Below are 70042 nucleotides of genomic sequence, written 5' to 3'. Positions count from 1 at the left end.
AGTGTTAGGATTCTGGCCCAGTCTGCCCAGCAACCTGTGATATGATTGCCTACCTGCTACTAGGCATGGTCCTACCCAAGATTATAAAAGGACAAACCCACCCACCCGACCCCCTTTCTTTCTGTCTCTATCTCCCTACCTCTCTGTTTCTCTCTGGCATACCCCTCTCGCTTCCCTGCTCTCTCATGCTTACTTAATAAGCCTCTCCATATCATATCTGCTGTGTGGCGCATACTTCATATCATCTTCTATTTCCAAAGACCCACTATTTGGTTTCTGATAGCATTTGCTATGCACACGTACACACACACGGGTAGGGTCGCACAAGACAATGAAGTATGTGTGATCCCCAAGAAACTTATAAAACGAGACACGAGTAAAATTAAAAATCCTGAGCGAGATTTTTCAAGGAACGCATGTTAGGAAAAACACCAATGGAGATTTCCATCTGTTTTGATATGAGTTATTATACATGGTTATTTATATAGACCCGATTTAGATCTTCTCCTGAACGATGTCTATTAAAAGTCTTGCATGGGCTGGGGAGGTGGCTCAGTGAGTGAGCCTGACGTCCTGAGTTCGGGTCCTCAGAAGCCATGTAAAAGCTGGACTCAGGAGGCGCATGTAGGAGACGGACACAGGAGAACCTCCAGGAGGGTGGAGCATGCTGGCTGGCTTAAACAGTAACGAATATGTCTCAGACACTGTGGAAAGGTAAGGATGGGCACTGAAGGCTGTCCTCCGGCCTCCACACACCGTTCACACATGCAGGAGCATTGCACACACACATTCTCTCTCTCTCTCTCTCTCTCTCTCTCTCTCTCTCTCTCTCTCTCTCTCTCTCTCACACACACACACAAGCCACACCCACTCAGACATACACACATGTGCACACACACTGATGCTCACCCATAGACTCAACGCCCTCCTCACCACAAACACACACTCATACCCACACACCACCGCCACCGCCGCCACCACCGCCGCCGCCACCGCCGCCGCCGCCGCCACCTCCGCCGCCACCACCTCCGCCGCCACCACCACCACACACCACCACCACCGCCGCCACCACCGCCGCCGCCACCGCCGCCGCCACAGTCACTATGACAAAGTCAACGTGTAGCTAAATCTTTGCTTGCATGCATGCTTCTCCCTACATCTATGTTGCTAACAGTGGGTAGCATTTCTCAAGCAGGATCACACGCATTCTAGGCTGGTTGTCAGACTCTGTGCAGCTGAGAATGCCGTTGAAATCCCTGATTCTCCTGCCTCCACCTCCCCAGTGCTGGGGTTACAGGTGTACGTGGCGCTGCAGGGGAATCAAACCCCAGGGCCTCCCACATGCTAGGCAAGCAGCCTTCTGACTGAGTTACACCCCCAGTTCTCCTCCACCTCGGCTTTGTAGAGCTGGAGTTGGGAAGGCGGGTTCATTTCTCAGCCACCTAGGCACCGAGAGCCCCGAGGGTTCACGGTTATTTCTATGTAGGAGGGAGGCAAAGTGAAATGAGACTGCTGGGCAGTGAGGCTCGGCTTGGCTGACAGAACCCAGGATTATTCCGAGAAGAGGTTGGGGGTGCCACATGAACAAGGGGAGGTCAGCTGAGCAGCAGCCAGCCTACCCTGCCCTACATCCAGTGCAAGAGTCACTCGAACCTCAGGCATTTCTGCCCCAAACCTCCCCCTGGCTCCTTTAAAAGAGCCTCACTGGGCATTCTCCACTGAACTGTTTTGTTGACATCCATTCCATACTCTGTCTCTCATATACTCCATCCTGGCTCTAAGACATCACACTGATACACACACTGGACAAAGCTTTTAAAAGCAACGCCACATTTACAACTCTAAGAAGTTATAAAATGTACATATTTGGGCATTGTTATTGCATTTGAAGCTGCCAAGTTGGTAAGAAAGAAGGGTTATGTTTGGGGCAAGTATTTTAAAAGTCTGAAGCTTGGTTCGCCAGAGTCTGTAGTGTGGACTCATGTGCTTTATGTCAACCATGCGGAAACCCTAACAAAAATGAGAAGCCAACAAGAAGGCGTGATCTTGATTTCACAGGAAGGAGGCATGACCTTGATTTCACAGGAAGGAGGAATGACCTTGATTTCACAGGAAGGAGGCGTGACCTTGATTTCACAGGAAGGAGGCATGACCTTGATTTCACAGGAAGGAGGAATGACCTTGATTTCACAGGAAGGAGGAATGACCTTGATTTCACAGGAAGGAGGCGTGACCTTGATTTCATAGGAAGGAGGAATGACCTTGATTTCACAGGAAGGAGGAATGACCTTGATTTCACAGGAAAGAGGCGTAACCTGGATTTCACAGGAAGGAGGCGTGACCTGGATTTCACAGGAAGCCACTGCTTCTGGACCATTGGAAGTCCGAGGCACTATTCTGGAAAGATCTGCGCTCTTGTGCAGACTGGGCTGGGACAGAGGGTGAAGCTGCTGCAACCCCTCAGATCCCGACTCTGGGGTAGCTTGGACTCACTGGAGCCCAGGACGCTCTGCAGAGACCTTCCTGCAGAACTGGCCATGGCTGAGCTAAGAAACAACACACTCATCACTGGACCTTTAGCAAATGGCCCTGGCATCTGGTGGTTTCCCTGAAGTAAGTTGCAGAGCGCTCGTGAAAAGGCAGAAAACTTTGCAGCATCTGAAGTCGTACAGGAAGCAGCTGAGCCTTGTGAGGGTTGTGTCACCAGTCACTTGCCCCTTTTTCGTCTTTGGGTTGCCATCTAGAGGGGAGAAGAAAATGGTCACCTGAGAGTCCAGGCATCATTTACAGAGCAGAAAAGCTTGGCTGGAAGCTTGGATCCCCAGAAGTAACAGCAGCGTGTGTTCCCATGGAGATTGCCTCCTGCTCCCCGAAGCCCCTCCACCCACAAGCTTGGCCATCTCATCTAGGGATAAAACCAGCCAACTAAGAAGAAATTCTCCTACCAATGTCCACTGCAAAATAATGTTTAAAATATAATACAATGTTCATATCACTAGCAGAATGGATACCATCATTGTGTGTTGGGGGGGTGGGGAGAAAATGCAAGAAGCGTATGAAAACATGATTCTGAGATTTCAGTTTTGTTTTTCTTCCTCCTTTCCCCCCTCAAAACAAATGTTTTCAAGTATGAGCCTCACACACGCCCGAATGTGTAGAAGGATCGAAAGGCATAGACTTTTAGGCAGGAGTCGCTAATATCCCTGAAGAATTAACCACACGTGTGGCAGCTGTAACCTGGCCTCTCACCGACTGTAAGACTACCAATAATGTATCCCGAGGCTATACATTCCAATTGGCCTCCCTGAGGAAGTCTGACGGCCACGCCACGATGTGAGTATGACATCAAGGTAGCAAGGTCTTCCTTCACTTCTCCCTTACCCAGAACTCTTGCCCTGCACCCCACCACCTAGAAGGTAATTTGCACGCCCATCCTGAAATGGAAACTTCTCCAGGGCATTTTTTGTTTGTCTGTTTGTTTGTTGGTCTACCACACTGTCAACTTCAAATCTGGTACCTAGAGCCATGTTTGACACACAGTAGGCACTCAGACCATGTCCTTAGGGAATAAGAGAATCTAAGCTTATTCCTTGCTTTCTTTTGAAAAAAAAAAAAAAAAACTATCAACACTATTTCAATCATATATGCACACAAGGGAGATTACATTCATGCCTATGAGTCCTCTGATTCCCCTCTATTCTCACTTAATGTCTCCTGCCCTCTCAGATAGGCCTGATTAGCAAAATAATGCTAACAAAGTACATTAAATTCTAGAAAGTTGAATCCTGATGCCTAATAGTTGACTGCATCTGCTACCTAGAAACTTTATGCTCCAGCTTGGGAATGCTGAGGACAAACTGACCTGCAGAACTTATTAAGAACAAAACTTGAAGGTGAAGCAAAAATGTTTAATTTTTCATTTTTTTATTTTCTACTATTAGAATTCCTAATTTCATTATAAGAAACTATTGTAGGTTAAATGGCTATTGTGCAGGCATTTCCTCTGAGCTGAAGCATTCCTCTCTGGGGGACAGTTTATGGAGACTCAGGAAATAAACGAAACTCACAAATCTCAGGAAATTCCTAAAACTTAGAAGATTCACAAGGCTCCCAGCAAAATTACAAAAGCTGTAACAACTGCTGGGGTGAAGGAGCTGCATTTCCTGAGAGCTCCAGAATGCAGCTGTTTTGGTTATTCATTCATTATGCAAGCTCCCTTTGAGTCATCCACGCTCCTAGAAGGAGTCCCCAATTCACAGTTCTGTAAGTTAACCCCCCAAACTGACTGGTTCACAAGGCTAGACAAGAGTAGAATCCTATTTTTAGTTTGTTGTTGGTGTCCTGTCTCGGTTGAACAGATGTTCATGTCTCCTCAGGAAGAGCTGTGGTTGTGTTGGCTAGCTTTGTTGGCTTATTTTTATCAATCAGCTTGACGGAAGCTAGGGTTATCTGAGAAGAAACCCCAATTGAGAAAATGCCTCCATCAGATTGGTGAGTGGGCAAGCCTGTGGTGAACTTTGTTGATTAATACTTGATATGGAAAGCCCAGCCCACTGAAGGCAGTGCTGCCTCTGGCAAGGTGGTCCTGGGGGTGTATAAGGAAGAAGGCTGAGCAATCCATGGAGTACAAGACAGTAAGCACTTGTGGACTCTGCTTCAGTTCCTGCCTTTACTTCCTGGCCTGACTTCCTGTTATGATGAGCAATAGAAAAAAAAAATCTAGTACAATGGTTATAAGCTATATAGAGAATGGGGTAAGAACTTTGAGGAAGCCAAAAGAAAGAGGACTGAGCATGCATTTAAAAAGAAAAGATGCTGTCTTGGCTCTGTTACAGATAGTCCACATGGCCTTACTTTGGATACCTGTAAAACACCTGTATCTATCTCTCTTTGGCTTCCTTTCGATGGTTGTAAAGATTAACTTAAATGGTATGTGACTGCTATGGAAACTATAAAGGCCTATTAAACATAGCTAGGAAAACTGGTCCAGTCTGACAGCCCCAAAGAGTACATAAACCAGAGGAGTGTGCAAATCTCCATACCACAGAGGGTATGAAAACTGAATCCTTCCAATTATCCAGACAAATCAGGCCTTCCATCTGCTCAACATCTTGCTCCTGCACGCACTACGCCTAGGCCTGTGAAAGATGAAGAACTGAGCAGTGTGCAGATAGATCCTGCTGCTGGGAGCTGGCCTCCACAGGGCAAGGGAAGTGAGTGTCAGTGACGCAAGACAGAAAGACAGAAAATGTAAAGCAACCCCAGAGAGGAAAGAGCTGATCACTCTCTGGATTCTGTTTCAGCCTCTTGCTGGCTGCAAGTCAGGAATTTTACCACAGCTAGCCAAAGCCTACCAAACGCCTTGTGAAGATTGCCGACATAGAGGCAAGGCTCCTTTTTCTGGGGTATTTTCCCAAACAAGAATGTTACAGCAGCCAACAAACCATGGCTACCCTTTGCACTCTGATGGCATCTGTAAAGTGTTAGGTTCTATAAAGCTTTGGAAAACACTGATGAATAAAATCATGAACCATTTTTACAGACGAAAGAGGTACCTGGACCTCTCTGTGACCTGTATATAATAAGAATTCCTTTGACTTTTGGGGGTTGTTTTTATTTTCACAGCACTCCTTTCTTCTTTGGAAACCTGTACAGTGTACTCCATAAACTTAGAGTTCATGAGTTTGATTCCCAGGACCCACAAAGAAACCTGGGTGTGGGGGTTTCTTCTGCCCGAAAGGAAAAAAAATCTGTAAATTAAAAATGAATGTAACAAAATGGTTTTACATAAATCTTTTGAAATATATAGATTACATCATTTGAACAATGAAACTCAAGACACCACACACACACACACACACACACACACACACATACACACACCCCTAAGCTTAAATCTAAGTATACACTGTATTTTCCTTAACAAACTTGAGTTTGTTTCATACTAACCTGTTCTGTGACTCTTTTCATCAACCTAAGTTAATATCCTGGCTGCATCTGAGTAGAGGCTTCTGGAAATAACTCCCTAGGCTTCAAGACTGAGTTATTCCCCCTGGTGCAGCTAACATCATCCACCTAGTTACTACGGCACCTTGTTCTGAAACTCTAGTTGTTATAGAGATTTTAAATAGGTTATTATAGGCCAAACACTCAGACCAGTGCTAAATGCAAAACTACTCCATGTCTGGCTATGACTGATGTCAGTAGTTCCATACATGACCCATGGGAGACAGAACAGTAGCATTGTCTCAGGGTAGCTCAAAAACAAGGAGCATTCTGCAAAATAACCAACTGCTATTCTCAGACATGCCAACGGCTTTGAAAGATAAAAGAAAATCTAAGGGAATCCTACAAACGAAAAAATGTCAATAGGGAATCTCAAGCAATAAATATCATGAAATGTATCTCTGACACAGAAAATATTAGGAAGGCTAAAAATTCCATAGGGCCACAGATTAACAGGATGATATTGTTACGGATATCCTGGTTTGGATCACTGCAGTATGGCTATACAAAGGATTACTGTTGTGGAACACAGGGCTGAGGGTACACATACACTTTCCGTACTCTTTCTCTTCTTTCCTACAAGTCTAAAACCATTTCAAAAAAAAAAAAAGGTTGGGATGCAGCTCAGTGACAGAGCACTTGCTTAGCGTGCTCACAGACCCAGATTCAATTTCTACTTTAATTCACTGTAAAAAAGAAATGTTTGCAAACTAAAAGGAAAGAGAAACCCAGAACCCAGCTCAGAAACAGCAAAGGCAATCAAGCTGGCAGACAAGGACATCTAAGGTATTACAACTATAACAGCAGCACAAACAGGGAGACCTGTTCCAACCAAAGGATGCTGACAGAGGACAACTGCAGTAGCCGAACAATAGCACTAATTGAGGTTAATAGAGGAAGAAATACTACAAAACAGAGTACAACTGAAAATGCAGAGGAGCTGTCAAAACAGAAAAGGAAAAAAGGAAACAGGAACTTAGTGCCAGTGTCAAGTGGCCAGGCATACTTGGAGTCCCAAAGTCTGAAGGTGTGGGGAGCAAACAGAAACAGCAGAGAACGACTTGAAAACCGATTGCGCGGAGATTTTTAAACCTGACAATTATAAACTCAAAGTTCAAGGTGCTTAGGCAAGCAAGTAAACACCTAGAAACCACCTGAAGAGACAGCTTGGTGCAGCAACTCCAGAACAAACCGGAACAGGAAAGAAAGCCACTGCAGGTGGCTTGTCCTCTCAGATTGCACGAGCCAGGTGACAATGGTCCTGAAGGGACAAAAGGAATTGATACCCTACCTCGGCTAATCAAGAAAGGAAAAATGATGCAAATGACCAATAGCAGACACGCAAAAGGGCACATCACAACAGAAGACCACACAAATGATGAGCAACTTGTGTCAAGACATCTGACTTAAAAAGGTATCACTAACCAACCCTAATTAAACTCATGGGCCACAAAGAGAAAGGGAGGAAGGAAGCTGAAGAATGACCTGGGGAAAGGAAAGACATCTAGGGACTGGAGGGGAGAGAGGGTGGTGGGTGGGCGTAATCAGAACACATTACGCACATGTATAGACACCTAGTAGTGTTTAGCATCTTCTAATAAAAACCTGAAAAGGGGCAAATTAGTAAAACTGGCAGAAGAAAAAGGAGCAAACTGGAGCAGTACAATGAAAATTGTAATTAAGGACTTCTTCAGAAATTCCTGGCCTAACAGTCACTGGGGAATTCTGACACATAAGGAAGAAACAAAATATCTTCCAAAATTCCTTCTGAAGACAAGTTATTAAAAGGTGTTGGTTCCCAGCATCCATACATTACAGCCATCTGTAACTCCAGTTCCAAGGAATCAAGATGCCTTCTTCTGACCTCTGCAGACACTACATGCAATTGGTGCACAGACATACATGCAGGCAAAACACTGATACACAAACCTATAAATATATATTTTAAAAATCATAAAGGAGTTTCCAACTCATCTTGAGGCCATGTGTTGTTTGGTTTTTTTCTTTTCCTTCTTGTTGTTCCAACTTGACACAAGCTACAATCATCTGAGAAAACTGGCCCCATCAGGCTGGCCTATAGGTAAGTCTATAGGGCGCTATCTTGATCAATACTTCATGTGGACGTGCTCACCCACTGTGGGCGGTGCCATCCCTATGTAGGTGGTCCGGGTGGTATCAGAAAGCAAACAGAGCATCCAGGAGGAACAAGCCAGTAAGCAGCACTCTTCCAGCCTCTGCAAACAAATGAGTATGGAATTCACAGTATAACTCACTGGATAGATAAGAAAACCCCAATATAAATTCATAGTAAGTAAATGGAGAGGTAAAGATCCTTAAAGAAAGAAAATACAAAAGATATGCATTAAAAAACAACAACTGTAGAGCCTAAAACTAGCATGTGCAATATTATGCATGGAATAGATGCTTACAAAGTCCAGGAACAGCCTACAACTTATTAATTAAAATGATAGCTTATAATAATTTACAGTGGAAGGCTTTTGGCCACCACCCAGTGACTGAAGGAAAAAAAACCAATTTTCTATATGATGGCAACTGGTTAGTAAAAGTGAAAATGTTAAACCTAATTATTAATCAGGAAAATGTTAGTTAGAACCACACCAAGGGGCAGGGAGTAGGCCAGTGGATAAAGCACTTGAGTTCAAATCCCCAGGACCCACATGATGCACAGTAGCCAACTCCTGTAATCCCGTGCTTTGCTAACAAGGCAGAAAGAACAGACAGGAAGAAGCTCACTAGCCAGCTAGCCTGGTACACACAGCAGAGAACAAGGATTCTGTCTCAACTAGGTCAAAGTGTGGACCAACATACACCCGAGGTTTCCTCTGACCGCCACATGTGCATTGTGGCACATCTGTGCTGAAAATCTCTCTCTCTCTCTCTCTCTCTCTCTCTCTCTCTCTCTCTCTCTCTCACATACACACACACACACACACACACACATATCCTATATACATACGCAGAAAAAAACATTTTTTAAACCATAGTAAGATACCTTTTAATCTAAGAAACCATATACACTACATGTTAACTTTTTTGTGAAATGTGTTTCCATATATATGCGTATGTGTATATATATATATATATATATATATGAAAAAATACATTTTTTTTTTTTTTTTTTTTTTTTGGTTTTTTGAGACAGCATTTCTCTGTGTAGCCTTCACTGTCACTTTGTAGACCAGGCTGGCTTCGAACTCACAGCGATCCGCCTACCTCTGCCTCCGGAGTGGTGGGATTAAAGGCGTGAGCTACCACTGCCCAGCTGAAAATCGTATTTTTTAACCACAGCAGAATCCTGTTCTTCTGGCTCTTACACTCTTTCTTCCCCTTTTTCCTGATGAGCCCCGAGCCTTGGGTCCAGGAGTTGTGTAGAAAAGTGATTACTAAATAATTAAATGCCCAAATGATTGAAAATTATACTGCAATTTAAAAAAGTATTCATGTATTTATTTTTGGCAGTGCCAGCGACTGAAGCCAGGGCCTCCAGCACGAAAGGGAAGAGCTTCCATCCCCACCACCTGATCTGCACCTGGGCCTTCACAAGCCTGTTTATGAGTACCCAGGAGGCTGGGGAAACACTCACAAAAAGGCAGTGTATAAAAAGCAACAAAATCATTGTAGAGTTGTTGAAAATATTTTTATTCTAAGAAAATTATCTAGTTGTGTCTGCATAATGGAAAAGTGAGAGACTGCAAATTTTATTTCTAAACCTCTCCCCCTTTTTTTCACAAAGAACATGAATTCATACAAACAAAATTATGGCTACTTATAAGATTTACCAGAATGAACAGTTTTGGTACCCAGTTTATCAGTTGAAGCCACACAGGGCAGAGCAGAGCCTAGCTGGCCACCACTCACGCCTTTCCAACGAGGCTGTGACTCTGAAGCTCCATTCACTCTCATCACAGCAACCATTCCAAAGCCCCGCAGTAACTCACAGTTACTTTCCCAGAGTTGGTTAATACAGCAGTCAAACTCCAGCAAGTACTGGCAACATGTGAAAAGCACCTGTCCGTTTTCAGCGTAGTGACTTAGGGTGGGGCTGGCAGGAGCAAGAGGAGGGAAGACAGGACAAGCAAGAGGCAAGCGTCTTTTTCAGCTTCATTGGATTTTTTATTTTCAACGCTTCAAATCTTTCCAGTTTTTTTATTTTTTGCACCAAAAAAAGCATCGATACTTTTCATTCCACTCTTGTCAACTTTAGCCAAAGCCTTCTGAGCTGCAGTCATTTTGCTATTTTTCTGTTAATAAAAATAAAAAGAGATTTGGAATATTTGTAAATCATCACACATGCAAATCACATGCCTGTGAGTCTGGGTTCAGTGGGGACGTGAGCAGTGGGGTGAAAACAAGCCTGCTACCTACTCAGAACTCGAACATACTAGCCAATTCCTGCTGAGGAAACGTGGCTCATTCTGATTCCCCCTGAGGAACATTTTGAGGGTGCACTTAATGAAATAATGCAGACAACGGGGGCAACACCAGCAGCACGTAGCCTGTGCTATTTACCCAGTGAAGAATTCACACCAACTCACTGTGATTTTTGTTGTTGCTCTACAGGAAAGCAAGAACAGCACTGTCATATTTAAAAGATGGCCTGCAAGGCAGAGTACTCCAGGCTGCAGCCTAGCTGTCCCAGTATAGTGCAAGAAGAAAACGCCTTCCAAAGCTCACTCTATACCACTCTGCCCTCTAAGTTCCCACCTCGTCCCAGTCTCTTCTCTGGCTTCTATTAAGTTTGTGCTAGAAGATGGTAGCAACAGAGATGACGTTACCTGCCTGTCACGGCTTGCTGGTAAGAAGTATCGGTGATGCAGGTAAGTACAGACTGTGCTAACACAGAGTCTGTCTCCTGGGAGCTCAGGACAAGTGCGTGCTCACGAATCCTCATGTGCTCTGCACCATCTCACATCTGGCCCCTTGTTCTGTCCCTTGTAATTTGGTGGGCTTCATATCTGGCTGGGTGGTAAGCTGCCCCATGCATGTAACTGTCAGCCTGGCCCAGTGTTCTGCGCTCACTGCTGCTATGGTGGGGTAGAACCACTGGGCAGTGAAGTGGCCTTTCTGTAGAAGATGGGGCAGAAAAATTTCCACCAGAGAAATCCACAATGTCCCCATGTATACAGAACACTGTATTAAAATTGGAATTTCTTCTGCTATTAAAGCCCAAGGAATAAAATTTAATAAAAAGATATAAGGACTATACATTGCTAAAATCTAAATGGGAGTTAATGCTCTTGGGCTGGGGAAGCATAAAGAAAAAATGGAAAAATCATAAATGTAAATTATATACCTAACCTCAGGAAAAAATTTACAATTGTTAAAAGAAAAAAATCAAGAAAAAAAGTTAAAAACACACTGGGATTTTCTTATGCCCTGCATGCATTATGAAAAGAATTACTAGCCTTAATTTAGACTAAATTCTCATAGATCAACAGCGCTGTCACAACACAGAAACCAGCAAGGCTCACAACTGACAGTCTGTACAAATGCAAAGGGCCAACGGGCACTGCAGAAAAGCAGACGTTTCTAGTTAAGGAAATGTCTTCAAGAATAAAAGTAACACTCAGCGCAGGCAGAGATGCAGGACACCGCTGGCGGCGTCCAGGAGTTAGAGCTGCCCTGCAGTTCTGGAAAGCATTTTAGCTGTCTGCTTCAATCGCCGGAACAGACTGCTGCTCTCTGCACTGGGAGTCTTCTAAACTGTGGGTAATGAAGTGGTCAGCGGAGGGCTAAATACGAGTGCCGTCCTTTCACCAAAGCAAGCAAACCTTGGGTGATAACCTGAATGTCCCAACACAGGAAGGAAGAGAATCCCATGACTGCGTGCACGAGCCCTGTGGTGAGGGAGGTGGGATGGCCCACACTCTCATAATGCTAACTGAAGGGCACATTATTCATGACTCATGTGTAAAACAAAACCCATCAAGAACTGTTACTCAGCAGCCATCTGTGGGGTGAGTGTGCATGCTAGACCTGAGCGGTTTGTTATTTACTATAGTTTCTGGGAACCTTCTAGGCGGTAGGATTGAAAACAAACTCCTGGAGAAGTCGCTCCCCTCTCATCCACTGCTCCATGGACACACAGTAAAATGCAGGCCCTTTCTGGACGAATGTGCCTTTTCTTGGATTTGCAAAATGTTATTAATCTAACTCGTTCACTACCGTGAACAATTCTGAATCAATTAGGGTGATAGAAACGCAAGTTTATCATTTTTCCTGGTCAATAGTGTAAGTGCAGCCAACAGTGCGGCCTTCCCTGGAAACATGCAAGGCCGTGGGGGCTGTGCAGCAGCCACTCCCTGTGTACCAGGACACACATACCTTGCCGGTCTTCAAGTCTTTAGTGTTAAACTTAGTGTAATCTTCTTTTGCTTCTACAGGCTCGTCTGATAACTTTAGTTTCTGCAATGTTAGAGCAGCGAAGCGTGTCAGACACAGCCCTCTCAACATCCATTCTAAACAAACACACCCTGGGGAGCCGCGCTTTACAGACTCCTTTACGTGTTGACAAGCACCTCAGGGGCTAATCCTAATCCACAAGTGTCTCCAAGCAGTGAGGACAGGTCTAGGCTCCATCAGTCCCTCAATGACATAAACTGGTAGGGTTTTTTGTTTTTGTTTTCTTGTATGTAGCAGGCACTATGGGTTTCTAGGTAGTTATAGACTGCAAGGACACCTGAGGGATCAACTAAAAGGCATAGAAGTTGGAGATAAAATCCCCCGCGAGGCCCTCTGCCAGGCCCAGGCCGCTCCCTTCAGCCCTGGCTGGTTCTAATGCCCACTAGTGGACACAGGCAGCGTTGTCCCAGCACCACCAACTCTGCACAGCTTCCTGTTCTGCTTTATCGACCCGTTCAGCTTCCCCATACATCCACAGACACCCCCAGCCCAGGGCACCGAAACAAACTCTCCAGGAGGTAAGCAGAGGATATGGAGCTAGATCTCAAACTAAACACAAAACAAACCAAAGCAAGAAACCAACCAAAACCAACCTAACCGAAATTCATCTATTTATTACTTGCATACATGTGTGGGTATGTGCATGCCACAGCGCGCACACTGTGAAAGAGAAAGGACCACTTGAGGAAACTGACTCTCTGCTTTTACTACACACACCCAAAGATCACTCTCAAGAACTCTCAACTGGCAGCAAGCGTCTTTATCCCCTGAGTCATCTTGCTGCCCCTTCTGCCTCATGTTTTCTCAAAATGACATTTGTGTGTGTGTGTGTGTGCGCGCGCGCGTGTGTGTGTGTGAATCTCAGTCTTCATACACACTCTGTCCATTAGGCCCAATGCAGCTAAGTCAAACCGTCATATGTTTTCACCATTCATGGACTCCCTTTGCCCGTACGCAGGTGAGAGCTTAAGGGCTGTGCTCTTAATATATCAAGCGATCATAATGAAGAACGGCAGCCACACCACAGTCTTCACAGAGAAAGCAGAGGCGAATGGATGGGCCTTGCTGCTGTGCAGAGGGCAGATGGCATGGTGATCACAACTGGGGCTTACACAGGCCTGTAAACTCTTCTGAAAAAACCAGATGCACACACGGCAGCAGCAGTGCCTGAGAAACACAGACGCACCCCCAATTCCTCCTTCACAGCCCACAGGACACAAGGTAAAGAGACGCTTGAATTTCTGAAATGCCAAAAGAAACAGGAGGGATTCTCTTGGCCATAGCGCAATCTCTAGCAAAGGGTGGATTACTACTCAGTGACAGCCCACCAGCACAAAGTAACTGGAAGGATGCCAGGTGTGGTGGCACACACCTGCGATCCTGGCACTTGAGAGGATGAGGCAAGTGGATTGTCATGAGTTCAGGGTCAACCTGGGCTACAGAGTGAGCTACAGTCCAGCTTGAACGACTGAATGAGACTCTGTCTCAAAAGATAAATCAAAAGAATGCACCTCCCTGGCCAGGTTGGTATGGAGGCGCACATGAACTAGACAGGCCTTCAGCCAGAAGAGCAGAGCTGGCAGCTGCCAATATGAAAGTTGAACCTGAAGTCACGGAGATGTTTGCATCCCTTCTCTATGGCAAGTGTTCCTCCACTGACTCAGGGTAGGGTGTGCAGGTGCTCAGAGAACTGGCAGAAGTGGCAGAAGTTAGGAACAGGACAGAATCACTCAAGATTAGTATTGTCCTTCGCCTTGACCAATGAAAGTTCTCTTTAAAGCAATCTGGCCAATGTAGCCTCATGGTGCTGAGTCAAGGTGTTGAAAACAAATGGCTATTGAGTGCTCAGCCTTAAATGGGATCCCACATCTCTATGAGGCTCAGAGAACATCACTGAAAGGGGGGAAACCATGAGAGAGCTAGCCCACTGAGAGGCAGGCCATGAGCCTGGCTTACATGCATTGCACGCCTGTGGCACTCACGAGCTCACAACAGCTGCACTAACCTGGAAGGAGAGTGAACAAGACACAGCCAGGGAACATTCACTCCTAGATGGAGACAGACCCGTGGCTCCCATTCCCACCCTAGTTAACTAATGGGAATTGGGGGCTTTGAGGAGAAAAGAAGTAACTATCTTCAGGTGATGTAGCAATTGGTTGCAGGGGTTGACTCCACATTGGGGGTGGGGGCTGGTTAAACCTAATGGGCTACAAAGTAAAACCAAAACCAAAATAAAAAGACAAGAGAGTAAGGGTGGGGATTGGTGGAAAGAGGGGGGATTTGTAGCAGTGAGGGAGGTTGAGAGGGTAGCGGGAGTGCCAGCAGAATATATTATGTACAAGCACGAAATTGTCAAGGAATAAATTAATTTAAAAACATATCACAGAGAGGTGGCATTATAAAGCACTTGGACATGCCTCATTTCACTGAAAAGTCAAACATAAAAATCTACTGTTCGTTGCTGGTACATAAGACAAGGACATCATCATACAAACACTTAACATGTTCTAAGAGAAAAGGTGCTTTAAAAGCTCAAATCTACACAAAACACTAATTCAAGTGCTTATCTTCTGCACGTGACTAGTTTGTACGCTAATTCTGGCATAATTTTGCTAGATACACTGGGAAATAAGGGGATGTAATATTTCTATTATTTGGTATTTAAAAGTCTGAATCATTATGGACTGGGAAGCTGGTACAAAAGAACTGAATAAAATAATAGAAACAGAACCCTTTATAACTACACGCACAGATTCCTGAAAACAAGCACTCATATCTTATGAAACAAGTCAACTCCTGGGCACAAATAGGAAGGTCAGAGGCCAGAGACATCCTGTGATGTTTTTGTTTTTGTTTGTTTGTTTGGTGGACCACACAGGATTCTCTGTGTAGTCCTGGCTGTCCTGAAAGTCTAGCCTCAAACTCAGAGTTCCATCTGCCTCTGTCTCCAGAGTGCTAGGACTAAAAGCGTGCACCACCATGCTTAGCTATGTTAAACTACACTATATTATCCAGTACAGTGTGCCCTCTGAACACCAGAATCCCCAGGACACACAGGGAGTAGGGAGCTACAAACAAGCTAGGACCAGGCTGAGGCTCAGGAGCATGAGATGCTGAGTTCTAAACATTTTGGCAGAGTAAGGCCCACAGGTCAAATGCAGCCAACCATGGGTTTTATGAAAAGAATTCTCTTGAAGCACAGCTTTGCTGTGTGTTGTGGCTGTGCCCTCACTAAGCACCTGAGCTGAGCAGTCTCACCACCGTCTGTTCAGGAAACCCAAAGTCACGTGTGCTTTAGTCTTACCACTGTCTTAAGTCAGTGGTTCTCAATCTGTGGGTCACAACCCTTTGGCGGGGGGTGGGGGGGGGCTCGACCAACCATATTTACATTACAATTCATAACAGTAGCAAAATTATAGTAGTGAAATATACAGTGAAAATAATCTTATGGTTGACGGCCACCACAACACAAGGAACTGTCAAGGGCTGTGGTGTTGGGAAGGTTGAGAAGCACTTCCAGCTGATGCACTTCCGGCTTCCCGGAAAAGCTTCTAAAGCTGCCGCCACCTGGGATGAGCAAACAGGACAGGAAGAGGTCCTGAGCACGCTGGCCAGCCTGAAGGGTCAAACAATGAACACTGGGGGCGTGTGAGCCACAGCATGCTATACTCAAGGCATCCGGACTCTGCTGTAGTGTTATACACCCAAGGGTGTGTGCCTGATCCCGTCTTGGAGGGGCACATAGGGACCTAGGATGTGGCCAGCACTGTGAGGCAGGCTACAGTTGTGACCAGGTGTAGCCAATACCTGGACACCTTCTCCATCTGGATCCGAGAAATTAACACAAGCTGTGGAGGAGTTGGGGTGGCAATTCTGAGGATTTCTGGAAGAGTGAAAGGGGTCCCAAGAAGGTCGGGGAGACAGATGTTTGACATGCTAATAAGAGAAGTGGAGTTAGGTCTCCAGCACCTCACAACAAAGGGGATGCAGTGATACATGCTTGCAACACTGGCACCGGGGAGACAGAAACACACAGATCCCTCGGGTTTGTTTGATAGCCAGTCTGACATACTTGGTGAGCTCCAGGCCAGTAAGAGACAATGACAATCAAATAGGAAAACAAGGGGGACGGTGTTTCCAGAAGGACTGTCCCTTGGCCTTCACATGCACATGTGTACATGTGCACATACACCTGCATGTACGCATGAACACAAACACATAAAGAATTCCTAGTAAACAGATGACAAACATACTCAATGCTCATTTCAAAGTGAAGAGCCCAGGTCAGTCTTTTTTCAAAGGATTCTTTATGTTAGAAAAATTATGCTCTGTGCCCCCTTTGTGCCAGTGACAATTAAATTTGACGAAATGACTTTCAGCTCTATGTAGAGTCAATGCAAGGAGATTTCAGCCAGCATGGCTGGCAGACACCTGTAATCCCAGACTTGGGAGGCTGAGTCAGCAGAACTAAGTTCAAGGTCAGCCTGAGCCATATAATGACACCCTATCTCAAGTAGAATAAATAAATAGATAAATAAAAATTAAAAATTCATTATATATCTGTAATGAATTTTTAAGGACTTATTTTATTTTTATTTATGTGTATGTGTGTATGCAACGATGTGCGCAGGTGCTCACCGAGGCCAAAGAGGACATCAAATCCCTGGAGCTGAAGCTATAGGCGGTTGTAAGCCACCTACTATGGGTGCTGGGAACTGACCACTGGTTCTCTGCAAAGGGAGCAGGAGCAAGCTCTTATAGTTATTGATCCAGACTGCCAGCCCCACCTATATATGTTTGACAAAGGTGTCTTGTTAAACCAACTTGTTTTTCACCATCCAGAAAAAATATACAAATGAAAACAGTCATACAATTCAGAGTTCAAGTAAACCCATGTCATGCAAGATAGATTCTATCCACTTTAAAATAGAATAGAAAAGGCTTATGTGATGGTTACAAACACAAGTATTTCTCTAAGTCTCAAAAGACACCTTGGTCACATTTTCTTACCTTGGATGGAGGGTGTGGCAATGAGGCTGGAGGTTCTGGAAGCCTAAGGAAGTTAAAAAGGAATCATGGTCAGGGCTTCCCATAGACAAAGGGAGGCTGGGCCAAGGCATAGGAGTCTCGTCTGGTGAAGAGCCCTGAGCTCCACATACATCCTGCTCCCTGAAGTGAAGGCAGTCTCACGGAATGAACGAAACCTTGCCCTCACGTCCCTACACTAGAGACATCTGAGCAGAAGCACACAGTTAGAGCCCATTGGTTTAAGTGAGTTGCTTTGCTTTCACCTCCATGACTGCATTTGGCAGAGGAACATTTTGTTTCTTCAGAAATAACAATGTTAGCATTTACTTAAAAGTGAAAAGTGTTGCTGAAGGACAGATAATCAGGACTGCAATTATGGAGGATCATTGCATCAACAGCTGGGTGGATCTTCATAAGAACATTTGGACTGTCAAGTTTGTGGGGTTGATAACTGTATCTATTGTTAAAGTTAAACTGTGTACAATTTTTAGCTTAAATAGAAAGGGGGACCTTGTAGAAGAATTTTAATTGAGAACATGGCTGCTCTGGCAAGGGACCAGATCCAAAGACCTTCTAGGTGTGTGTGATCTGGCTGGAATACAAACACACCTTTACTCTAGGAGGCAGAGGCAAGCAGATCTGAGTTCAAGGCCAACCTGATATAGATCAGGTATCAGGTAAAGAAAAGCTTAGGTTCAGGCCTGGTGGTACACACCTTTAATCCCAAACAAATGAAAGTAAAGTTAGTTGGTAGAAGGAAGCAACCATGTTTGTAAGTGATGTCTAATCGAGTGGCTGAAAAAGAAAGTGATGAATCAGAGAAGATTTGACAGAATAGGATACACCCAACTCTCAAGAGAAGAGAGAGGAAAGGAAAGCTATTTAAGGGGCAATGGGAAAGGAGGAAGGGAGGGAGGGAGGGAGCACAGTTAGTTTTACTGGGATGGTAATATGGAGACAGATTGCAGAGAGAACTTAGGTGAAGAATGAATGAGGCACAGAATGAGAAGAAGCCAGGAGATGAGAGCAGATTGTTGAGTTAGTTTGAGGCCAAATAGAGCAATTCAGGTGCCAGGAGAAAAGCCAGATCCAGAACAGCTGAATTGACCCAGCCAGCCCAGAGCTCAGAAAGAACAAGGAAGGGTGAGCTTATTAAGCAGTAAGTCTCAGAGGCTGAAACATTCTAGGCCTAGGTTATATTGTACAGAGGCTAGAAACTTCCAGGGCTAAGCCTAGGTTAGCAGACAGAGGCAGTAATCCTCTGAGACAACAATTGAAGCAGGCAAATAAAAGTTCATTTTACAGAAAAGTGCTGTAACTGTTGGGGAAAGCCACATGAACATATCTCTCTGTCAAATAGTGTAGTTTTCATTATCTTTCACCCAAAATATTTAACCCAAATTTCAGTGGAAAGAGAAGAATCAACAAAAATAATGTAAAGGAAACAAATTCCTCTATCAAGTCACACAGCTGGAAAGTCCAGATGACTGTCAAGCAGAGAGACAGTTAGTAAAAGCAAGCTTCCCACACCCCTAACTAGTAAGGACACCAGCTTCCGCTACAGTGTTTTGAAGTAGGGGAACTGGCTAGTTTTTTATTATGACAACATAGATCACCCAGGAAGAGGAACCTCAGCTGAAGAACTGCCTTGAACAGACTGTACCTGTAGGCATGTCTGTGAGGTGCTGTCTTGACTGATTAGAGAGGGCCCTGCCCACTGTGGGCAGCACCCCCCCCCAGGCAGGGTGGGCCCTGAATGTGTAAGAAAGTTCCATAAGCAAGCCAATAAGTGGTGTTTCTTACTAGCATGGCTTCTGCTCCAGGTCCCTGGCCAGGCTTCGCTTGGAAATGGACTGTAACAGGTAGGACAAAATAACCTTTTCCTTCCAAGGTTGGTTTTGGTTAGTAGTATATCACAGCAACAGAGAGCAAACTAGGACAGAGGGGCTGTAAGTAACAACTCTATTACTACCTATTACAGAGTAAAGAAGAAAAGGATTTAATCAGGACCAGGAAAAGCTATTAAACCATCACACACACAAAGCTTTAATACCAATTACTAATATCTTGAAAAGTAACAAGAAAAAGCCTTTTATTTATTTATTTTTATTTTTTTTAAGAAAAAGTCTTTTTAAAAATATATATTAAAGATCTTTATAAAGGAAGGCTACAAGTCATGTGATCCTGAAGACCAGCCACTCTTGCAGCCCTTCAAGACACTGCTCTGCAGTGAGCTGAGCACTCAGCATCATGAAGGTGCTTTTACATGCAATTTTTAAAACTATTACCATCTGCTTTTCACTGCCCATCTCTCTCTTAAAATGACCACAAAGAGCAAAATTAACTGCCATAAGGGATAAAATTTTAACATGTACATTTATTATGTACAGTTCTCTAAAACCATACAAAGCAGTAATTTTAACCCTAAGATTAATCTGCTGCAGTTTTCTTCCAAATCAAATCATTCTCCCTACTGTCTATTAAAAACAACTTCCAGTTCACACAGTAGAACACAGCTCAGGGATACAATCACACCACAACCTGCCATGCCATGCCACAGAGGAACCTACTGGCAGAAAGACGCACAAAGGAGCTTGTGAGTTAGGGCTGAAGATGAGTGACACTTACTTCAAGAACTTAGATAAATCATCACTTAATTCTTTAGGGATGTAATCAGAGATCAGCCCATGGGCATATCGAACATAATCTTCTGGAAGAAACAGAATAGGGAATGAAAGAAAAATAATTAGTAAGAATTATAGTGGTTTGAGTCAAATTGATTCAAGTTCAAATTCTTGCTCTCTGAAATTCATTTAAACTCTAGTTTCAGCTTCTGCCCTGGTGAACAGGGATATTAAGACCTTCCTATCAGTGGAGGAAAAATACAGTAGATGAGATACAATATGGGATGCTGTCACAGAGGCAATGCACAGTGCATGGCCCTAAATACCACTTTGCAAATCAAAGACACTCGGGCCAGTTTTCTTAATTGAAGTCCCAAACAACCAAAATCACAAGCCAGCTGTAACAGCATCAACTATTTGCATCTCTTTTTTTTATGGATCCATAAACTTGCTTCAATAAAATAGAAAGCTAATTATTGAACAAGGGCACATGAAGTACAAATCTGTGTCCAGGTTCGCTCCTGCCTTCAAATTAAGGGAGGCAAGTGTCTCAGGATTACTTTAAAAATGGCAGGCTGGTCTTCAACCACAGAATTCAGATGATGCAAAACTGAAATTTTTTATCAAACTCTCCTTAAAATGTGCTGGGATTCTGGGTAGTAGTTATTCAGTGCAGGTATGAAGAGCCAAACTATTGTGAAAAAGCCACGACATGTCATTTGCTGCTTCTAATATCGCACTGCTGGAATCTGAAGTACTCTCCACAGGCTCATGCTCTTAGCACTTGTTTCTAGAGTGGGCGGCATTGGTCTGAAGGCTGTGGAGCCCGCGGGAGGTAAGGCCTGGCTGGTAGAGGTCATCAGTAGGGGAGGGTTTTGAAAGGGATGCCTGCTCTTGTTTCTGGCTCCACTCTCCACTTGCGACCACGTAGCACAAGCTCCTGCCATCTTGGATTGATCCACCTCTAACACTATATCTTTGCTCATCACGATGACACCTTTCTGAAGCCAGGAGCCAAAAGAACCTTTCTCCCTCGCTCCCTTCAGGTGCTTCTGTCACAGCCACACAAATGTAACTGATGCATACACCAAGAGAAAAGGGTGGGAACAGGAGCAGCAAAGTGCATCAAATGGGTTCGTGGCGGGACAGTAAGACCAGGTCAGCCAGAGCCTCTGCTGGGGAGTCCTGCTGCCAGCACTGTTCTCAGAGCAAGCCACTTATCAGCCAAGATAAGTCTGACTTTTAAAATCAGACAAGTCCATTTTTTAAATGAGAAGATCCCTCTAAATAATCTCTAACATCCCTCTTCCTACCTAAAAAATATAACTTACTCACTGATTGGCTGATCTATCCGTCCAGCAACCAACTTGACTCAATCCTTCCACTTGGTGAACTCAGCCCAGCAAGCTTGCTGCCCGCCACTCCCAGCAATAGCTATGCCTACAAGCAAGGTGCTGGAAAACAGACTGAAAGCCTACCTAAATGAGGGCCTCTCACAGCTGGTCCTTGGCTGTCTTGTAACTGACTGTTACTTTCATGCAGTGCTGGGGACTGCTCCCAGGGCCTCATGAGCCTTAGGCAACACTTGACTCATGAGCTATAGCCTGGGCAGATGTACTTATTTTGTTTATGGCTGATCTAAGAAATTGAGAGTTAGTTGTAACTCAGGACAAGTAAATACTGATTTGGATTTAAAGGTCAGAAGAATTTCTGTCCCACCACCGAAGAATCTGAGTTGCATTAATTTATTGTTTTTATTTAATTACACATAGAAAGATAAAAGGTAACTATACTGGAAAAAAACCAAAATAATGTACCTTAATAACCTAAAAGAAAAGGTGCCCCTAGTAAGATCTAGTCTTAAAATGAAAATTAGAAAGAGGGCTGAGGATGCAGTGTTGTAGAGTCTGCTAGCATGCCTGCGACTCCAGAGCCAGTTCTCAGATGGAGAAAGGAAAGAAGTGAAGGGAGATGAAAATATGAGCCAAACATTTGCCAAGTGAGTTAATTTTCACTACTAGAACATAAAGGGCTCTTTCAGGAGAAGTGAGGTCCACAGGGACTGTAAAGAGCTACCCCCCACTGGGACCATGAGACAGGATGACCTTCATTCAGGCCAAAGGGCGAAGGTCACGTGGTCTGAGATCCCCCATGAGCATTGCTCCAGCTTCACTGTTTGCTAGCTGGGAATCTGGCACAGCCTTGCCTCTTATGCCACGCCTGCTATACATGTCATTACACACACTTTGTAAAGAGTAGCAAGAGTGTTCAGAGTCACTATCACCATTAGCATAAAACACTGTTCACCAAACAAATGATTCAAGTCACAGTTAGTGACAGGTGCCATCCACGGCTGGAATCGGTCAGTGTCTGAGACCAGAAGAACCCCTGCCCACATCTGTGTGCCCACACAGGAGAACAGGGAGCTTCTGCAGTTTGAAACCCTCCAGGAGCAGACAGGTTAACTCAGTGTCAACCCACTGCTTACCTTCCTTGTCCCTGGAAACCTGATCCCCAGAGAAATATGCAGACTGTACCCGGGCTCCAACGTTCACATTATTGGCTTTCAATGCTGCCACAGTTTGGTTAACCTAGGAGGTAAACACAGGGACAAACTTTCAACTTAACTTCAGAATGCCAAGACTTCTCAGATGGCTTCTGGTCCACCTGATACCCAGGAAACATTTAAGCACCTAGGATTATCTTTGCCAGCTATATCTTTGAATAAAATGACTACATAGGCTCAAAAGCTTAGTCACCAAAGAGCGGACTCTGTAGAAGGATTAGGAGGCGTGGCCTTATTGGAGGAAGTTTGTTTTCAAAAGTCCATTGCCAGGCCCAGTCTCTGCTTCTCTGTGCTTATGGACTGGGATGTGGCTCTCAGCTACTGCTTCAGCACCATGCACGCTGCTATGCTCCCCACCATGATGATAATGGACTAAACCTCTGAAGGTACAAGCCAACCCTTAATTAAATACATTCTTTTGTAAGAGTTGCCCCGGTCATGGGGTCTCTTCAGAGCAACAGAACAGTGACTAAGACACCAGCTGTCAGAAGATGAAATGGCTGCACCGTTCAAGAAGTGGAGGCTCAGAGCTGAATGATCTCAGCACAAAGGCTTTCTGAGACCCACAGAGCATAGTGGGGGTGCTGTGAGGATGGAGAGAAACGACTCCCCCAGGTTATGTGAGCAACACCTAACAACAAGAGCTCCTGGCATCCCGGGCCAGGACCACGCAATCAAAGAAAACTGGGTTCTGATCAGCCTTGGATCCCACGGGCATGTTTTCTGGGTGTTCAGGGCGGCTGTGGATCTGATCCTGCGGGCTAGTCAGGCCACACACCTTTTTTGCCAGCCACTGCAAGGTCTTCTCTGGGCTATACTTGCAGTACTTCTTGTTGTTTACTTCTGCATTGCAGTAAAAGAGAAAAATAAGAACTTCAGTAATAATAAATTAGACAAAAGCCATACTTATATCACAAAATACATACACAAATTGGTAACTTAAAGACATTTCATAGCACTTTGTATTATTCAAAAACTCAAGATTTAAACCTGAGAACATACTTGAGATAGAAAAACAAACAAACAAACAAACAAACCCAGCAGAGTTGAGTGCCCCAGAAATCAACCACCAACAAGCCAACAGGACTTTAAGGGTTCCTCAACTCATACAAGCAACTCAGAAGAAAACAATTTTAAAAATGGGGCCACTGACATGCTAAGCAACCTTATTTTTTTCTGAGCAATTCACTCTGATGTTTTCAATAAAACACATCCCTTCACAATAAAAATGAAAATCCCAAAGTTGGGGTGGGAATCAAAGTAAGGCAGGCTGCTGGGAAATTCACTGTATATATTTGGGGTGGGGGTGGGGGGGGGGGGGTGGGGGTGGATCTACTGAGTGCTTCCCCAGTGGGATTAGTGAAGCGTAAAAGACAGACACATGTGCCTCTTGATGTCTTACCAATACAGTCAGGAGGATTTCCATTCATGGTGACCTCAGTGTGGTCCCTGACAGGGATGAAAGTTCCACCTCTTATAAATGATACTTCTCTCTTCACAATGCACCTGGCTTTATACACTGAGTCATTAAACCAGGACCTCCTGCGTAACACTTTTTATTTCCAGGCTCTCTTCTTCCTCCCGCCAGGCCTTCTCTACAGCCACGCAGGAGTCATGTTTATGACCACTGGAAAGCCTGTGGCCAGTGCAGACTCCACAGGGAGCCACACAGAATGAGCTCCCTTCTGCTCCCTCTGGGCCTCATGAAATAAAAACTGCTTTTCTAGGGTAGTTTATTGATGGCTATTAAATGCGGCTGAGCCTCAGCCTCAGTGTGTCTCCTCCCCAGTGCAGCAAGACAGGGAGGGGTCGCCCCACGGTCACCTCTGAGAATGTTACTGGCAACATAAGAAGCAAGGACATTCTGTCACATGCCTAAGAAGTCTTGCTCCTCGAGAGCCAGGACTGTCTGGCCACATGGCCCACTGCAGAACAATGCTATTAGCCTGGACTGCACTCCTCAGGAGGCCATCTCCCACCTAGTACACAAGTCAGACACTGTGACAACACAGCCTCACAATGAAAGCACACCAGTGACTTGTTAGAAGCTCCACTCACACCCGAAGATACTTTCCAGAAACCCTCAGGGCTCACATCTCCCATGAAAGGCTCGCCTCTGCTGCTTGCTTCTTTTGTTCTGATTTCCAGCATCCTGGAAGAACCCCACTTCCTGACATAGGCTCTCCTACCCATCCTGGGTGGAGTCAGACTGAGCTACCTGCCTGACTATGCACACCCAGCTTGTGTCATCACCTCGGGATATGACATCACTCTCAGAACCTGCTTCCTCCAATATAAAGGAAGTGGGGCTTCCCTAAGTGACTGTTGTGAACAGAGCAGGAGACAACACACATAAATCACAGTACAGTGTCTATCATACATTAAAAAAAAAAAAAGACAATGGCATTTGTGAACAGTAGCAGCAGGAACTGGCATTTCCTCAAGCTCTTTTCATATGCAAATCTCAGGTGAAAATTATTTTATCACTTTTTTTAGCTTAATCGTTTTTGTTTTGTTTTAGGAGACAGAGTTTCTTTGTGTAGCCTTGGCTGTCCTGGAACTAGCTCTGTAGACTGGGCTGGCCTTGAACTCAGAGAAATCTGTCTGCCTCTGCCTCCTGAGTGCTGGAATTATACATTATCACCACTGCCCTGAAAGTAACCTTAAAGTGACTCTTAAAGAGACCCCATTGGGCTAGGTGGTGGTGGCCCACGCCTTTAATCCCAGCACTTGGGAAACAGAGGCAGGTAGATCTCTGTAAGTTTGAGGCCAGCCTGGTCTACAGGGCGAATTCCAGAATAGTCAGGGCTATATAGAGAAACCCTGTGCCAAGAAACCAAACAAACAAAAAAGACAGATGGAGGGAGGGAGGGACGGTGGGAGGGAGAGAAAGAGACAGAAACAGAGACAGAGAGACAGAGACCCCATTGGAGTGACTTCAAGTAAACTGCCCAAAGCACTAGACTAGTAAACAAGACCAGTAGCATTCCCGCCCCAGCCTGGACCTCAGAGCAAGGAGGTCTCCCGACTCCAGCATTTCTGCTCAATGACTCTCCATGGAAACAGCCCCTCCAACATGGCACCCATTAAACTGGCTCCTTTGGTTTTCCACCTCCCAAGACTTCTTGGATTCTTTTTCCAACTCAGTTTCCTTTCACCTGAGGAAACCATAACCTTTCTCAACAAAGCTTAAAAAAAAAAAAAAAACCCAAAGGGCAGGGTAACACCGTAAATGAACCTCAGTAAGGCCACAGCAAAACAATTTACCTTCCCCCACAGACCATGTGTCCCTAGTTACTGGGGCTCAAATTATGGGACAGCACTATTCCTGCCTTGCCTGGATACCGCCTCTCTAGATAGACTGGGAGGTGGGAAGTGTGGATCCAATCAGAAGCCTTACCTTCTAGTGTGTGGTCAGAAATGACTTTTTTCAAGAACTAGACACTACGTAAGTGTTCTGACTAGACACCATGTAGGTGAACTGACTGACTAGACACTATGTAGGTGGACTGACTAGACACTATGTAGGTGGACTGACTGACTAGACACTATGTAGGTAAACTGACTGACTAGACACTATGTAGGTGGACTGACTAGACACTATGTAGGTGGACTGACTGACTAGACACTATGTAGGTGGACTGACTGACTAGACACTATGTAGGTGTGCTGACTGACTAGACACCATGTAGGTGGACTGACTAGACACTATGTAGGTGGACTGACTGACTAGACACTATGTAGGTGTGCTGACTGACTAGACACTATGTAGGTGGACTGACTGACTAGACACTATGTAGGTGGACTGACTAGACACTATGTAGGTGGACTGACTAGACACTATGTAGGTGGACTGACTGACTAGACACTGTGTAGGTGAACTGACTGACTAGACACTATGTAGGTGTGCTGACTAGACACTATGTAGGTGTACTGACTAGACACTATGTAGGTGGACTGACTGACTAGACACTGTGTAGGTGAACTGACTGACTAGACACTATGTAGGTGTGCTGACTGACTAGACACTATGTAGGTGTGCTGACTGACTAGACACTATGTAGGTGGACTGACTAGACACTATGTAGGTGGACTGACTGACTAGACACTATGTAGGTGGACTGACTGACTAGACACTATGTAGGTGAACTGACTGACTAGACACTGTGTAGGTGGACTGACTAGACACTATGTAGGTGTGCTGACTAGACACTATGTAGGTGAACTGACTGACTAGACACTGTGTAGGTGGACTGACTGACTAGACACTATGTAGGTGGACTGACTGACTAGACACTATGTAGGTGGACTGACTGACTAGACACTATGTAGGTGGACTGACTGACTAGACACTATGTAGGTGGACTGACTGACTAGACACTGTGTAGGTGTACTGACTAGACACTATGTAGGTGGACTGACTAGACACTATGTAGGTGTTCTGTTCATAGAGAGTGTACATTTCCACTGTTAGTGTGAACTATCTGAGCAGCCTGGAGAGACCATGTAGGTACCTTCCCCTGTGAGGTTAACTTTTTACCTGTTATTTTGACAAAAATCTAGGCTCACCAGAGAAGGGAATCTTAACAAGAGATTACCTAGATCAGGTTATCCTGTGGGCGTGTCTGGGGATTATCTCACTTGTGTTGGTTAGGGTAGGAAGCCTGCCCACTGTGTGGCTCTGTTCTGAGCTGTGTAAGAGCAGGCACAACCAGCTGAGAACTAGCAGGCACAGGCATGAATGTGCTGCTCTGCACAGGACGGTGGCTGGAACCTGAGCAGTTCTCCCAAGCTCCTGCCGCTGTGTTGACTGTCCTGCTCTGCGACTGTAACCTGGAACTGTGAACCAAAACAAGCCCTTCTCCCCTAAGTGACTCCTTTGATCAGGCCGTTTTATCACAACCTCATGAGTCAAACTGAAACATGTATCTACACTAAAGTTTCCATGAACACCGACAGTCCTCCCGCCTTTCCCTTCTCAGATGGCCACTTAGTGCCTGGTATAGATCCCTCTCTGTTTTATTCCAGACCAGTGGTTCTCCACCTTCCTAATGCTGCGGCCCTTTAATGCAGTTCCTCATATGGTGGTGACCCCCAACCATAAAATTATTTCATTACGTCATAACTGTAATTTTGTTACTGTTGTGAACTGTAATGTAAGTATCTGATGTACAGAATGTCTGACCTGCAACCCCCCACAGGGTTGAGACCCACTGCTCTAGAGCTTATTTGAAATGGGGCATGCGGAGTGTATGCAACACTGTCTGAGAGATGTGTCCAGGCTGCCATGTGCAGCAGCTCCTTCCTCAGCACTGTGGTGTGGTGCTGGTTACAGAGGCTGCATGTGCTGACCCATCTAAGAGAACAACTGATTTGTTCTACTTTAAGGCTCTTTAGGGTGGTTAAAACAAAACAATCAAAACAGAGAGGCCGCATCCTGACTCAAATTTTTGCTCTGATACATATTTTAACATGGCTAAAAACAAGAATTATGAGTGAACTACTGGGTTACATAAAGCTGCCAAGTGGTCATAGTTGCGTCTCTTTAAAAACCAAGGATATTTACCAGATGAAATGCAAGGTACACTTTTACACAGGTGGTTCTGTGTCCTAAGGAATACCAGAGTTTCTCAAGATCACACAGATGTTTTGGTTCTTTTTCTTCTAGAAGTTAAATCATTTTTACCTTTGCATTTAATTCAACAAGTAACTTCGAGTTTCTTTTTCTACCCAATGTCCATTACTTCCTATGGGTACTTGGTTCAAAGCTCCCTTCTCACACTGTGCCTTCACGACGCGTGACCACACAGCTGCCATCTGTGCATGGCCTGTGCATCCCAAAACCTCGCTTTCTTTTCTGTAGGTCCCTCTGGGTTTTACACACACAGAACTGTCCATGAAGAAAGGTGGCTTTACAGTTATTCTTAAATTGCCTGCCTTCTCTCTTCCTCATCATAATGACCTTCCAAAACGTCTGCCAAGATGAAAACAGAGATGAGCTCCTTCCTCGAACTGGTCTAAAGGAGACAGTATGTTCGGTGTTTTACAGGGATGATGTGAAGAGTCTGCCAAGGTCACCTTGATCAGAGTGAGAAAGTTCACTTCAAATGTATTTCATGACTGATTTTTGTCAGTTGCCTTTTCTCTATTTACTGACATTGATGGCAGCTCTTCTTTTATAATATACAAATTTGCTCAGCAAACTTTGTATTCCTGATTTAATTTTCTTTAACATTCTTCTGTTAGATTTTTCAGTCTGTGATGGCCAAAGATGTTAGTCAAATTTTCTTTTTATAATAGCTTTAATTTTGGTATTGGAGCCATTTCTGACCTTATAACATTTTAGTTTCACAAATTTGCTCTCATCTATTTGCTGAAAATGTCTGAGCAAATAGTTTTGTTCTTAGTATTATTTCTTCCTTAAAGTAAAATACAATTTACATAAAGTCAGCTAGGCTTTCTATCTAGGAACTCTTTACATCATAAATTTTGAGGTTAACTATTCCTCTGATAGGCTATTCAATCCCCAGTCATTGGTCCTTAACACATATACATATGAGCAATAGCAAATGCCTCAACAGGCTATATTCACTTATGCATACATGCACATGTGTGTGCCGCACGCTTGCACACTCATAATTAAAGAAGAGGTCATGAATTTGAGAGGGAGTGGGGAGACACTGTAAAAGTTTGAGAGAGTGGGGTGGAAATGATATAAACACAGTATCTGCCTTGCCCCAGGTAAAGGCTCATTTTTGTGTTCTCACTGGTGGCTAGCAGGTAGAAAATACCACTGTAATAATACTTAGCCTAGTAATAAACATTCATCAGGCCATACTTCTAATGAAGCCCACACAGCCGGGTCTGCATCAAGACAGCTGCTTCCCTCTGGCTCCATCCAAGCTCAGGCTCCCCTGCTCTTCCATTTTGATGACTGCAGCACCTTAGCTTCTCCAGCTCTCCCTGTGGAAACCTCACAGATCCACATGACCACAGCCTGGTTCTGAAGACCTGGACACCATACCTTTTTCCTCTGTCACGTGCCGAAGTGATTTCTCAAGCTCAGGAAATCTCAGCAGCAAGACGCAATCTGGAAACATGTCGTCCACTACAACCTGATCCAAGGGCTGATACTTTCCCTAAAAGGAACATCTGAGTCAGTCAGTGGCCCGCAGTCCTGTCAATGAGCTTTCATACACAAAGAAGAGGAAAAACAATGGAGCATCCTATGGAAAACCTGTACATGAGAATCTGAGCTCCTCATTCCATTGAAGGAGCCTGCAAACTGGGATAGGTTCCTCTTGGAAGGGAAGAGGGGCTCCCACCCAGCAAGCTTGAGGGTACAGTCGCTCGCTGTGTGAAACAGGAAATCCAGAGAAACAGAGACAGGACTGAAAAGATGGCAGAGACTGCAGATGCTCCATCAATTCCACATGAAAACGAAACAGCTGAGACCTCAAATCAAGTTCCAAATGTCACACAGGCCTAGTAGAATAAGCCCAGAACACACTCAGAATATATCTCCTTCCCAGCCTTCGTTCCAGGGCTGAAGAAAAAAACAAAACAAAAAAGCCTTCTAGTACAAAAAGAAAAAAAAATTCCCAAAGTGAGTCCATTCCTCTGAGAGCTATTAAACGAGGCTTCCAAATCAGACAGGGATAAAGGAAAAGGCAGCTAGGATATAAGTACAAAAAAGACAGGGGCAGGCTAGGCCAGGCCAGGCCCAGACAGACAAGCTGATGCAGCCCAGCTGCTATGCCCGAGCCATGCAGAGCTCTCAGGTGCAGTTTCTCTAACTCCACTAATGGCAAAGGAAAGCGTATGTGATGAAGACAGTCTCCTGGTTAGGGGCCCAGGCTTAGGAGCGGATGCACTGTCTGTCCAGGTCCCACCTCTGCTTCTCTGATTGTGACCAAACTTCTAAAGGCAGGCAGTGTGATTGATAGATTTTCTTGGGTTTTCAAGGTGAATGTTCTCATTTCTTTCACAGTACATGTAATAACATGTTATATTTTTTCCATTAGGCTAAAAAAGGCAAGAAATACCTGAATGAAATCTTCCATCTAACCAGGCTCCTCAGTGTTACAGTCTTTAGGTTTCTACTTTAAAGGTTTATCTTCCATGATCAACTGGTATTTTCTACTTACTGGCTTTAAAAGTATTGACACGGATGGCACCGCAGTCATGATAGAAGTTTTATCATTGCTACTGCATTCAAATTTTCTTTGCCATATGTATATAAAAATGTAAAATAAGAAATCTGTTTTAAATATAAAGTTAGTAAGAGTTGGTGCTAAAGGTTATGACTTTAAAAGAACAGGCCAAATTTTAAAAATGGGGACAATATTTTAATAACTAAATTAGATATGACCCCATCTAAAATGTAGGGAAGAGATATCAGATGCCCATGCCCCACATCCAGGACTTAAGAAGAAAAGGCAGTGGCTCTGGTGAGCATCATTTCTGCTTCACGCTGCATCTGTCACCTTGAATTTGCCACACAGCAGCATCCTAGAGGCCACCAAAACTGAGACACACAAAGCCGGGTCTTGCTTTTAATGGAGGATGGGGAGGTGGTGTGTGTACTCAGGCTGCGCAGCTGAAGTTGTGAACACAAAGATTTTCAAGCTGACTGACGTCCCTGAGTGTCTCTAATTCCCCTTTAAGAGGCTCCAATCTCAAATCTATATTCACAATAATTCTAAGAGGCTGTCTGCATTGTCACCAGGTTGACATGGTGCTGGTAACTGAAACCATGTTAGGCAACACTGGGCTCCTTAGGTGGAGTGCAAGAGTGACACCATGGCGCCCCAGTCGGCACTGTACTCTTGCAGTTTTTAAATTGCAAGTTTCACTTAACATAGCCATCCCATCTCTGAGGCTAGAGGGATGGCTCAGAGGTCAAGAATATTTGCTGATCTTGCAGAGGACCTGGGTTCCGTTCCCAGAATCTACGTGGCAGCTCACAGTTGCCTGTAGCTCCCAGAGCTATGATGCTCTCTTCTGGCCTCCATGAGTACCAGGCACATATGCTGTACATAAGTGCAGTTACTCACGCCTGCACATAAACAGTATCTATTTAAGCACACACATGCACGCATACACACACAGACACACACACACACCAAAAAATCAATCAACCAAAGCAACAAAAAAAGCAATATCCTTGCTTAAGTAGTAAAAGCAATGAATTTTCCTTAAACCTGCAGAATCATCATAGCCCTGAGAGCATATCCAGTAACTGCTGTTGTACCTCGAGGCACAGACATCACCAAGGAAGCCTGGAAAGACCGAGTGTGGAGAGAAACAAGCACTTTTGCTCTGGGATGCTCAAGTCCCAACTACACATAGCTTCCCCACTAGTCAGCATTTACGAGGCACACCCCAGTTTACCTGCTCCTCAGCCACTCACACTTTCCTTCCCGGCTAAATTCTTAACATTCACATGCAGGCACTTCGTGATAAGTTCTCATTGCTATGCTTGGCTACCACTGAGGGCACAGAGTGGCAAGCTAGGCTGCTGAGGGCACAGTAACCTAGTGTCAAGCCAGATCACCATTGAGGCGCTGCCTCTCAGGGCAGGGCAGGGTGCTCTGACCCTCACTGGTACACATGGGGCACAGTCCACTAATGACTGAAGCTCACCGTGGAAAGGAGAAGCGGTGTCTTCTGCCCCTCCCTGCAAATGCCCCACGTGGGAAACTCACCTCTTTGCCAGCCTTTATGAGGTAGTGAAGGAGCAGAAATAGAGGATCCATGGGTGTTGCAAAGTGGAGAAGGCCCTCTGCAGATGAAAAAGAATAAAGAGGGAGGGGTGTAGCCTTACATGGACCACTTGCTTATTTCACTCCTCAGGTTGAGCTGCATGTGAAACCTCACACTTAGAAACTCTTCTGCACATGCCTATGACATCTGCCCATTTGACAGCTCGTGCAGCAGCTTGTGCGTCCCACCAGGAGAACTCATGTGTGAACTCGGGTGTGAACTCATGTGTGAACTCAGGTGTGAAGAAATACCTTGGTTTAAATGTTCTCCTTTCCTACAGTGAGATTCCAACTGCCTTTAGACCACCTTCTTCAGTCTAGACTCTCAAAAGGCACACACACGATGAGCTTTTATTTTAAATGGCTTCAAACTCCTGAGTGAAGAGAACTAAAATGTTGGAAGCGACCTCTGACTTTTCATTTCAACTCTGGAATCATTTTCTATTGGCCTCACAGGAGAAAGTACAGGTGTGGGAAAGCGAGGACCACTGTGAGCCAGAGAGCTCAGGAAGCCAGGTCAGCCAGTTTGTGAAACTACAGACCCACCCCACCCCATGCGCAAGGGTAAAGCCCTGGGAATTCCAGCCCAGCATGCTCTAGGGCAGAGCTTCCACTGTGGCCTGAGGCTGAGGACTGCAGATGGTGAGTAAGATTCCCTGTGCAGTCCACCACCCCAGATGATGCCCTGGCTCAGAAGACAAAGCCAAGTGAGCAGTCAAGTGAAAACTCTGCCCTCCACACAGTTCTGCCTCTTCCTCTCCCAGACCCAGAGCCCTCCTCTCCACACACTTGAACCAGGAAAGGTACAGTCATTAAGGCAACTGAAAGCAGTTCTCTTGCCTCTACCTAACCTTTTAATTTTGGTTTTAGGAAAGAGATGTGCTTATCTTTAATATTTGGCAGAACAACCTAGCTACACATGTAAGAACTCCTAACCTAAATTGTGTCAGTGTGTGTAGCAAGCAAATAATTAAGGAGGTGAGTTATGACACTGTCTGACCACTCTGAAAAGCAGGTCAGCAAACCCAGTCAGAAGCTCTGAGCTCATGTTAGATGATGCTCCACCACCGGCAGGAACTAGGAACACATTTCTGAGCTGAGGATCAATATCCTGGGAGCCACGAGTGTTGCTTGTTTTGTTTTTTTAAGGAATATATTTAAAACACAACGAAACTATGAAAAAGAGTGGTCTATGAGCCAGACTATTCAGGCTCTAATGAGTAGGCACAGCTACAACAACAGAAGGGCACAGTGTACTTTCTACCTCCTCAGCTATATATAAACAACATTTCGTTAAAAAAGAAAAGATTTATTCTTTGTGTGTGTGTACGCATGTGTACATGTGCATGTGCGTGCTCATGTGCACTTGGATACAGGTGCCCACGGAGGTCCGAGAGGGCATCAGACCCCCTGGAGAGGGAGGACCATGAGGCCTCTTCCTTGTTCTCTCTCTGGTTCTTGGCCATGAAGTGAGTGGTTCTGCCACGTGGTGCCACCATGATGTGCTACCTCAGAACCAACCTGCCCAAGGAACTGTGGACTGAAACCTCCAAACTGTGAACTACAGACCTCTCTTCTGAGGAGTGGACAGCCACACAGTGAGAAGACAGCTGCCTAAAGGGAACTGTAACTTAGGTGAGAAACCATCTTTTAAAAACTCGTTACATTCCAGTATGTTTTAGAAACTGTATAGGTTTCCTCAAGGAAATAGTATGTTAAAGGTTCCTCTAAAGGAAGTGTTTCTAATCAACTCAACCTGCACTCCAGGGCACCCGGGCCATCTAACTTGCCAGAGGATGTGTTGGTGTCTTAGGAGACAAATCAGAATCATCAGTTTAACATGTGACAACCTGACTTTGCTTCACTTGATCCAAACCCTTTCTGATGCCCAGGAAGGCTCCCCACTTACACACACTCCAAAGGCAAGAGGGTAGTAGACCCACAGACCCACACACAATAAGGAGTGTGTGTTTAGCTAATGATGGGGACAGAATCTCACACACACACACACACACACACACACACACATACACACATATATACACACACATACACACACATATACACACATACACACACACATACACATATACACACACACATACACACATGCACACACACATACACATACACACATACATACACACACATACACATATACACACACACATACACACACACACACATACACACACATACACACATACATACACATATACACACAGACACACACACATATACACACACACATATACACACACATACACACAGACATACACACACACATATACACACAGACACACACAGACACACACACACACACACACACATGCACACACAAGCACGCACGCATGCATGTGCACACAATTTGTCACTTACCTGATTGAACTGACTGATTTATAAACCAAGAATGGTGCTTTTCCTTGAAAACTTTTATTTCAAACAGCTGCTGCAGACACATGTCGAGTAAGTAAATGGCTCCTTCCCCTGTAACACAGGTGGGCTCAGTGTTAAGTCACTTTTCTCACATTCGTGTCCCTCGGAAGTCTGTCCAACAGCTCTGAGGAATGCTCCTATGGGGAACCTAGACATGGAGACCCCGGGAAAGCTGATGGATTTTAGGCACAGACACTCAGCTCAGCTCAGTGAGCTCAAGCCATGAGAGCGAATGAATGGTCACTCGCCTTGTCTGTTACACAGCCTCCTGCCTACCGAGTCCTAATGGTTCAGACAGATGTGCGAGCTAGTGCGGCGTCTGTCCCTCTGCCAGCATGCAGCTCGCTAGTCTCAGGGGCAAAGACAAGAACCAAGGCCTCAGTCGTCACCAGCCACTCTACTGAGAAAGGGAAGGACACTCTTCAAGCCTCAACCAACTGGATAGAATTAAAAGTGGGGCAGGGAGAGGAGTCAACTCAGTCGGCAGTAGAGCATTTGCCCAGCATGTGCCAGGTCTGGGGTTCAGACTTGTGGGGGCAGGAGGGGTGAGGCCTGTACATATCTGAGTTAGGGTTTTTACCCCTAACTCAGGGTCAGGGTCCGTCTTCAGCACCATGGCCTGTGTGGTGCGGGGAGGGGGACAAAAGGGATGCATATCTGATGTTTACCCCTTAACTCCTAAAATCTTTTCCTGACCACAGAGCAATCACTGGGACCACACGCTGAGTGTGACATGGGGAAGCTACATGACCCTGAGTGTGCCTCTGCGTACTCATCTGTATGTGCAGAGCCACGCTGAGCTACCTCAGAAGGGCACATAAGTGTTCAACTTAGCTCTTACTTTTCCTTGGCCAATAGTGAAAATAAAACACGCATGCTCCTGTCTGTGAACATCTAAATGGACGTGGAGCTGCAGAGGCAGGCTTTCTTCTCTGGCTAAGTGCTGCAGAACAGGCTGCCCACAGCATCTCCTGGACCCCTCCTCCCTGCTCTGGCTGTTTCTGCCCCAGATCAACTTTCAATTTCACTTTGAGGACAGGACTAGAGGAAAGGGGAGGCGGTTGCTTTTGTTCTACTCTGTTCTACTCTCTCGTTGTCTGCTTTACCCATCTTTCCAACAAAGCACACTACCCACGAGTTTCCCTCATCTGCTGTGCAGTTACAGTCACCAGGAGAGCCATGACTTCGAGGCATCAGGTGTCTTCTCAGAGCTTTATAAATTCTGAGGAGGGAAATCCAGTGTCAGCACAAGGCTGAGTGCGCTGTAATTGTTTTGCCTTGAAAGTAGAAAATAAAACTGAAAATGTAGTGGCGCATGCCTTTAATCCCAGCACTCGGGAGGCAGAGGCAGGCGACTCTCTGTGAGTTTGAGGCCAGCCTGGTATACAAAGCAACTCCAGGACAGCCAAGGATACACAGAGAAACCCTGTCTCAAAAAACCTAAATAAAAATAAATTAAAAATTAAAATGCACTTACCTCTCAATAAAACATAAAGCTCTCCAGAAAACAATGATTTTAATAAAAGATTTTATTAAAAACAATGATTTTAATAAAAACAATGATTTTAATATCCTTTTTGGTCAGCGTGAAAGAAAGAACAGATAAAAAACAAAACGAACCAAAATCGTGGCATGTCAAAGGTAGCCTTCTGTAAAACTGAGGCATGTCAAAGGTAGCCTTCTGTAAAACCGAGGCATGTCAAAGGTAGCCTTCTGTAAAACCGAGGCATGTCAAAGGTAGCCTTCTGTAAAATCGAGGCATGTCAAAGGTAGCCTTCTGTAAAATCGAGGCATGTCAAAGGTAGCCTTCTGTGTCTTCGCTCTGTTTATTTTATTGTACAACACAAAGTGAATATAAACACTGGCTAGTGTTGGGCAAGCACTCTAAGAAAAGTTGGCATAAAAACGCCAAAGAAAAATCAATCCGATTCCAGAAAGAACTCAAACATGTGACTTTTCTATGCTGCCAACATGTCTAACGATTCAACATTCTGTGGATGAAAACTAGAAAGAAAAAGATTCTTTGCAGTGTTTAGCATGATTTATCTTGGAAAAGTAATCAGCTTGGTTTTTCACTGCAGGATGCCGTCTGAACTTTGAAGTTAATTTAAGATGACATACAGGGAGGCAAGGACTCCACACACTTCGCACCAGGCAGGGAACACTCAGCGCTGGATGAGAGGACCGGAGGGAAGCGAGACCCACCTGTGCGCGGGCTGACCAGTCTTACAAACAGGAGGCCACTCTTCGTCTTCTTGGAGGCATCTTTTAAATATTCTGCAAAGGAATGGTGAGCCTGAGACGTGTGAAGACGTTCTCCCTGCTGTGCCCTCATTTTACCCTGGTTTCCTTTTTTCCACTTTTTAAAAACTTTATCAATTTATGAGCTGTGTGGCCCTTGGTAAACAACTATTTTCAGTGTAAACTACAGTGAATTCTGACGCAGGCTTAAGGTTCCTCTAAGGGAAGGGATGAGGCAGGCTCTAGAGTCAGATGCTGGACGCTTTGTCACCTTGGCCATCGCTCTTCTCTCCAGTCCCAATCTCCTCTTACAAGATGGTGATGACAATATATATTTTTTAAAAACTTTAAGTAGTCAAAAGCACTTACCATAATCGAACAGAAATACAAAATAAATCACAGCTGTTATTATGACAGTCATTTAAAAATATATAGTAGACACCTCTATTTTTCACTTCTGACACCAATTCGTTAATCATATCCCTTGCTCATTTTCTCAATGAAGTTGTCATCTTTTTTTTTAAAACTATTTTATATATAGCCTTTATACAAAAAAGGCTATATCTTAGCTCTATTTGTTTATACTTATCTTTTGCCATATTGAAGACATAAAATCTTTGTGTAATCCTATTTTCCATTATGCTTGTATCTTTTGTGTTAGTCTAGAAAGTCTTCTTCCTCAAAAGTATGTATATTTCCTATATTTTCTATGGATACTTTAAATTTATATTTAGGCAATTCAGAACCCTGGGTACAAGATATGAGAAAGAAATCTAATTTTAACTTTTAATGGGTTGGACATCTGTACCAAAACCCACAGAGTGAGCCCACCATAAAAATCTTTACCCTAACCATTTTAAATATATGTGTGGTCTGTCTGTAGACAGTATATTTTGATCCACTTATCTGTGTCTGACTTAGTATCAGCACCTCAAGACTTTAATTATAATGGATTTAATCTGCAGAAGACAAGTTTCTGTGCTGTTTCCTCTACAGTATCTGTCAAAGTTTTAATTACATAGATTTAAAAATGGAAACCAAGATGATACCTTCAATAGACAGAGCAGCACAGTCAAAATTCACACAGATGCCAAAGGATCCAGGGACTCTAGGCAGCCAAGGGGCACAGCCCATCTACATAAGAGCACCCAGGAAGGTGGTCAAGAGCACAGCCTGTCTACACAAGAGCACCCAGGAAGATGGGCAAGAGCACAGCCCGTCTACACAAGAGCACCCAGGAAGGTGGTCAAGAACACAGCCTGTCTACACAAGAGCACCCAGGAAGATGGTCAAGAGCACAGCCCGTCTACACAAGAGCACCCAGGACGGTGGTCAAGAGCACAGCCCATCTACACAAGAGCACCCAGGAAGGTCTTGGTGAGGAACTGAGCTTATTCTCTTTGCTCTGTCCATTCCACATGCACACAGATATTGTAAGCAGGTTGAAAAATTGGCTTAGGCATAAACAGAACACAACCTTTCCTTGAACTAACAGTATACAGAATCCATAACCAAGAGGATCTCCTTTTAAGATTTCCACTTTTAATTAAGATAGAGTAACGGGGAACTCAACAACAGCCTTCCATACAAAGCATGACACCGCTGTTCTAAAGACACTCAGCAGCAGCCGTGCAGAACGGTGGGCTCACTGCCCTGCCTTATTTCCTTGAGAGGGTTTCCAGGGCCTGGTGCAGAGGAGCGAGGCAAAGCCTGGCCGTTTTAGAGCTGATGTGACAGAGCAGAGAGCTCCCAAGACAAGAGGGTGGTGGAGTCCACACTGAAGAAGGCTGGCAACAATGCGATCCCATGTGTGTGCAGCGGGGCTTCTAGTGTTCATCAGGGAACTGCTCTTCACTTTCACGCGCACATGAGAGACTCTCCGTGAGAAGCAGGACACAACTCACACTCATTTTACCCATTTTTCATGATTCCAGGGCATTAGGTAGAGCACTAAACAGGTACTGTTTTGGAAGGAGGCAGTAATTACCCATGACATTGTCACACTAGATCTTGTGGTAGGGTGCTGCTGCTAAGATCTTGCCACACTAATTAAAAAGCAACAGCTAAAAGACCAGACTCTTCTTGCCAAGTAACTTAATTTTCGAAGTCCAAAAATATTTGCGAATACAAAAATACTCATCATCTAAAAAGGTAAATTCATGTCTAGTATTTAATCAAACATGACTAGATATTCAAATATATGGACAAGTGTGGCCAATGATGACAAGTAGGAAAAAAGGTCAATTGTTGCAAAAGAGATTGGCATTACATGGAGCATTAAAATTGAAGGAAATGGCTCAGAAACAGCTCATGCATAAAAACTTAAAGGGACAGAAGATTTAAATGATCTAAACTAAAACGCTAGAGAAGAAAAACTTGACAGACATAAGTAATGGCAGAAGAGAAATGAATTTAAAGACTCAGTATCAGAGGCAAGACGAAGGGTGCTGCCTAAGCATGTGAAAACAATGCAAGCCAGAAGACAATCCAGAAACATCCATGAAGTCAAACACCATACCCTTGGAAAAAGAGAGTGGAAAATAAAACTTCAGACATACAAGAGCTGAAAGAAGTTATCAGTAGCATCTGCTTATCACAAGGACCGCTAAGGGAGACCCTTCAGGAAAAGGATCGTGACACCAGACGCAGGAAGCTGAACAGGAGAATGGGTCGCTAATAACAGGAGGAGTTGTTCTTATTATTTTCATCTCTTTAAGGACTACTGACTGCTTAGGTTAAAATAACTCAGAGGAGTGTTTACATCATATGTACACAAAACAGTTATGACAACAGCTTAAATCCAAAAGAGAAGAAATGTAAGGGTACTTTTGAGTTTCTTGTGCCATATGCGAAGTGATAAACAGCATTTGGAGGTAGATATGACCTATTAAATATGTGTACAAGAACCTCTATGGCAGTCACTAAACTTATGAAACACAAAAAACTGTCATGAATAAGACAAAGGAGATAAAGCTGAATCCCATTTGGTTAAACGTCCATTTAGCCAAAAAGAAAAAGGGCAAAATAGACACACAGGGCACGAGGATCCACATGATAAACAGGAAACAGCAGGCCAGCAGAGCCAACTCCAGCTGCATCAGTAATCACATGCACATGTCAACGTCTGAACATCCCAACGATAAGCAGAAACCCGACCAACTTAAAGCTACACGCTGCCCACAGGAACCACACATAGACACACAGACACAAAAGGAACGAATGGGAGTAAAGAGAGGCGCAAGCTACGACTTCACCAGGAAGCTCTCATAACCTTAATTAAGAAGGCACGGCACTGCCAGTGCTTCCCCAAGCACAAGCTGCAGAGCACGCACGGCACACACAGACGAGGCCCTGTGGGTACCTCACGCCGACAGCTGCTAACCTGTCCCCCAGCTCCTGAGTCTGTGGGGAATGCTACAGAGAGCTGCAGGTTCAGTAGACTCCTTCTGGAAGGACACATCTAGACTAAAATGTAAATTAGAAAGTTTGGTCCTGTTAGAACTTTCTAAAATACCAAAGTAAGTTAACTGCCGCCCCCATGTTTCTTGCCTAGCAAGTTCTACCCCTCTCCGTGTGTCTCCAGGCACAGGAAAGAGGACAGCCTTCAGCTCACAGCTTCCTCATACCTCCCCACAATGGCAGACCCTTCAACCAGGACTTGAATTAGTTTGACTACCTCCTTTCATCATGAGAAAACTGTGCTGAGTGCTTCTCTAACAGCTTCCCCACTCCTCCAGAGCCCCAAATAATTAAAAATTGAAATGCCAAGTTAAAAAAAAAAAATTTCTAGAAACTCCCCCAAAGTATCAGTGTTTTCAACGCAGAGCAGCGAGAAGGTTGTCAACAGCCCATAGCACCAGGCTGTGAGGACATCTGCAGCTACGGAGCACAACCAAATAAGCAGTGTGCCATGCTTAAAATGCCAACGTTCTCTGTGACACACCAAGGCAGACAGCCTGAAGCTGTCCTGGTAGCACGGAAATCCTATTCCCTCACAAAACAGCTAGCTGCTGGACTGAGTCGAGATGAAATCAACTCCAAGTGGGTCAAAATGCTCAACTGTGAAGTTACCAGGAGAAAGTGTCTTTCTTTTCGTCTGATCAAAGGCTTTTCTGGGATCTAATTCCAAAAGTATAAACAACAAAGGCCAAGATAACAGGTGGGATTACATCACACAAAAGCTTCTCCACAGCAACCAGAGAATGATCAAAAAAGAAGAGACAAGCAATCCATCCGAGAGATGCTAACTGCTGTGTTCCCTAAGAACTGAGAGATGCTAACTGCTGTGCTCCCTAAGAACTGAGAGGTGCTAACTGCTGTGCTCCCTAAGAACTGAGAGGTGCTAACTGCTGTGCTCCCTAAGAACTGAGAGATGCTAACTGCTGTGCTCCCTAAGAACTGAGAGATGCTAACTGCTGTGCTCCCTAAGAACTGAGAGGTGCTAACTGCTGTGCTCCCTAAGAACTGAGAGGTGCTAACTGCTGTGCTCCCTAAGAACTGAGAGATGCTAACTGCTGTGCTCCCTAAGAACTGAGAGATGCTAACTGCTGTGCTCCCTAAGAACTGAGAGATGCTAACTGCTGTGCTCCCTAAGAACTGAGAGGTGCTAACTGCTGTGCTCCCTAAGAACTGAGAGGTGCTAACTGCTGTGCTCCCTAAGAACTGAGAGATGCTAACTGCTGTGCTCCCTAAGAACTGAGAGATGCTAACTGCTGTGCTCCCTAAGAATTGAGAGGTGCTAACTGCTGTGCTCCCTAAGAACTGAGAGGTGCTAACTGCTGTGCTCCCTAAGAACTGAGAGATGCTAACTGCTGTGCTCCCTAAGAACTGAGAGATGCTAACTGCTGTGCTCCCTAAGAACTGAGAGGTGCTAACTGCTGTGCTCCCTAAGAACTTAGATGACGATATACAAATCAAGTTCTTTTGTATATTGCAGAAGTTTCAAAACTAAATATACTCCCTCTAAATATGAAAAAAGTTACGCAACAATTTTTGCCTAATCAAAAATCCAGACAACAACAAGTTCACAGTGACAAATGCCACCAGGATCCGGCCTCTTTGGCTCCCTTTAGCATCCCGACGGCCTTCCCTAAATGTCTTCTCATCGACAGGTTCCATGCAGGCACAGCAGGATGAGAAACAGCCATGTCATCCTAAACCACCGTCTTCCTCAGCTGTTCTTGTTCTATCATTTTATGCTGCTGTTTCCGGCTGGGACTAGCTTACAAATAAAAGCGTCCCCACAGAAGCTTTCCCCAATACACCCCTTATTCCCTGTCTACTTCTCCATGCCTGCTCATCAATCCCTCTGGCCCCTCACCTCTTTATCATCAAGTAGGGCAGTGAAGGACCCCACCTGCAGCCTGGCAGCCCTGGTACAGAACTGCATTATCCAAAGGAAAAGAAGAGCATTACATAAATGCAAGTGCCAAAGGCAACTTAAATGTTCCCAGAAGCCACCTTAAGCACAGGTTAAGTTTTAATGATGGACATTATTTACCCCAATTTACCCAAAATACTTTCACCCCACCACACACACATATGAAATATGTTGCCGCAACACTGTTTGTAGCTTTTTCTCAGATGGAGACAGTTCCCTAATCTTAAACTGCCGAGGACTTCCACCATGAAAGGGTGTTAGCTGAGATGACTCTGCATTTGGCTTTTACTCTACCAGCAGGACCTAGCTCAGTCTGACTCTGCCTTTTCTCTCAGAATAAATCCCATTTGCTCATACATAATCCTTTTATTTTAATTCTCCTGGACTTTATTTGCTGGTTGCTTAGGATTTTTGCATTTATGTGCATAAACTATAAACTGACTTCTGCAATGTCTTTGTCTGCTTTTCAGGGTAATACTAGCCCACAGACTGAGTTAGGAAGTATGCCGTCTTCTTTTCCCATTTTTTGAACAGTCTTTGCAGGATTGGTTTTATTTTTCAATGTCTAATAGAATTCTCCAGTGAAGCTACTGGGAACCAGGCTGTTTCAATGACAACCAGGCTACTTCTTTAAGCTGTTTACTGTGGTCTAGTCCGATCTTTCTCTTTCACTTCTGACTTTAGAAACTCAGTTTCCTTTTCCCACCTTGGCCAGTCTGGCTAAAGATTTGCTGAATGCTTTCCATCTTTCAGAAGGAGCCAATTCAGCTTTGCTGATCTTTCTGGTGCCTCCCTGTGTCTTTCTTTCTTTTCCGTACTCATGCTGGCTTCCTCCCTTCTGCTGTGCTGTGGGGCTAGTGAACGTCCCTGTGGGAGAAGGCAAGGTTACTGATCTCGAGGTCTTTCTACCTTATTAATTTCATACTGTGCAGCTCTGTAGCTCTGTATCTTACGGTCCAAGCACTGTCTCATGTATTTTGTAAGTCTTCATGTTTTATTTGCTTGGTTTCCCTCACACTTTTTTCTGTGATTCACTGGTCATCAAGGCTGTGTTGTTTAATTTCCAAGTATTTGTAAGTCCAAATGTCCTTCTGTCACTGCCTTCCATTTTCACTTCACCACTGCTGAAGGCTGTATTTGGTATATCTTCTATCATTTAAAATGCTTGCTGTGCTGGGCAGTGGCAGCCCACAGCTTCAACCCCAGCACTTGGGAAGCAGAGGCCAAGGATCTCTGTGAGTTTGAGGCCAGCCTGGTCTGCAGAGTGAGTCCTAGGGCAGCCAAGGCTACACAGAAAACTTTCATGGCCTATCTGTTAGGTCTGACTGCTGCACAGTGCTGGTTGGGTCTTGTCTGGGGGAAGGTGGGAGAGCCTCTTGATCGTCTGGCCCCTTATCAAAGCGCTGTCTGCGTGTTCTTTTATACATCTATTTCTACTTGGTACAGTTTCAGTTATGCTTTCACTATTGAGACAGTTTGCTTTAGTTCTTAGAATAAATTCCTAGGTTCTGATGAAAACCTTTGTAGAATAAGCTCAGCCCTCAGCCTCCCCCAGGGCAGTCTCATCTACTACTTTCCTCACACTCAGGCCACACTCTCCTGTTAAGTGTGCATCTTGTGTTTTTAAAATAACTCAGCATTATATGTTATATAAAATATAATAAACACTGCAATTCTGGACACTCGCTCGTCCCTCCCTAACTCCTAGGAATTGTTGCCAGTCACTGAAGTGACTTTCCTGGACTAACTCTGGGAAGTCTGTTTTCTCCACAGCCAGTCAGAATGGCTCTGTTCAGTCTCCTCAGTGGTCAGCACTCGGATCCAGTATGTCTCTGCTAAGGGGCTCGGTGTGTGTGTGTGTTGGTGGAAGCCTTCCACACTCCAGCGTTTAAACTACTGCTTTCACTTTTCTGTATTACTTTCTCAGGGCATCAGTAAGAGATGAGAGGCTGGGCCTATGCTTTCTCACTCTCTATGAGCAAATCGGAGTTCCCCAGAGCCCCAAACAGACACGTGGCTCTCTACATGTTCCCTGTTTTGGCCAGGTTTTTGTTTTTGGGTGCATACAGCCTCTCAGAAGCTAAGATGTTAAACACTGCCTTTGCCTTTGTTTTTTACAAATGCCCTAGGGAATGGGACTTTCTCCAGTGAGCAAACTCGGAGCACCAAGTCAGGTCAGACAGCAACAGTGTCCTGAGGGGTGGAGTGGGGGCGGAAGCCACTAGACAGGTCAAACAGGGACAATGCTCCTCAGTAGGAATTTTTTTTTTTTTTAGCTTCAGATCACATCTGGTGTGCTCCTTAATTACAAGGCTGCTGGGTTTTGGTGGAGACTGGGGAGATGAGAACAGTTTCCAGCTTTCTAAGGACACTCAGCTGGGGGAACCTGAGAAAGCTCCTGTCTCAGCCAGGCCTTCCTCATGGCTTCAGAGGCCGGCTCTCACTGCATAGTTGTTTGAGAAGGAACGGCCCCTTTAACCTCACGTGTTTAAATGCTTGGGAGTGTCACTATTAGGAGGTGTGGCCTTGTCAGTGTAGGTATGGACTTGCTGGAGGAAGTGTGTCGCTGTGGGGTTGGGCTTTGAGGTCTCCTATGCTCACGCTATGCCCAGTGTGGCTTACAGTCTCCTTGTGCTGCCTGTGGATTAAGATGTCGACCTCTCAGCTCCTTCTCCAGGACCATGTCTGCCCGTGTGCCGCCATGATGATAATGGACTAAACCTCTGAAACTGTAAGCCAGTCCCAGTTAAATGTTTTCCTTCATAAGAGATGCTGTGGTCATGGTGGAAACCCTAACTAAGACACTGCACCTCAAAGGCCAGTCATGAATATCCCGTAATATCCCACACATCCCTTAGTCTCACCTAGCAGTCTACAGAGAAAATTACTACTTGTGGATTGAAGGGTTCTACCAAACTTCAAGAGTTTTTGTTCATCCCATGGCTGGCTCTTTGCCTACCAGACTTGGAAGCTCCTTGTTTTCCCTTAAACTTCTCTTTTACTTTTATCCAGAACAGATGGAAAACATATAAATTAATTAAGAAAAAGGTAAAAGTCCACATTTACACTAAAGGACTCACTTCAGTGTGGTGGAAAATTATGAGAAAAGGGACTCTGTGGAGAGTCTCAACTATTTCTCCATCGACATCAGCACGGGACCAGGACTCGTAAAGGTCCACTGCCAATCTCAGACCCTCTCATTACCGAACAGTGTGACCTTGAGCAAGACAAGGGAATCTGCCTGTGCCTCAGCTGTTCAATTATAAAATGGGTATGACAATTCATTGGCGTCTGTCGGGCCAACATGCATGTAAAAAAGCCCACAGCACAAAATAATTACTCAGTTTAGAGTTAGTCTGTTTCCATCAACTTGTGATAAAGTCAGGAATGCACAGGGAATTGTATGTATGCATGTATGTATGTATGTATGTATGTATGTATGTATGTATACACACACACACACACACACACACACACACACACACACACACACAATTGAGTTACAACTTCCAAAGAGTTAAAAGGACAATTAGCCTTTCTAGAATACATTAAGTGAGAACCAGTGTGTCTTATGATCCATGTAAAACTGAAGAGATGTGCAGAACTTGGTAGGATATCTTGCACACATGCTCAGTAAATCTAATATGCATTCTTCGGCTTTAGAACAAGCTCAATAAAAAATGGCCAAAGAAAGTTTTGGTACTTAAAAGGTCAAACTTGACTTTTATTGAAAATCTCGTATGAAACACCTCCCAACTGGATCAGGAGGAGCAGCTACTCTGCTCAGCTGCTTCTGGACGAGAGTCATTCACAGTGCTGGTCAAATATGGGTCACGGTATAGTGAGGAAACTGCTACTGCAGGGCGATGTTTTAAACTGCGATTTCAGTCCTCTCCATACTGGAGAAATTAAACCCAACAACTCCGATATAGGCAGACTTCAGACAGGACTGACCGAGCAGCTGCCTAACGTCCTCCATACAGCTCTAAGGTGTGGCAAATCTTTGCTGTTCCTAGGATGCTATTCAAATTTTAAGACCACAGCTTATTTTCCTTTATGTGGATTTTTAAATTCTGCCTTGGGGGATAAATCTGTGAGAGCCATAAGTAGTTACTTGTTCTCTGTCTTTTGGAACAACTACTAAGAGGACAAGATCACACAACTGGCGGCTGAACGTGCTCAACCGTCAGAAGCGGATCCACTGGGATGGCAGACGTGGGATTCCCCAAAGGCTTTAGCCTCCAAAAGAGCTGGCCAATACGGATGTTACCCAAGGAAATGATGAACAAAGATGCTTCCTCTGGGAGCTATGTCATACCAAAAGGAAGCTCAACAGAATTGAGATGCTCTAAAGCCCAATTTGGCCTGGGTACTTCTTCTCTCTGAGGCTTGATAAAGGACATTTTTACTCAAGCTAAGTGGACCCAGATACATGAGTTCTATATTATTTCAACTCTTCCTTTTTTGTCTCATAGAACACTAAAGTGTAGACATTTCCTGCACGGGGGGGGGGGGGGGGGGGGAGGGGGAAGGGAGGAGTCCTGTTAACGGTCCTCCCTAATGACCACAGTCAGTCTTCTGCCCACTCTACAGTCAGCTGACATGTTCCTGACTGACTCTCACACCTGACCCAGCTCAGTAGAACTGACAAGTGTACAAAGGCTTGACTAAAGAAAACAAGTATTAAAAATATGACTTGCCATTTGCCTTTTTTTTTTTTTTTAGCAGCAAAGAGGGATGGAAACTTATAACATGTTCCAAAATTAAAATACTACCAGCCTTAGAGTGACTAAGCAGCAATCAGTGCAGCATTCCCAAGCTACATCAGAGAAGCGATGCGCTCATCCCAGATGCAAAGACATATTCACCGTGCTGCGACCCCCCACCTTGCCTCTGAAAGGGACGCCAGGCTACCTGAGCATGAATTAAATGTTGAGGGCGTATCATCACAAGGTTAGGTGGCTGTGCCCTGAAAGTACACAATCCTCTTTCACTTTGAGAACAATGTAACTCTCAAACAATAGACACCACTTCTGCCAAATACCCTTGTCAACTTCTATATGATCTTTCCTTTCTTTATGAAGGGCCCAACTTAACTGTACACTCAGCCAAGGGCAAACAGTCTCTTGCTCTTCAGTCCACAGCCACCTGGAAAGACACTTCACTTGCTGCTAGAAACAACGAAGCGTGACTCTGGTCCTTTTCCTGTATTCTGCCACGCACTTCGTGACTACGGAACATCCAGCCTGTCTTAAGAGTGGAACCTCAGTCATGGGTACCCACACACCAGCTCCTCAGGGCTGGTCCTCACTGCAGCAGTTGCAAGAGGTGTCCAGACCAGCCAGACCACAGAAGTAGAGCTTGGGAATTTACAAGACATTCCTGGGTCTCAGGCCAGGACCTACTGAATCAGAGCATTCCCAGATGATGTCTCACTCCCAGGAAGCTGATGCCCTGACATTTAAGGGTAGTCAGCACGGCAGCTATCTAAGGTGTTTGCACCCTTGGAGCCTGCAGGTGGCACTAAAGGCCATCTGGAAGAACAGAAGCTCAAGTTTTACCGGTTTCAGAACCCCCTAACCACTGCCACTGACCACACTGTGCTATCAGCCTAATGAGTGAACAGGTGAGGGGACACCTCAACTACACCTATCACTTTGTGAAATACACTCGAAACGTGACTCTTTTCACTTTTGTGTTTGATATGAAGATGACACACTTTGAGAATGAAGTTAACGCTAATTAAACAGCCAACAAAACAAAAAGCTCGAATTTTGACCAGCTACTGTGTCTATCTACAAAGTTTCGACATACTTGATGGCAAAAGGATGATTAAGGCTCCTACTCTGAAAATCAAATTATGCTGATGTAACTAACAGAAGGGTGAAAGGAGGACCCCCTCCCCCAATTAAAATAAGGTATCCTCTAGCCCTCTGATGGATCACCAGAACCCTGAATTATCACTAGTTGCTTTACCATCCAAAGACTTTTAATGGGGGGGCCGGGGCGGGGATACCTTAACTGGAACTCTTCCTGGGCAGCTGGAGTGAGCAGCAATCAGTGTCCATCACTTCAGAAGAGCGTTTTGCAGGACTAAAGCTAAACCATCCAGCACCTAAGAGCGGCTTCCACTCCAGGGTGGAGACACTAAGGAAACGAATGTCAAGGTCCATCAGCAGCCTCAGAAAAGTGCTCTCAGGAGTGTAACTCCTAATAGAAACACCTAACCTCATGCACCCTCAAGAGAGAAATAGCACTGCTACACAAACAGCAAACTAGAGGCAATGGAAAAAAAACCAACCAACCAAACCAACCAACCCATGGTACATACAACATGGGTGGACCTGGCAGATATGACACCGAGGGAAGGAAGACAGATGCAAAAGGCACAGGCGTCCAAACCGGAAAAGGTAACTCGATGGCAGAATACCTGGGACGAGATATGAGCTGCTACCGGGAAAGCTACACTGTGATCTGCAACACGCTGTGTTCAATTGGGCGAGTTGCGTACTCAAAATGCACACATCTGACGCAGGAGAAGAGCTATGTGTGCAAAGATGCCCAAGTCAGGCTGTTATGCCAAGACTGTAAAAAATCTACACGACTGGGTATCCGTACCCTGGTGAGGTATATTTGCTGTAAAAATGCTTTGCGTCTGCTGAGTTAAAACTCAAAAATAAAATGACCATGGAGCTTTCCTTTTCTATCCCGTATTGTAACATCAAATGTATCTATATCCTCTGTAAAATGGCAGGATGCTTCTGGCTTTCAATCCTTAACCCACATTTATTTCACAGGCCATTTAATAGGTCCCCCCTCATGTGGCACTGACCGCTGCCCCATGCCCCCACATGCCCCGATAGCTGCCCACCATCTACAGGGATACTGAACTGCCCGGTTCTGCAATTTCGACTGTAATGTCTTGGAATTGCTTTAAACCACGCTCGGCTTAACCCCATCCAGTTTCCCTCACGCCTGGCCACCCAGGCCTTTCCAGAGCAGCAGAGCGGCTAAGCATGGTTTGGAACAGGTAAGATTCTAGACGCTGAGCTGTAACTGACTGCCCCCAGCAACTCCCAAGGGCAGCGGCGTCTTGGAACCCCAGACATCAGGTTACATCAGTTACAACCCTAGGGAACCCGCGCAAACTCTGCCTACGCTTCCGGGTTTGGAGCCCCACCGTGCTGTGACACGTGACCAGGATGCGCTGCAAAGTGCGGAGCGCCGAATTCCTGCCCGCGCTCACCAGGACCTGACGGACCCGATGCTGGCCCGGACAAAAGCCCCGCTCCGCCGCCACCACGAGTGCTCTCGGCCCACGTTTACCTGGAAGTAGGAACACGAGCTGCCGGGCAGCCAAGTCCCCGCGGTCCCGGCTTGCGGCCATGTCGCGCACCGCCGGAAGTCGAGCCGAGGGGCTCGCCAGCCGGGGCCACTAGCGTGCCTCCGTTTCCGGGCCCGCCCGCTCGGCTTCCTTTTTGAATTCTGCGCGGGCTCTGGTGACAGCGGAGGCTATGGAGCTCCGCGGCCTCCACGCCTTTGGCCTGCGGGTTCTGCCTGTGGGTTCCTAATGCACGTGAGCAGTATTCAAATTGGGTTCGGGCCAATTTGGTAGTTAATTCTTTAAGATACATTTTAAAATATGTGTATAACATGGGGTTCAACATACAAATTTATTAGTAACAAGACTTAGTTTTGGTCTGGTTTGGATTTGACACAGGGTCTTACCTCATAGCAGAGACTGGCTTTGAAACTAGCCTTGGCTGGTTTTGAACTCTGGATCAAGAGCTTTCCATGTGCTGGATAATACTGAGGAAATTTGGTTATCTTGTTTTTGTCTTGCAGCCTAGTGTTCACCAGTGACAACAGAAAAAGCAATTACGCCCTGACTCAGGAGATGGAGAGGTTGATTATTCGCCTCTTAAAGGGCCAGCTACCAATAAGGGACAGTAGCTTGTCCTGAACTGTTCATTTAGAGCAGAGCATGTCCTTTATGTTCTTTCTTATCCAGTCTAATCGCATTTTGTACTTTCTGTGGAGGGAGCAGTGTGATACACGCAGCATAAATGCGGAGGTCTGAGTTATAGTCTAAAGATGGCTGAAGCTTTTGAGAAAGGACGTAGAATAGCCTGTGACACTAGAAATTGGTCTAGATCTCAAGCCAAATGCTAAGATTCTCCCATCAGGCATGAACCACTTAAAAATACTCACTTCTGCTGGGCGTGGTGGCACATGCCTTTAATTTAAGCACTCCGGAGGCAGAAGCAGGCGGATCAGATACCTGTCAGTTGGAGGCCAGCCTGGTCTACAAAGTGAGTTTGGAACAGCATATGCTACACAGAGAAACTCTGTCTCAAAACAAAACAAAAACAAACAAACAAAAAACCCACCTCATTTCTGACTAGACTATTCTAAGACCAAGGAGGAACATTTCGTGATTTTGTCAGACAAAAGCAAAGTCAGTGTCATTTGTGCACTGTCGACAACCCCAGCACTTGACCACTATGAGAACTGGGGCTTTACCCAGTACAGCTCAAGTCTTGTGCTAGTCTCCCCTAGTTGTGAATAAGAGGCAGGAAACAGACAGACACTGGAGGGAAAGGGGATGCCCCTGGGACCAGCTTTATTTTTCATGCTGGCTATGAGAATGAAGAATTTTAACTCAACTGGACCATCAAGATGGCTCAGTGGGCAAAAAAGAGTGTTGTAGAATTGATATGCCCACCTAGGGAGAAATTACTGCACACTGAAAGATTAATAAAGGAAAAGCTTTTTAATAATAGTTCTCATCTGGCTCTGGCTAATGCTCAAAGAGGAGCTGGTCCTGAATAGAAGATGTTGCTAACTTACATACACTCTTAGGCTTATGTATTTCCCATAGGCTGTCCCCCATAAATCTCAGGTCCCAGCCCCAGGTTACACTTTGAACAGTTTAAGCAGAAGCAGGAGACTGCAGGTCTGCTCACTCACTTGGGCAGATGGCAGATTTACGGACTTGTGTTAAGTACACTGGTGTTCTTTTTGTTCTTGTCTACCTGGAAGAATTATGCTTTTCCTGATGAGAGCACAGAGAAATTCATGACGGGACTTAAGGATGGAAGTGACCCTTGCTACTCCCTTGAGCTACTCCTCAGGGGCATGTTCTTTGATATGGGGATAGGGCTAATGGTTAGTGGTAAACCTGTGTTCTCTCCTTTTGTTATGCGAATGGAGCCTAATTAGAAATCAATTTTGGGGCTGGAGAGGTGGCTCAGAGGTTAAGAGCACTGGCTGCTCTTCCAAAGGTCCTGAGTTCAATTCCCAGCAACCACATGTTGGCTCACAACCATCTATAATGAAATCTGGTGCCCCCTTTTGGTGTGCAAATGTATGTGCAGGCAGAACACTATCTATAATAAATAAATATTTTTTTAAATCAAATCTTGGTGTGCAAGCTGTAGAGGAATTTCAATCTAGCAACATGGCTGCTCTGGCAAGGGATCGCATCCAAAAACCTTCTTGGTCTATGTAATCCAGCTGGAATACAGACACACCTTAGTACACACCTTTAATCCCAAACGATGAAGGTAAGTCAGTTTGTAGGAGGAAGCAGCCATGTTTGAAAGTGATGTCTGATTAGAGACAGACAAAGTGATGAATCAGAGGAAGATTTGACAGAATGAGTCAGAAGGGCTGCACCCAACGCTCATGAGAACAGGACAGCAAAGAGAGGGTACTTATGAGCAGCAAAAGGAGAAAGAGGAGGGGTTTTGACCAAGAGTTTTTTATGGGGACTTTTTTTTTTTTTTTTTTACAGAGACAGGTTGCAGAGACAACAAGCTAGATACAGATGAAGACGAAAAGATTAAAACATGTTGCCAGAATTCGTTTTGAGGCCAGGTACAGCAATTCAGTCAGAAGCTGAGAGAAGCCAGTTTGAATCTTGTGAAAGCTTTGTTCATCTGCTGTTTATATGACCTCACTCTACGTGAAGTTGCTTCTTTTTACAAATTATTTTTGACATCAGATGTGCGTTCTGTGAGCCAACACACAAATGATATTCCCAGAGTAGCTGTAACAGGCCCCTGGACCTCAGCAAACTGACGCCATAATGGCAGGATCATTCAGGCCAGAAAACTGAGCACGTAGGCAGCACTATGTGCCAAAAGGAAAAGAAATACCTAACCCATCAAAGTCCATAGTTCTGGGAAGTCTCTAAACGTACTAACCTTGGCTTTTTTGCTTCTGCAGTACCACTTCTGGCTAAGTATTCTTGTTAACTGAAGTATGTCAACCCAGGATAGGGCTCTCATGCTTAAAGCTCACCCCCAAAAAAGGCTCAGTGCTACAATGAGATCCCAAACACCCATTGTAGTTGCCAGTTGGCTAGTAAAAGACTTTCGATTAGCTTAGACCCACGTCTTCTCTGATCGTAACCATGCACAGCAGGAACAGGAGTCCTACCATTTTCTCCAGAAATAGTTTCTCTACTAAGAATCTTATCCCAAACCAGCAGCTGCTTCGTGCATGTCCTGTATAACAATGTCCAGCCTGGGTTGTCTGGTGAAGGAAGGACACAAAGGCAGGGCAGACATCACAAGGTCTAACCTTGTTGGAAATTTCCAGACAGGAAATAAATGAGATACCCAAACAGAGAGCCCCCGCCCCACTGCCTCAGCAGCAGAACCAGCTCCATAGTTAACCCCCCCCCCCCCAAACTGAGCAGCCTCAAGGGAAAAAGATCAGGGCCAGCACATGGATATTACTTTCTCCTTTGATCTTATGCTGTCAGCCAGCCAGCCAAGCCTGAGATATGTCTTCTGACTTCCTTTACCATTTCCTCTTCCATGATGGATAACTAGGCTCAGCAAAGGTGTATATAATTTGCCCAGATTAGCGATAGCAAACCTGTTAGTTATAACCAGCGGAACACTGGTTGGACTGCTCCAGGATGGACTGCCAGGAGCTAGCGGCAGCTCTCATCCAATTTTATAGAGAGCCCAATAAAGGACAGGCCCTAGAAAGGAAGTATGCAGTGGGCATTGGCTGCTCTGACGAAGTCATGTTAAAATTTAAATTATATGTATAATTTAAAATGTTAAATGTAAATCTGTTTGTCTTAAAGAAGATAACAGTGGGGCTGGTGAGCTAGTGCAGCAGTTAGGAGCACTTGCTACTCCTGCAGAAGACTAGAGTCTGGTTCCAGTACTCACACTGAACTCTGGGGATCCAATGCCCAATTCTGGCCTCTGCAGGCACCCACATCCATCCACAGACAGACAGACAGACAGACATACACACACAGAGTTGTGATCTTACAAACCTTTGATGTACAAATAATTTTAAACTATCAAGAATTTGGTTGGGCTGGAAGAGCACTGGCTGCTCTTCCAAAGGTCCTGAGTTCAATTCCCAGCAACTGCAGGTGTACATGTAAGCAAGACATAATAATAAATAAATCTTTAAAGAAAAAAAAAAAAAAAAGAATTTGATCAAGCCAAGTGTGGTGGCTCATGCTTGTAATCAGGCAGGCAGATCTCTGAGTTCGAAGCCAGCCTGGTCTACAAATCAAGTCCAGGCCAGCCAAGGCTATACAAACCCTGTCTTCAAAAACCCAAAACAAACAAATAAACAAAAACAAAAAAAGAAAAAGAAAGAAAGAATTTGGTCAAGAGTACCATCATGGCACAAGCCCATAACCCCAACTCTGTGGGAGGATGAGGCAGGAGGTTTACAACTTCAGACCCTGCCTGTCCTACATGGCAAGTTCTCTCACAAGGACACCCTTGACCTGATATTTAGGCAAAAAAGTATGAGCACTTGAAAATTGTGTGTATTGTATGTAATATATGGGACATGCTAGTTAGTTTTTTGTCAACTAGCTATAAGCTGGAGTCATCTAGGAAGAGAGAACGAATGAAACAGTCATCTCCATCTGATTGGCAAGTCTATGGGGACATTTTCTGATGATTGATATGGGGGCAGAGAGCCCATTGTAGGTGGTGCCACCCCTGAGCAGGTGCTCCTGGGTTATGTAGAAAGTAGGTTGAGGAAGCCACAAGGAGCAAGCCAGTAAGCTGTGCTCCTCCATAGCCTCTGCCTCAGTTTCTGTCTCCAGGTTCCTGCCCTGACTTCTCTTGGGGATGGAGTGTGACCTTTTTCTTCCTAAGCTGGTTTTGGTCAGCGTTTTATCATGTCAGTAGAAAGAAAACTAAGACATGGGATATATATATATATACACATACACAGATATGTATATAATATTATGTATAGAGAGAATTTTCAAATTTACCAGCGTGACCTAACTTTCAAATAGTAATCATTCTTCAAGGCTGGGATGGGCTATGTTACAAAGGCAACATCATTTGTATTTCTGATATCTTAATTTTAAAAATTAAAAGCAAGCATAAATTCCTTAATTTCTCTCTCTTTGGAGACTTAAAGGCTGGCCTCCCCATAGTGAGTATTGCAGATGGCCATGAATTTTAAAACCAAGGCCAGTTTTAAAACACAGCAAGCCATATCCTTAACTTGTAAAAAGCGACAAGCTGGTAAGCACATTTTTAACAAGAGTTCTGTGGTGTGGAAATAGCTTTCAGCAGAGAATGCCCTGGTTCTAGTTTTCATGGGGATACAAGATAAAGGGAACGGACTTGTGCTGCAGCCAGGGACATTTAGATTAGAAATCAAGAATGACTTCGTGTATCTGCAAGACACTGAATAGCCTGGAGAACATGAGTGCATGTAAGCAGCTCTGGGCCTGTCAGTGTTGGAAATGGAGTCATCCGTGTCATACGCCCGTCTACTCAGAATGCAGAGCAAGGCAGGAGGACAGTGTAGACTAGAACACAGAAGCCTTTTGTTCTGTCTCCGAGAGCCTGTCCTATTGAAAAGAGCAGGAGCAACAGAAAGGCCAGGGATGTAGGGATTATGTGCCTTCTCTCTGTCAGTGAGTAAACATCTGCAGGCAAGCTTTCAAGTCTCATGGTAACCAAGGTACTCTGTAGAACAAATATTAAAAGACACCACTGTTTATTCTTATATGTGAGAAGATTTAAACAAATAAAATAATTAGAAAAGTACAACAGAGCACAGTCATGAAGCCTGCGTTGAAGTAAAGGAACAGCAGTAGGGCTGGGTGTATCTCAGAAGAGGAAAGATTTTTAAGGAGACTATAGGGTAAAGGGAGCCGAACTGGAGGGTTGAGAGGGTCTTGCCAATGTTGGCTGTATGTGGTCAAACCCCAAGGAGGGAGGTTTATGAATAACGGAGGATGCATCGCACGGAGAAGCTAACTTTAGTGCAGATGTGTGAGCGAGCAGGGAGGTGAGAAGGTGAAAAGCTAGAGGTGTGTGGTCTCAGATTCTCTGGAACTCAGCCAAGGATGTCTGGATTTGAGGATGAAGGGCAAAGGAGCCACATGTGCATTGGAGTAGGGTGGGGGATACGGAAAAGTCCTGTTGTAGATTTGTTTGGCAGCAGTCCCCATAAGGAAGTCCAGGTATTCTGTAAGGATTTGGTATATAATAAAAGATCAGACTGTCCTTCCAGCTTTATGTACCAAAGTGTGGTGGTTAATCTAGTCTTCATAAATTGCTACTCCACTATTTTAGAGACTACTTAGGAAAAGGTGGATAGGTGAAATAAAACAGGATAGCCTCCTCATCAGACAGATGTGCTGGCCTTTACCCATCATCAGACAGCCGTACTGACCTTGATCTTCACACTTAGCCTTTTTCCTCAGCCTTGATGCTTTCTGATGTTCTCACCACAAGAGCTGCAAGGAGAAACGCCAGCACCCCAGGTTGCTTAGCCGTGGACTCTTTCTTGACTTTGTTTCAAGCACCCAACACAGGGTTTGTAGCAGACACATAAGCCATTGGGGGAGGGATTTGGGTGGAGCACATGGCAACTGGTCCAGCAGAACTCCAAGCTCTGTCCTCTCTTCTTCTCTTCTTCTCACTTTAAGAGAGGAACTAAGCTGGATAAATGTAAAACATTCATAGAAAAGGACTGTTTTTTGTACATAAGCTAGAGGCTAGCCTGACACTCTAGGGTAATTTAGATTCTCTGTGGCAGCTGAGTAGGAAAAATTTACTTGCCTGAAGATAAAATGAAGTCTCTTGGGACGAAACCAGTTCTATAAGTTGAGCTCACTTGGACCAATCACACACTCTAGCGCTGGAGAAGGGGGGCTGCACAGCGTGCCTAGATGTGCTGTGCCCAGTTCCCATGGAGCACTGGTGGATTTGGAGAATTCAGCCCCTGGAGTACAAATTGCTTATGAGACCACATAAAGCCAATAGTTTTCAACTCTAAAGTAAGATGTGAGGATGTTTATCCACATAAGTCGATCCAAAGGTGGAACAGCCTTAGTCTCATCCTAAAAGGCATTCTCCTCATGTTCACAATGTGGGCTGCAGGACAGGAGGATGGCATGCCTCTGAGCTGACATAGAAACATGAAATAGAAGGCTGTACGTTCTGCCTGTGCCATCTCAAATTGTATCTCACCCTTGACTGACCTCAGTGGATGGGACTACCTTTGACCTAAATGAAGCAGAATTTGTCCTAGGGAAGCCAGCAGAGTTAACTGTTCCCAAACTCTGGGAAATAGAAGCAGGTTTCTGAAATGTTTGGTTCTTTGAGTACTCATGAATGATTTTCAGGTAGCAGGCATTGCTTACGGCACTGATCTCACATCTGTGCTGGGGAGAGAAGAAAGTGGCCTAAGCATGCTTTCTCAAGAAATGTGGGCATTGGTGACAGTAATAAATGGACAAATCATGAACTTGCTGCCTGGGATTGGAGATGAATGAAAGTTTAAGAAATATATTTTGAGTTCAGTTCCCTGGACACACATGGCAGCTCAGTACCTCTGTAACTCCAGTTCCAGAGCCTTGAACACCCTCCTCTGCTTCCTCAGGATACCTGGCATATGTTTAGCACACATGCATATATGTACTCGAAAGCACTCATACACATAAACCCTTTTATTTAAAAAAAATTTTTAAAAGTCTTTGGATTGACCTGAAATAAAGTATGGTCAACATTTTACAAAGTATTTTCCCTTGGTTTGTGGTATTCTGATATGCCCATTTAAATGCAAATGGGACCAATTTTTCAAAACCAGTGAGTTTGAACTATAGAAAACCGTCCTCATTTTCTCCTGCCAGGGCACTTTTTTCATGTTAATGCCAGCTTATTCCTGGCTCTTTTCTTTAGTAATACTTGGGCCATCTGTGGAAATCCTTCTTCTCTCAAAGCATTCACTTTGGATGTAAACAAGGAGTTTGGCTGAGGCCCCCCTGAATCTCTATGCACATAAGTGTGGCTTCCCAGTGAAGAAAATAAAACCTTGTCTCTGGCTTTATTAGGTGTCTCACGTTGACCTTGTCTTTTAACTGTGGCTCTGACTCACAGGAATCACCCTATTTCTACTCCAAAGAGGGGACTAGAATGTTTAATGTATATTACATGTATGTATAGCTTTTTAACATTATCAGTTTGTTGTTTGGACTTAATGGTAGCCCTCCAAACAGGCTACTCCACTTCCCTGTCAAATTCAGGCATGATGAGTGGACACCAGTCTGAAAAGGAGCTAGAACACAGTTAAAATCAGGAGATGCCCCCAACTGGCAGTGTTGAGCTCTTAAGACACCCGTCCCATTTCAGCCTGTGAGAATCCTCTTTCCTTTGCAAGAGAAACTTGCATGTGGATGCTCTGTGGGAGTACTCTTCCATTCACTGCCCTCCTAACATGGCTGATTTCTCTGGTACCGACTACATTAAAGCTTCAGCACCAGGCCCAGCAAGCCAGAGACCAAGGCAGAGTTTGGGTTCAAATGGCCTCCTCGGACCTGAAAGTGTACAGTAGTATGAAATGCTTCTGTGAGCGTGTGATAGGTCAGATTCATCCCGACTCCTCAAGATCCCTTGCTGCCACCCTTCTGTGGACAGATCAATGGCTCTGGGGCCATTAGGTCAAGTCCTCTTGGTATAACTAAGATTTCCATGGACTCTTCATGCACTCGTCTACTAGTTGTTATAAGTCACACCTTTCTCAGATATACTATTTCATTTCTGTAGGTACACATCACACACACACACACACACACACACACACACACACACACACACACCTAGGCATAGAGTCTCACTATGTAGCCAAGATTGACCTTTAACTTTCAAGCCTGTCTTGGTGGAGTGCACAGATGTGTGTCACCTCACACAACTCACTTTCCAGTTTTCACAAGGCTACTCCATTCGTTATTTGGTTTCCTTTCTCTACTTCCGGGTTTGTATTTCAAAGCCACAGCTCTTCTGCATCCTCACTCCTTTTGCTGCCTCTTTCTTCTACATCCTCTCCTGTTCTCCTTCATTTCCCGCATACGCTTTTTTTGCTTTTTTTTTTTTTTTGGTTGTTGTTGTTGCTCATTTCTTTTGTAGTGTGACTCTTTTTCTGATACTCTCAAGTGTCCCGAGGACACCAATTAGGGATTCAACTACTACTACTACTACTTCTCCGTCACCTTCTTCTTTCTCATTCTTTGATGTTTGTTTTTAGTAAAAAAAGAGAATTACATTGACAAGGGTACAGAAAAGAGCAAGCCTTGTATGTACTCTTGTCCTTCCAATTGTAGACGGTGCAAACCCTGGAAAGCAGCACAGAGGTTCATAAGGAAGTTACAGATTGAACTATCATACAGTGCAGCAGCGTTTCTTCTAGACATGTGCCCCAAAGAAGTCAACACCCCATTCTATAAGGACATTTGCACTCCCATGTCCATGGCCACATTGCTCCCAATGACTCCAGTATAGAACTACCTTATAAAGCCACTGATAAATAAACAGATGCCCTTGAACTCTTTTATATTCTGTCCCAGCATGCTACGTGTGAAGACTGGGAGCATGAACCACTACACTTACCCCTTACAAGATTCTAAACTTAAAAGCCGTACTTTGCAGAGTACATATTTTCTTCAGTTCTATCATTTTAACCTTAATGCAACTTAATGAGTTGGATGAGATGATGGAATACTGTGAAATGGCAAAATCATTCTTGTACCCCTGACATAAATCTATATAGACTTTGGCTCAGGGCTAGAGGCCTTACCTAGCATGTAAGGGGCTCTGGGCTCAGTCCTAGGACCTCAGTGCAGCTAAGAAGTATGCTAACTGTCTTCCTATGTTATATTTTTCTTGTCTTTTTATTGAAAATAGATTCTTCTCTCACTCAGTATACCCCAATCATAGATTCCCTTTCTCTCTTCCTCTCAGCTCCCCTCACCTCCCTTCTTCCCCAGATCCACTCTCCCTCCATTTCCATTCAGAAAAGAGCAGGCCTCCAAGAGACAACAACCAAACATGACAAACAAATGAACAAACAATACAACAAGACAAGGCAAAAGCCCTCACATTGAGGCTGGACAAGGTAACCCCACAAGCAGGCAAAAGAGTCAAAGACACACATGCTCCCACAGTTGGGAGTCGCACAAAAACAGCAAGCTAACAGCCACAACTTATACTCAGAGGACCTGGTGCAGCCCTCAGCAGGCCCTATGCTTGCTGTTCAGTCTCTGTGAGCCCATATGTGCCCTGCTTTGTTGATTCAGTGGGCCATGTTAACCTGGTGTCCTCCATTCCCTCTTTTGATCCCCTCTACAATCTTTCTTCTTCCTATCTTCTGTAGGATACTCCAAGCTCTGAGGGGAGGGACCTGACCTAGGGATCCAGCTTCTAAAGGCGAGACCTAGAAGACAGAGCACCATCCCATTCCTATGCCATGCTTCTGGCCCAGAGAGTAGTGCTTATTGCTTAGTAGTCCTGGGTACTTGGCCACAAAGTCACTAAGAGATTATAGACAAGGGTTCTGAAAAATGGTTTATTAGGTTTTCAGATTCTTATGAGTGGAACACAAGATTTAAATTAATCTTCGATTAGAAGGTATGTTTTATTTTGTAGTGTTTTATGAGACAGCACATAATAGGGCACATTGGAACAACATAACTTGGAGCTAAATATGAGTTCCATGCCTGAGAACACAAATTTGGGCAACACTAATATTATGTTTCAACATGATAGCAGGTTTATGCAGTTTTAATAGTAATAAAACCATAAACCAAGCCACTTTAAAAATACATTGGTGGAAATATTAGGTAGGTATCTGTCTTAGTTACTTAGTTCTATTGCTGTGACTAGACACCATGACCAAGGCAACCACTATAAAAAGAAAGTATTTAATTGGGGGCTTAACTACAGTTTCAGGGGATTAATCCATTGTCATCATTCCAGGGAGCATGGCAGCATGCAGTTAGGTATGGTGATGGAGAAGTAGCTGAGAGTACATGATCCTTAGGGGCGCAGCAGCAGGGCGGCGGGGGGGGGGGGGGAGAGAAAGAGAGAGGGAGGGAGAGAGGGAGGGAGAGAGAAGGGGGGAGGAGGAGAGAGGGGGGAGAGAGGGGGGAGAGAGGGGGAAGAGAGGGGGAGAGAGAAAGAAAAGAAGAAGAAGAAGAAGAAGAAGAAGGAAAGAGGAGAGAGGAAAAAAGAGAAGAGGACAGAGGGAGAGGAAAAGAGAAGGCACCTGGGCTTGGTGTGAGCTCTTAAAATACCACCTCACTGACACACCTCCTCTTGTTAAAGTTATTTTTATAAAACTGTGCACGTTTCTCAGTTTCTCTCTTAACCCAGCTATCACTAAAATAATTGAGACTCCATTATATTATTTTAATAATAAGCTTCACAGTGCAATAACTAAGCAGTTATTTCTCTATTTTAACTGTCTAAGCTAATCTGGCTTCTTCCCAGGATGCATCCCAGCACTTTGTAGCTTTTCGGCTCCAGCTCTTCTCTCCCCATGTTTTCTCAACCTCTCCAGTGGCTGAATCCCCTCTTTCTCCTCTAACTCCTTCTCCCCTGGCTGGCTATAACTCCTGATTCCCCTGGAAGTCCAGCCCTATTCTCTTCCTTGCTCAATGATTGGCTGTGAGCTGCTCTATTGGTATATCAGGGAACAGTTGTGGAGCAGAGTTGAGACACTGAGACAGGAGATTCTCAAAACAAGGATTGCAACCAGATACAGGGGAGGGTACAGGTACAGAAATCAGCATTTGAGTTATATAATAACCTTGTGCCTACGTCCTGTAACAAGGCAACATCTCAAAATGCTTCTTAAAGAGTTCACTAACTGGCAACTAGACATGCCAATACATGAGCACCACAGTGGATTATAGCAAAGTGGCAAGATCTCTGCTAAAGGCCTAAGATGCTACCTGATAACATTTGTAACTTTAAGATTAGTGGAAGCTCAAGACCTTTTTGTACATTGTAAAAGAATCTACCCAGTAGTCACAAGTATGTTAGGTTACAGTAATCCCACTGGGTGAGAGTAAGGCCACTACCACACTTTTAAGCAAAATTTGGAGCAAGCTTGATTTTATTGGGGTGACTCAAGAGCTGGCCAGCAACTGCCTCCTAAGTCGGGTTAAAGAGAACAGCCCAAGTACATTTCTTGGGCCCCTTTTAAGGAGTAAAATTACAAATAGTTAAAAAGCAAGGTTACAGAAGAGAGGAAATGGAGCAATAAGGAAATGCAGAAAAATCTCAAAAAACAAACCAGAACAACCCACCATGTGATTACCATGTGATTATACTAAAGCTATGAAGAATATTCAATGGTGTGAATGCCAAGACTCAAATATGAAGCTCTTGCAGTCACTTTGCTCCTTGTAACTAATGATGACAACTTTAAATTTCAATTAACTCTGTATTCCTATCACCTTGGTACTTTTTCGATTAAGTTGTGTTGCTTTGTTCTTGACAATAACCTCCAACATTTTATCATGTGTTTATTTATTTTCTGAGACTAGGTCTTGTTATGTAACCTAGGCTGGCCTTTCAGGGTCTCTCTGTTCTAGGATCTTTATGTGATCACACTAAAGTTGTGCCTCTCATACCCAGTTTTCTAGCAGTGGTGTGTGGGATGTATGTGTGTTGCACATCTGCGAAGGTGCAGGGGAATGCACTCATGCATGCACATGCGTAATGCACTCATGCCTGCACATGTGGAATGCACTCGTGCATGCACATGCGTAATGCACTCATGCATGCACATGTGGAATGCACTCATGCATGCACATGCGTAATGCACTCATGCCTGCACATGTGGAATGCACTCATGCATGCACATGCGGAATGCACTCATGCATGCACATGTGGAATGCACTCATGCATGCACATGTGGAATGCACTCATGCATGCACATGTGGAGGCCAGAGGAGGATGTTGGGTGTTGCGTTGGCTACTTTTTGTCAACTTGACCCAAACTAGAGTCATTGAGGAAGAGAGAACCTCAGCTGAGGAACTGCTTTTCTGTAGGACCATAGCATTGGTTAATGTTGGATGTAGGAGGTCCCAGCCTACTGTGGGCAGTGCAACCTCTGGTCAGGTGTTGTATAAAAAAGCAGGCTGAGGAAGCTATGGAGAGCAAGCCAGTAAGGAGTATTCTGCCACGCTTTCTGCTTCAGTATTGGCCTTCAAGCTCCAGCCTTAGCTTCCATGGGAGGTGAACTGAAAACTATCAGTGGGATGTGAATCTGTCCCCCCAACCCACACTGCATTTTGGCCATGCTTCTTATGGCATAGAAAGTGACCAGGGACAGGTATCTTTTTCTGTTGCCTTTCATCTGACTTCTCTAAGACAGTCTCTCACTGAACCTGAAACTCACCTTTGCAGCTCAACTGGCTCATTGAGCTGGGCATCCATGTGTTTGCTCCCAGGCCTGAGCTTATAGTCATGTGAAACCCAGTCTGCTTTTTATATAAGTGCTAGAGATTCCAATTTTGGTCCTCATTAAGGGCTTTGCCCACAGAGCCATCTCCCCAACCCCTCTATTATGATTTTAATGTTGTTGTCAAGAACTGGTATCACAAAAACTAAGATAAGAAGGTCTGGCTCCTTTCTCATATTTATTTAGACTGCGAAGATCAAGTCTGATACGAACCCTCTTTGTAAAGCTCCATCCATCTTCCTGCATGGAGGTATAACAGCTGTGGTCCCTGTGCTAGGAACTGTGTTTGCATGCTTGCTTAGTGCATCCTGTACCTGTCATGCTAACAGCTGGCTGGAGCTGGAGATGTTGTTGCACACCTGTAACCTTTACTAATTTTTGTGCTGTAATTACAGCCCTATAATTTCAACCTATTCACTTGACAGTGTTGAACAGCTGTTTCTAGGGAGCAGATCCAGCCAGCCAAGAGATTGCCACACACACACACACACACACACACACCATTTGTAAGCATTTACATTTTGAATACCCATTTTTTTGGTTGGTTGGTTGGTATTTGGGGGGGGGGGTTGCCATAGGAAGTACTGTGCTTCTGGCATAAGGTAGAAAGGAACCCCCAAGCAATAGTGAGCCATAAACTCCACTGAGTGAGCTCAGGAGGGCCTGTAAGAAATGCAGCCTGGCAGAGGAGAAATCCTGAAGGATGCTAGCTTTACAAAGGGCAGAGGAGAAGGCATGCCAGGCAAGAAGGCCATGGACGTCTATGTAGGCCTGCCAATCAGACTGTCAGGCACAGAGGCGGCCTAGTAAGTGTGTTGTGGCATTACAGAATAGTCTTTATTCTCACAAGGGCTTTGTTCAATCCACTCTTTAATCTTGAAGGCAAGCAGACCAGAATAGATGTCACTTTTATTTTCTTTATGGTATAAGTAAGGGAACTTAACATAATGGAACACATAACTCTTAATGGACTTTGTTGAATCTAGACCCAAAAAGGTTTTTCTTTACCCCTTTTCTGTCACCAGCTTGAGTGTCCTTCACTGAGGCCTGTCAGATTCAGGAAACACTGACCTAGAATATGACCCCTTGGCGTTTGAGAAAGAGAAATGGGCCCATTTCCCAACCTTTTCCTATGAAGTACTAATGAAAGAAGTCTCATCTTCTAAAGTGGGTTCCAGAACTGTCCTCAGAGAGATATTCCTCCAGTATCCACAACAATAAATAAAGGAATGTCCTCCTCTCATAAGACAGACCCAAAGTGGCATAGAACCATGCAAAATTTCTCTGCCCATAACAAACCCAAACTGGCAAAATAAGTCCACGTACCCAAATCTCATAGCAAGAAAACCAACAATATGAAATATCAAGCCAGTTTCTTCTCTCCAAATCCTATCAGTGCTGTCGAAATGCTTGCCAATGACAATTAGCTACATAAACCCAGAACACAGAACTTAAAAGAATAATCATAAACTTCATCAAAGACTCCAAGGAGCTTAAAGAAGCCACAAAGAAACAGCTCAGTGAAATCAAAGAGAAGAACCTAAGGAAAATAAGCACCTGAAAATTCAAGACCAAAAGGTTGGTACAAATAAGGAAGACAATCCAAGACTTGAGAATGGAATTCAGTCTGGAGATGGAAACACTGAAGAAGACTCAAGCTGAAATGAAAATGCAATTGAAAAACAACCAATAGTTCAACTGGAAAACTCAAGGGAAAACCTTTCTCATAAATGATCAAGCAGAAGATAGAACATCAGGTCTCAAAAACAAAGACTCTAGACAAGTTATCAAGAAATATGAAGGATTTTTTTAAAGTACACAGGGGAAAGGTACATACAGGATATGAAGGTACACCATGAAAAAAACAAACCTTCAAATTATACAGATAATGCTCTATAATTCAATGTATGATTCCATAAAATTTTAAGGATTTTTTTTTTGTTTCTGTGAAGAGTGAGGTGGAGCTTTTGATTATGATCACATTGAATCTAATATAATGCTCATTTTCCCAATGTTAATTTTACTAATCCATGAGCATGGGGTGTCTTTCCATTTTCTAGGTCTTTCACATCTCTTATCAGAGTTAAAGCTTTCATTGCGGCATCTATACTAGGCATAGGTAAGGGAGAAGAATCCTTAGTCAGTGTTGAAGACCAAGATCTTCAACAAGATTATCGAAGAAAACTCCCCAAACTAAAGAAGTGCACTCCCAGTGAAATGTCTGTCATGCTACCACCATGATAATCATGAACTAACCCTCTGAAACTCTAAGAAAGCCCCTAATCAAATGCTTTATTTTATAAGTATCTGTGGTCATGGTGTCTCTTCATATCAATAGATAGTAACGAGGACAGATTAAAATTAATCAGTTAATGGTAGGTGATATCAATACTGCATTTCCCCCAATATACAGATCATCTGAACAAAAAAATAAGCACTAGGATTAACTGACATCACACACATCAAATGGACTTTACAGATATCTACACAATATTCTATCCAAACACCAAAGAACACACATTCTATTCAGCAGCACATGATAGCTTTTCTAAAGTAGACCATATTCTGGGACACAAAATAAATATTTACAAGTTCAAAAAGACTGAAATTACTTCTTGTATCCTATCTGACCACTATAAAACTTAAAATTGACAGGAAAAAACCCCTCTACTAAATACTAAAATCCATGGAGATTTAGCAGCTCATTACTGAATGATGAACGTGCTAAATACTATATCAAGAAAGAAATAAAAAGCTTCTAAGAACAAATTGAAAAATGAAAACACAATACAACTAAACCTTTGGGAAACATGGAAAACAATCCTGTGAAGGAAATTTATATTCAAAAGGTCTACATTAAAAAATCAGACAGAACATAAATAAAGATAGAAAAATAATAACAAACCAAGTCCAAAATGAGTCAATGGCAGCAAATAGTAAAAATTAAAACAGAAATCAGTGAAATAGAAATATAGAATCAATACAAAGAATCAACACATATAAGAGCTGGTTGGAGAAGATAAATAAGATTAACTGACCCTTGGCCCAACTAACAAAGAAAAAAAAAAAAAGAGTGACCCAAATTAACAGCATCAGAGATGAACAGAGAAACATTATACAAGATAGCAAGGAAATGCAGAATATTATAGGGAATAGTTTAAAAACTGATACTCCATTAATCTGGAAAACCTAAAAGAATTAATGAACTTCTAGATTCAACCAAACCACCACTGAAATTAAACCAAGAAGGAGTCAACAACCCAACTTACACATAACAAACTTGTACTGAAATACCAATAAAATCAAGCAAGAAACAAAAACAACAAGACAAAACAAATCAAAAAGCAAAGCCCAGAGCCAGGTGAATTCACAGAAGAATTCTATCAGACATTCAAAGATCTCCAGACAATCCTTCTTAGAGTATTCAAAAAGAAATAGAAACAGCAGCAATTCAAAATTCCTTCTATGAAGCCAGTGTCATTCCAAAACCCAAACCAGGTAAAGACATAACAACAAAAAAGAAAACCACAGGCCAATATCCTTGATGAACACAGTCTCAAAATTACTCAATAAAACACTTGCAAACAAAACACAGACATTCAGCAAAAAGATTGTACCCTATGACTAAATTGGCCTTAACCCTGAAATGTAGGATGAGTCAACATACGTAAGTCAAAAAAAAGCACAGATAACATAAATGGACTTAACGATCAAAATCACATGATCATTTCAATGGCTGCAGAAAACCTTTGACAAAATCCAACGTGCCTTCCAGATAAAATTCTAGAGAACCTACTTCAACACCATAAAAGCTAAATCTGAGAAACCTACAGTCAACAACATCTTAACTAGAGAAAAGCCTGAAGCATTACCACTGAACAAGACAAGGATGTCCACTTCCCCCACTCCTTTTCAATATTGTGCTCAAAGTGCTGGCTGAAACAGTAAGACAGAGAAGGAAATTAGAGACATACAAATAGGGAAAGGAGAAGCCAGACTACCCCTATAGTTTGAAGATGATACAGTGTATATCAGCGTTCCCAAATGCTCTTCCAGAAAACTTTTAGATATGACAAATTCAGCAACATGGCAAGGCATAGAGTCAACCTGCATAAATAAACGGCTTTTTACACACCACCAACAAACATACAGAGAAGAAGGTCATGGACACACTCTCGTTTTACAATAGCATCAAGGAAAAGAAAATGTCAAAGAATAAATCTCAGCAAGGAAGTGGAGGAGTGCTACAATGAAAGGTTTAATTCTGAAGAAAGAGATGAAGAACTGGAAAATGGAAAGACACCCTATGCTCATGGATTAGTAGAAGTAACACTGTGAAAATGACCATTATACCAAAAGCTATTATAGATTCAATGTGATCCCAAATTTCCATCTCACTCTTTACAGAAACAGAATACAAAAAAAAAACAAAAACAAAAACAAAAAAACAAAACAAAACAAAACAAAAAAAAACCTACCCTAAAATTCATATGAAACTACAAAAGACCCTGACTAGCCAAAGCAATCCTGAGCAAATAACAATGCTGGAAGGATTACAATTGCAGATCTTAAGATACATCACAGAGCCATAATAATAAAAACAATATGCTACTGACAAAAAAAAAAAAATCAGACATGTAAACTAATGGGACAAAAATCTAAAACCCAAACATGTGCATGTAACTTCAGCCATTTAGTATTTGGCAAAGATGTCAAAAGCATAAGCTGGAAAAAAGAAAACATTTTTAACCAATGGTGCTGGGGAAAAAATGGATGTCCACAGATCTCTGTCTGCCTCTCCTGCCAGGGCACTGGGATTAAAGATATGCACCACTATGTCTGACCTAAGTTTCTAAGATGTGCAGTCTATTTGTATTGTTACTTATTTTAAAAATTACATAAGAACATAATATAAAGTCATACTTCTTTTATGTTTTTAAAGTATACCTGAGATGACAAATAAGGTGTAACTGGGTTATAGATTTCAAGAGATCTAATCTATGAGTGAAATACACAGTTCAGTGGACTGTTCTTAAAAATACATATTTACATTAATTTTTATTTTATGAGCATGGGTATTTTGCCTGCATGCATGTCTGTGTTCACCATGTATGCCTGGTACCCTTGGATGCCAGCAGAAGACACTGGATCCCTTGGAGCTGGCGTTATAGATGGCTGTGAGCCACATGTGGGGCTGGCAGTCAAACCATGGATCTCTGGAAGAGCAGCCAGAGTTCTTCCTAGCTAAGCCATCTCTGTAGTGCCTGTTCAGTGGACTGGCAACGCTTTCCCATTGATGACAGCACATATTTATCAATGCATAAGGGTTAGTTTGTCTCTGACTGTGAACATGACACTGCGACAAGACTTGCTGAAGCAGAAGGTAGTATGAAGCCAGAGGGAAAGAAATGGACTGTGACTGGAGGCACAGGAAAATGGCTGGTGCAGGTTCATCAACACTTAAGTCTAAGTGCTTGAATGTAACTATGGGCCAGTGAATCTGTAGGGAGAAAGCCAAGTGCAAGGCTTTCTGAACATTCTCTGGCCCTTGTGATGTCATTCTGCTGACGTTGTGATTCCCAAGTGCAGTGCTCCTAACATCTTAATCTTCTGACTGTGGAAGTCTAAGTTCTACTATTCCAAAGTGCTGCCACGTCCTGGGACAGTACCTAGAAGTAGAGCTCCTTCAGATCCAGGTCATGTGATCAAGTGGATTCCGCATCAAACTGTTTCCCGAAGTGGTTATAGACGTTCGCTCTCCAGCCAGTGTGTATGTGTGTGAAACTGTACACCAGAGAAGGCATCAGCTGCCTGGATTGGGAAGTAGCTGGACGGGAGTTCCGGGAACCAAGCTGTTGTCTTCTGTAAGAGCAGAAAGGGCTGGGAACCAAGCCTTTTTTTTTTCTCTGCAAGCACCACAACTGACTCTCCCATACTGTCTGCCACATTCTCTGTCGCCAATCCTAAAAATGATTAGTTAATGATTAGTGCAGTTTGAGAGAGAAGAGTGAAGTTATGAAGAGTATGTAGAAAGTCGGGACAAAACGCAATTGTCTCTTTTCCTGGCATCAACTCCACCCCAGCTCCCTTGTTCCCTGTTCATATGGTGGGGGAAGGGGCGAGCAAGCAGTCTTTAAAGACCAACTCAATGAGAATGTCACCAAGCCCCTCTTAGTGACTCCAGCAGAGTTGACAGCTTTCTCCCCCGTTATGGATACCTTGCTCAGGACAAACTATAGAATTCACTGAGTTCCTCCACTTATTTGGTTTCCCTTACTTTGGTCACTAAGCTGTTTGGGAATATAAACACGGTTTCTTTCTTTTGGTGGAGATTGCATGAATGCTGTTGAGGCAGCTATACACTTAAAATTGTCTTGTCTAATCCTCCCACCCAGAAAAGACATACCTACTACAGCAGTCTAATACAAAGTTTTCTCCTAACCACAGGCAGACACAAGGTTTTGATTAGTTGATATGACACCCACTCATAAATTCCATAACCGATGTCTAGAAATGCTCGCATATAGGGTTGTATTTTGCACATAACAAGCAGGTGGCAAACAGTTCCACCTGAAGCCAGCTGTAGGTCAAACCACTGTGGTCAAGTCATTACACCTGTAATGTATTCCGGAGAGTCTAATTACAACCCCAAGCTCGCCTTAGGTTAAATGAAGCCAGCTGCCTGTATTGTAACTAAATCCAGAACACAGCTGGCCAGTGTGTTTACCTACTTCTATGGCTGCATTCATTCTGCGACCATAGAGTAGAGCAATTGCCACATGAAAGCCTACACCACAGTCTAAGCCC

At 44.1% G+C, this 70042-nt stretch overlaps 1 protein-coding gene across 1 annotated transcript; it reads right to left on the bottom strand.

Moving 5' to 3' along the window:
• Positions 1-9968: 9968 nt before the first annotated feature.
• On the bottom strand, positions 9969-49884 carry Rnaseh2b (ribonuclease H2 subunit B). Its single transcript, XM_051160669.1, has 12 exons — positions 49795-49884; positions 37053-37124; positions 34791-34898; positions 32355-32431; positions 29672-29786; positions 24181-24189; positions 23426-23490; positions 22570-22672; positions 20086-20167; positions 17440-17482; positions 12352-12432; positions 9969-10268 (listed from the first exon to the last, which is right to left on the bottom strand). The coding sequence occupies exons 1-12, from the start codon at positions 49853-49855 to the stop codon at positions 10155-10157; spliced, it is 930 nt and encodes a 309-aa protein (XP_051016626.1). The 5' UTR covers positions 49856-49884; the 3' UTR covers positions 9969-10154.
• Between the last annotated feature and the right edge of the window lie 20158 nt (positions 49885-70042).

This window comes from Acomys russatus, chromosome 18 (genome assembly GCF_903995435.1).
Source record: "Acomys russatus chromosome 18, mAcoRus1.1, whole genome shotgun sequence".
Classification (NCBI taxonomy): Eukaryota; Metazoa; Chordata; class Mammalia; order Rodentia; family Muridae; genus Acomys; species Acomys russatus.
Note: the sequence above shows the minus strand (reverse complement) of the source record. Positions and strands in the feature narration are given on the sequence as shown.

Excerpts from the sequence above, each read along its gene's own strand:
- Rnaseh2b (XM_051160669.1), bottom strand. The coding sequence starts at position 49,855 with ATGGCCGCAAGCCGGGACCGCGGGGACTTGGCTGCCCGGCAGCTCGTG. Across the intron at positions 34,899-37,052 it reads ACTGGTCAGCCCGCGCACAG|GGGAAGGAGCCATTTACTTA; the intron begins GTGGGTCTCGCT and ends CCTGTGTTACAG. Across the intron at positions 12,433-17,439 it reads TGCCACACCCTCCATCCAAG|AAACTAAAGTTATCAGACGA; the intron begins GTAAGAAAATGT and ends CTAACATTGCAG.